General features: G+C 37.2%; 1 protein-coding gene across 2 annotated transcripts; it reads right to left on the bottom strand.

The window, feature by feature from the left end:
• Positions 1–2,140: 2,140 nt before the first annotated feature.
• On the bottom strand, positions 2,141–49,178 carry LOC5565483 (sodium/potassium/calcium exchanger 4). 2 transcript variants are annotated; one of them, XM_021851058.1, is made up of 7 exons: positions 48,561–49,178; positions 34,789–35,067; positions 34,575–34,711; positions 4,822–4,992; positions 4,379–4,757; positions 3,970–4,314; positions 2,141–2,913 (listed from the first exon to the last, which is right to left on the bottom strand). In XM_021851058.1, exons 1-7 carry the CDS (start codon positions 48,658–48,660, stop codon positions 2,588–2,590), a joined length of 1,737 nt encoding a protein of 578 aa, XP_021706750.1. In that variant the 5' UTR covers positions 48,661–49,178; the 3' UTR covers positions 2,141–2,587. The 2 variants fall into 2 exon arrangements, with proteins under 2 accessions (XP_021706750.1, XP_021706751.1); XM_021851059.1 differs by lacking the exon at positions 48,561–49,178 and having other exon boundaries at positions 34,575–34,736; positions 34,789–34,938.
• Positions 49,179–53,128: the final 3,950 nt, after the last annotated feature.

The raw sequence follows: 53,128 nt of genomic DNA, 5'->3' as shown, positions 1-53,128 counted from the left end.
TCTTGTATAAAAGTTTAATTCTCTTGTGTTTTCTTCTCCAGTTTTTTTTTTCTCTGTGTTGTCCCTTTTGTGTTGGATTGAGGATCCTGGCCATCCGGCAGACGAATACCGGCAAGAAATTGGTATCAACGCCATGACACGATAATAGAGCTACCACGCTATACCTCCCGGATGAGCTGCAGAGAACCTTAAACCCAATCCTTACCATGTCCTTCCCTTTCAAATTTGTGACCATTAACCTCGAGTTGCCACGAGTACCCTGGCTCCATTCCATACTAACTTTGGAAATGAAAAGTAAATAAATTGTAAATAGTACAAAAAACGAACTTCGGCTCCGTAAAGCGTTACACGCATTTGAGCCCCAAATAAAAGAACTAGTAAAAAAAAAAAGGCTTCCCCAAGTAAACGCGATTTTCTACGACGATAGCGACAAACAATCGCCGCGATTTCGTTGATGTTTCGCTGCATGCACAGTTTGATGAGCGTATCTAAGCCACAGCGACGCGATTTCTCAGCGATTTTCGTCGCGTCAGTTTAGATGGTTCCATATCAGAGTGTTTGCATCGACTCAACAACGAAATCGCTTCGATTTTTTGTCGCTGCCGCTGTAAAAAATCGCGTTGATTTGGGGAGCCTTTAAACTGGCTTCCACAGTAGACCGGATAAACACCTGCACCTACGCCAGTTTATGCGGAAAGGTGTAAGGGTGGTAAATTTATGACAGACAGGCTTTCTAATTGGTTAGAAAACTGTCTATGTATACTGCCTACGTGCGTGCTATAATGATGGAAGAATCGAAGCGTAGGAAAACGGTTGTTTTTGTCCGTCTCTGGTTCTACCAAATGCTATGCACTGTGATAAATCAACTGTGATAGATTTGGAGTGGAAAATAGAAGCAAGTGAAAGATGCATGAGCATGAGTATGATTGACCGTCCGCAGATGCTATTGCAAGAACAGCTGTACTTACACAGGGAACCAACAGACACTACTCGGGATCAGTAGCATCCTAAATGTGTAAGTACTGGTGCTCTTATTATTATAACAAACAATAACGGCGCCGGCTGCGTCCGAATGCAGGTCAATTTGGGGATGGGAGGGAAATGTTCACGTGTTACTTGCTTTATAGAAGCCGAGGAGTCCTCTGCACTTCCACAAGTAGACACTGGGAGTTTGGATATGGGAAAGGGTTGGGTAAAGGATTCGTTTTGGTAAACGATAAGTATATAATTTGAAATTAATGCGCCTAACCGGATTCGCGATATTACTCGATAAACGCATTGAACGCCGAACAAGTGTTCGTCGCCCGCCCCACAGGGGCAAGCGACAAGATCAAAGGATCAAACACTACCCGAGGAGGAAAGAATAACTCGCAATAACTTATGCATACCATATTTTGGTATCATACCATAATTAGGTATTGTTCAGTTATCAATACCTCATTTTGGTATTATAATGGTATTTAAAAAATGTTTAAATAATTAAAAATACTTCATTTTGGTATTTGATAACTATTGAGGACTGCTGGAGGTATTGAAAAATCCATCAAGTATTATTTAGGTATTACAATACCTGATCTAGTTATTAACTTGGTATTTGTAGAATATGCAAAGGTATTATTTGAGGTATTTTACCTCTTATGCAGAGCTCATTCATACCTCATTCAGGTTGTAAGTATTGGAAATTTTCTGGTATGGAATACCTCAATTTGGTATTCAGTAGTTATTTTCTTCTGCTCGGGTACTAACGCGATCCGCGATACTATTCCACCGTGGTACGCGAACGACGCGCGACATGTTTGATCCTGCCCTCGTCGCCCGCCCCGCAGGAGCAAGCAACAAGGTCGAAGGATCAAACAATACTAACACTCGCGGCACTTTTTCACTTCTTCCCGACCGACGCGCGACATGTTTGATCCTGCCCTCTTTGCTCGCCCCCGCAGGAGCAAGGAACCAGGTCGAAGGATCAAACAATACTCAAAAGAAGCAAGTGAAAGATGCAACTACAAAGTACGAGGAAAGCGAAGGGCATGGGATTGAACCCATGACCTCCTGCTCACCAAGCAGGAGCGGTAGCCATTAGTAGACCACCAACCCCGATTTTACTCAAGCCCATTTTTATTAGTACATTAAACTACTACACTTCGCAAATTGCAATTACGTATATTTCATGTCATAATTGGCCTGCCATATGAACTGTTAGGAATTATAAGGTATCTTATATGAATCAACTCGTATACAAACTTAAACCACTAACCACCGAACATCTGATAACTTTCCGTTGCTTTTCTGCACATATACATAGCATTGAATGGGATCTACTTTGAAGAGCGGTTACACTAATCGTCTTGTATGTTTCATCAACATAATATCAATCTAATTCACTGTAAAAATATCACATCAGCATTCTACTGGTTTCATTCGGGAGTAATTTATTTACACATCAGCACAGTTATACTTAACATAGCCAATATTCGGGAGGAGCGAGTAGCATGTTTTCCGCATCGGGTCACGCTGGGTTAGAACCTACTTACTCTAGCAAGTCACGTTCGAAGCATTCGAAGTCCATTCTGGAGTGACCGATCTTTCTTCAACATACGATCCCGGATGGGAAGAAGATATCCAATTCATTCAGCAACATGAAGGTCACCAGAATGACGTAACAGAAGATCAACGCCACACCGATGCGCCTTCTTAGCTTGTATTTGCCAATGTAGATCACAACGTAGAGTGAACCCACGGCGAACAGAAGGGCAATGATGGAGTACTGCATACCGTGGGAAGCAATTATGACGTACGCGTTGGTGGTACTTGCTCCGTCAGCCACCGTTCGGATGAACCAGGGCAATCCGAGGGAAAACACAATGGATAAGGAGTTCGCGCCAAGAGCATTCGATACGCCGACGGCGCCATTGCCTAGAAAAATAAAAAAGAGTAAAAAAATAATTAAATCAGGTTTCTAACAATCTCAAAATCAAAAAAAAATCTCAAGATTTTTGGCGTCTGGAAAGTTAGGGTCCAGCTATCCAGCTATATAGAATGTTCACCATTAAAATAAGATTGTACCCCATTACCCCGAATGCCTTTAACCCAAATGCCATTACCCCGAATTCTAAATCCCCGAACGACCCATAACCCCGAATGACATCACCCCGCATTCCAATATCATGGGAAATGTCATCAATGTCATCATGACATGATAATTGTAAATTCGGGGCCTTCCTTAGTCAAGTGGTTAGTGTCCGCGGCTACAAAGCAAATCCATGCTGAAGTTTCGAATCCCTGAACCGGGTTCGAATCCCGGTCGGTCCAGGATCTTTTCGTAATGGAAATTTCCTTGACTTCCCTGGGCATAGAGTATAATCGTACTTGCCACACGATATACGAATGCGAAAATGACAACTTTGGCAAAGAAAGCTCTCAGTTAATAACTGTGGAAGTGCTCATAAGAACACTAAGCTGAGAAGCCGGCTCTGTCCCAGTGGGGACTTTAATGCCAAGAAGAAGAAGAACATGTTAAACAATTGAATGATTATCAGGAATCGGAAAAAAATCTCCTGAATTTCCTCAACTTTCAAGTATATCTGAATAACGAGTCACTTAGTCTCAGAACTCCGAAGAGGAGAAAATAGTATGATAGAAATCTTCATAGTTTTCTAAAAACCCTAATGCTCGAAAAGTCTAGACCGGTATGATGGTAAACTGGAAAATATTTTTAAATTATCAGTTAGCTTAGCCTCTGCTTTGTAAGTAATATTAATAGGAAATAAAGAAAATTTCCTAACATGTTTATTCGGTGGTCGTCTTGCCCCATATTGTTGAAAAATAGTTGTACAAAAGGTAATGTAAAAATTATTCTGCAAATGTAATATGTTGTAAACAAAACGTCTTTAATATATTTTTTTAGTTTTATCAAATTTGAATGATATTCTAGCCTAGCCTTGAGATATTAATGTAATGTGATGAACTTACCAGTTCGGATGATCAAAACTGCCGAAATAGCTTCCGGCATGCAGCCTCCCATTGCCAAGAACGTAAGACCCATGACTCCGTCCGGAATTCCTAGAGTGTAACCTATGATCGACATCATCCAGAACGTGAGGAAAGACGTGAGGCCAATGAAGATGATACACATGATGAACGTCAGCGGATACCATCGGCGCATGTAAGTCGGGTTGGGAATCGTAAATGTTAGTACAAAACGGATCGGCCAGCTGTACAACCACCAAATAGTGCGCAGTTTCGTTTCTCGGGCAATTTTCCACAGGGACATGGGTGGATATTCTTCCGTGTCTGGCAGAACGTGGCGGGATGGAACTGAAAAGTAGGATGTTATTAGTTTCGAATCAGCATTCTTAATCGTTTATCTGAATCGTCTTACTCTGCAGATCGCCCACCTTCATTGGCTTCTCTGCCATCTGATCGGACAAAATGGACGCCGTGGAAAGCCGCACCTTTTCTAGCGCACTATTACGGTTTGCATTGGCTGCAGCATTCGCTGATGCGGCCTGTTCAGTTTCTTCAATATCCCTTATTACTCGTGCGCATAGGTTCCACTTTACTTCAATATACTTTTTGGCCAGTTTCATGATGGGCTTGTTTTGGAACATCACCACGAAGTAGGTGAAAAGTAGGATCACGAACACCATCGACTCGTACCAGTAGATCCGTCCGTCCCAAGCGAACCCAACTAGAACGCTTATGTGGAAGGCAAACACGATGCAATCTCTTGTAATTGGCCACCAATCCAGTTGAACCGGCTATGCGACCAGAAGAGGTTTGGTAAAGTTATCTTAAAATCTAATGCCCTGAACATTAACTTACTTTTTTACAAGCCAGACCCGCCAAACAGGCAACACCCAACGTGTTGAACAGAAGAGAGCCCATGATGGTGCCGATGCCCATGTCCGAATCAGCGATGAATGTACTAATCGTGTTAGTGAAAAACTCCGGAATCGTTCCAGCAATAGCCATGAAGGTTGCCGCCGCAACATCCTAAATTATGAAAAGCAGAACAAATATAAGAGAAAACTATTAATGTACTAATCGGGTATTCAGAGCATAATGGTCACATTGAGTGAATGCCTATTCAAAGACAATAAAATGACAATACTTTGAAAGTTTTCATTTATTTAGTTAACATCTAAACAGGTAACACTGAATCTACAATTTCACGCCACAATACTCGGTTCGTAGCCGCATCTCTCACGGTGCTGCCCCACGCTCGCCACTTGATCCGCCAACCTAACTCGCTGCGCTCCACGCCTTCTTGTACCAACACGAATCCGAAGCGAACCCCATCTTTGTAGGGTTGCTGTCCGGCATTCTTGCAACATTCCCTACACATTGATCCTTCCAGCTTTGGCCAGCTTCTAGATACTGGGTTCGCCGTAGAGTTGGACGAGCTCGTGGTTCATCCTTCGCCGCCACACACCGTTTTCCTGCACACCGCCAAAGATTGTCCTAAGAAGACTTCAAGTGCTTGCAACTCCTTCTCGAGCATCATCCACGTGGCATGCCCGTAGAGGACTACCGGCCTGTGTTTTTTGCACGTGATACATTTGGTGCGGATGTAAAACTTATTTGACCGCAGTTTCTTGTGGAGGCCACAGTAGGCTCGACATCCATTAATGATGAGCATCCGTATTTCACGGCTAACGTTATTGTCAGCCGTCAGCAAGGATCCAAGGTAGACGAACTCGTCGACCACCCCGAACGTATCCCCGTCTATCGTAATACTGTTACTTAGGCGAGCCCTGTCGCGCTCGGCTCCACCAGTTAGCATGAACTTTGTCGCATTCACCACCAGTCCAACTTTCGCTGCCACGCGTTTCAGGCGGGCGTACAGGTCTGCCACCTTTTCAAATGTTCGACCAACAAGGTCCATATCTTCTGCGATGTTGCCGCTGGAGGAAGCGCCCCGGAGAACACCGAGGCTTTCAGCAGAAAGTGAAACAGTTTTATTCGTTTCTGATCAGAGAATTACGATTTTGGAAGTTCCGTTGAATCAAGATTCAACAGCATATAATTTTCGTTTAGTTCCTCTCGTGCAGTTCCTATTCGTAATTTGGGTGGATTTCAACTCGTATTTGGGTGCTGCTGCAATGCTCTTACGTAGGTAATCCAAGTAGATGCACGGTTGGTTTCTGCTTTAGAGTGATCAGGTTTTGTAATGCAATCGGTACAATAGGATAATACAGTAATTGCCTATTATCGAAGCACATGCGAAGACCTGGTTTATAAAACACAATTTTAGTTGATGTAGGGTTGGCTTGAAGACATTCTGCTTACCTAATCTATGAATTTAACACATGCAGCTTATTTGGCACTTAAATAACTAATTTAGAACTTATTGTTTTACTAGGAATTTAATAATTTAGCAACAGATTTCACGCTACCAATGACTTGCCATTAGCTTATGGAGATTTATCAATTCTTGCTTTCTATTACTATTCTCATCTTCTTGATGTGTTTACATCTAGTTCGGTACTCACCGGGTGATAGCGACCACCCTTATCAGCATCCACTCACCGGTTGATGATCAAGGTCTGGACGGAAGGTGCGTGAATGCTGCGTCAGCTAACACGCGAAGCAAACAAATTGACTGAATCTCGTGAAAATCGTACCCCGGCTGTTAAGCCCCGCTCTCCGCGTAACACCTTCTACCGCAATATTGAACAACTGGCACGAAAGTCCATCACCTTGTCGTAGTCCCCGGCGGGATCCAAACGAACTGGAATAGGGTTTTGGTACCGTGAGTACCGGTACCGAAAGTACCGGTATTACAGACCAATTTTAGGTACCGAAATACCGGTACTGGAAAGCATTGAGTACCGGTATTTTCGGTACTGATGAAAAATCCACTAATCATTTGAATCAATATTAATTTTTTCACATTAAATGGAACGTAAGTTATGTAGAATTCGTTGATGGCAAACTTCTTAGGTCGATCAACGAACGTATTACATAAAGGCATATTCTAACCAGCATCTTTTCAGCACTGAAGATGTTTTATCTCCGCGCATAAAAACGTTAGAAGCACGAAAAGTTATGTTACAAAAATACGCACACGTATGTCAGCTAAATATTGAACATAGAACATGCTTTGCATATTTTAATCCTACTTTATGAATGAAATGAAAGGCGATAAAATGGAAACAGTCCACAAATAATTAATTTTGAACGGTTTTTCGCATCACATACAATATTACTCAGGACGTCTGCAACTTTTTCGAGCAAATGAGGACGGTTAAAGGATAGATTTGAATGAACGTGGTCCCTCACGTCAGACAGAACTTGTATTTCAACACAGATTTTTGTTTAGTTCATGATTTAGAACGGTTTACTAATTACTCTTTTTTTAAGACCTTATTTTGTTAGTGTTATAGTTCATAAAAATTAACAATAAGCGCCAGCAACCTTGTATTAATTGGCAAATTTGAAAACGTTGCGGTTCTGTTGTCCAATACTGTATGCTTTATATATATATTACAAACTTTTGTTCCAGTACCGGTATTTAACCGGTACTACCGGTACTGAGAGTTACAGTACCGTAAAACCAGTACTGGTAAAAAGGGGTCGGTACTAGGAACCCTAAACTGGAATGTTCGCCTGAAACCTTCACACAGTTTTGAACACCTTCCATCGTCGCTCTTATCAGTCTCGTGAGCTTCTCGAGAAAGTTGTTCTCGTCCATGATTTTCCTTAGCTCTACGCGGTCGATACTATCGTATGTCGCCTTGAAATCGATGAAAAGGTGATGCGTTGGGTCCTGGTGTTCACGACATTTTTTGAGGATTTGCCGTACATTAAAGATCTTGTCCGTTGTCGATCGGTCGTCAACGAAGCCGGCTTGATAACTTCCCACGAACTCGTTTACTACAGTTGACAGACGACGGAAGATGATTTGGGATAGTACTTTGCAGGTCCCATTTATTTCAGAGAACTTTCGAGCGATCACCATTAGGTAAATGGGGCTTCCAAAGTAAATTTCGAGAACTTTGGTGATCGCTCGAAAGTTCTCATAACTTTGAAAGTTTTCTTCAGTTTGTTTTAAAGTCCAAAACGATTAAAAATTGCACCATTTTCTAAATTAAGGAGGTATACTGAGTTCATTTTCGTGATCAAATTTATGCATACTTATTGTGCGTATTAACATTGGGTAAAGTTTAATGGATCAATCCTAGTTTTTACCTGAAAATTTCAATGTAATTCATCAAGTAAGGTAAGGTAAGTTGGGCAAAAGTTTAGCCTATGTGGAATATAATCAATATTTCCAGAAAAACTGTAACAGATGAACATAAATAAACACCACACGGCAAACATTCATCATATTGCCAACAACTTTTCTGTACAAATTTGTGTTAAAATATTGACACATAACAGTTTTAGAATTGGTTTTCTTAACGAACTTTTGCCCCACCGATGGAGCAAGAGTTTGGATCTAGGGTTGGGCAAAAGTTCGCTGACTGAAACACAAAATATTGATACTTTTATTACAGGTACATACTTTATTATGTTCGCAGAAAAATACACACTAAATTTTCATAAAAAAATTGCTCAAAACAGGATTAACTGTATCACACTCAAAAATAGCAGTTTTTCACAAAACTTTGTAAAAACGTAAGATTTTGGTGAGTTTTTTCCCACGATCAGGCATAACTACGCTATAATTAAATATAATGGATTCTAGCTAATTTTTTTTCGTGAGATGATATAGGGGAACTTACGTATTGTCGGCAGCCTAAGCAGCTGAACTTTTAAGAAGGCAATTTTACGCAACACTGGAGCACAACAATTAGCAGGAGACATCTGAACTACACTTAAGCACTCTTCGTTTATTGATTGTTATACTTAAAACACTATTTTGTTCTCTTAATCTTCTATTTTTCCTTACCAAAGTCCCGAGGCACTTGTTCTTTTATCGGCAATGCAATTACTATTGTCGGCAACAAAAATGTTCACTTCGGCAATCCAAAACTGCGCAAAAACTAGTTTATGTATTGGTAACATTTCGTATTTGTTGACAATTCCTGAAATTAAACGTCACTCATTATGTTCTACACGTTGAAAGGGCCAATGCAGAAAAATACAGACTACACTGAGAAAATAATTGCAGTTAGAAATAAAATAGCGGAGATTCAAATTGAATACACAACGCCACTAAATTTATGCAGACTAAGGCGCCGTTCGCATATTACGTAACGCTCTAGGGGGAGGGGGAGTAGGCTCAAACACATTTTTTTTTTCATGCAAAGACCGTTGCGGAGGGGGAATGGTCGAAAATTGTACATTTTAACGTAATGTCATAAATGGACACTGCCTAATTTCATTTTCATTTATTTTATCGAATAAATTTTGTATTCAATCTCACTATGGCAGCATTTCGGCTTTAAAAATGGCCATGTCATGGTAATAAACTTGCAGCAGGTGTGAATCCAACCTAGAAGTTGCAGCGTGGCGTCATGGTTAATTGATTCATAATATTGTGCTCTGCAAGAAAAATCCACGGAACGCGATTATCGGATTACTTGAATTGCAGAGTTGCGTTTGAATGATTTACATGCATGCTCCTATTTGCTACTCGCACATGCGCTACAGTCTATTTAGGGTGCGGCTTATTTTTCAAAAGTTCTCAAAACCAAAAATTCGTGTACTCTTCTGAATTCGAATCATATTAGTAGAGAAACCTCGAAGTTTGAGCCAAAAATATTAAAATTTAGAGGTGAAAGCGTCTTGGAGGTGAATTTTCAAGTTATAAAAAATGGCCTTCAGTGAAGTCACCATAACTTCGGTAATTTCAGCACCATTACCTTAAAATTTTTTTTTTTGAAAACTTTGTAGAACATCAAATTTGTGTAAAATCAAAACTAGTTTCAATAAAAAGTAGTTTACTCCATTTTTTTTTTATTTTACTGAAAAAATATCTTTGTTTGACCATAATTTCATGAATACTTATCCGATTCCAAATCTTTTTGCACGGTTTTGAAGCTTATTTGATTGTGTTCAAACTTTGCATACACCGCATTTTACTGTTTTGACCAAGTTATTCAACATTTTAATTTTTATCAGTTAAACAATATCCTTAAAGCTGAAACTGGTTTTCCTAATTTGTTAAACCTTTGAAAAGGACTTGGCAACATTTTTTAAATAATTTTGAAACAATGATATATTTGCACATGTTAAAAAAATACACTATTCAACTTGTAATTCAAACAAAATGCTTTGAAAACATATGTTTTATATGAAACATGTAATATTCGGCAAAAAAACTTAAATAATCCAAAGAAATTCGATTTTTTCTTTAAAAAATCATGTTTTTGGGTAGTTTTTGTTACAAAACTAAGCAAGGTCCTTCGATTCCAGGTTGCCGCGAAAACTATTTTTGTTTTCAAATTTCGGTTCCATGACGTAAATTTATGAATTTCAATCCAATTTCTTGTGGTGAATTTTCATATGGGGTTCCTATGTTTATCGATAGTTCGTTTTCCTGAGTGTAGTTTGTTTGGCCCAATGTCACCTTCTCGAAGGGGTGAGTTTGGGCCAATTTTCAAATGATTCCTATTTAAAAGAAAATAATCAGATTTCAATTATTTGTTCAGCATTTGCAACGTCAAATTGCGAAAGTTATTTAAAAATAAATGAGAACTTCCGCATTTTTGGCCAAATCTCACCCCCAACGATGGTACTTGCATAGTTGTTTTCATTTTTTTTAATGTCAAAAATTTCACCGTGAATTGAACTATTCCTGACAAGCTGAATGGCTCGATATTGCGAATCTTTACTTAAATCCGCAGACTGTCCAACAAGTTGCGCGCCGGTGCACATTGGGGAAATCCGAACCCAAAGGTGGAAAAAATTGATAACTTTCACAATAGATTGATAAAAAATAAGTTTTATAGCTCATTCGAAAGGAAATTTTCTCAGGAATCGATTGGTGATAGTTTCATGAATGTGGGGACACTCTGGGATAAGCTATGGTGCCCGTTTTGCCCCAATTCCTTGAAAATTTTAGATTTTCATGTTGTTTTGAGTAAAACTGTTTTATTGTGGAGATTATTTCCCATAAAATCCATCATTTCTAGTCCATTCAACAATGTTTCACAGAGAACGTTATAAAAAGATGGAAATTTAGGGGATTATGGGGCCAAATGTACAATGAAATATTTTTGAAGAGGAATTTTTGTTTTAAATTTTTTCAACGTGTTTTTATATTGAAATAAATTTTAAAATAGTCTAATAATCATGAATATAGGTTGTAGAAATAGGTTGTATTAAAATTTTTATAATATGTATGATCATTATTTCTGCTCTATGCAAAATATTGTGAATAATTTACCTTCTTATATCACAAATTCCAAACATTTCCAAACGATGTGCGATAGTTTGGGTAAACGATATTGATCTAAATGATCGATTGCCGTAAGCCTCATTGATAGGAGATAGTGGGAGCATATAGTTTTTTGGCTATATTTGCCCCAATTCCCCTAAAAACGATTTCTTTCATAATTATTGGACAAATATCTTCGAATTAAATTTATTATGTACTAAATTGTTTATTCAGTAGTTGATACAGTATTTAAATCCAAAAACAGGAGATTATGGGGATCTTTTACACATAAATAAAAAGAAACAAATAAAAACACTCAAAAACGGATCCATTAAGTAACCATCAGCAGTTTTTTTTCTGATTGATACAAATCACTCAGAATTAAACCAGTTACACAATCATACGTGAAGAAATTTCATGAGAATAAAATTGCATTTTGAAGAAATTTCATGAGAATAAAATTGCGTGAAAGTGCCCAAGTAGCTCTGCCTGCACCGTTCTACTGAAAAAGTGATCATAAACAAACAAAATCTTCCATACATTTCAATATGACACATTTTGATTGAAGATGTAGAAGTTAATAATACTTAATTCAAAATAAATTGACGCTTATATTGAGCTGTTCGGTAATCCAATCCGCATGGTTATTAAATTAATTAACTCATTACACGTGGTAAAGATGGAAAAATCATGGGTGAAATTATGAAAAAAAATCCACGTGCTCGGCTGGGATTTGAACCCAGGACTCTTGTATGCTAGACGAGTGCTTTACCAACTAAGCTACCGAGCCCGTAAAGCGCTCGTCCAGCATACAAGAGTCCTGGGTTCTAATCCCAGCCGAGCTCGTGGATTTTTTTTTCATATTTTCACCCAAAATTTGTCTCTCTTTACCACGCGTAATGAGTAAATTAATTTAAATTTCTTCATGTTATGCATTTTAAAAGGCTGTTGAACATGCTTGAAATTCAGTCAAACAGATGTTACCATAATTATTGTTTATAATATTAACAAAGTGTGGTTCACCATGAGGAACATTGATGTCAACCAACAAGCAATCTGTTAACAGCAAATGTACACAGTTCGAACGAAACGTGTAAATTTCTGAGACATATAATGCACATAATTGGAGCGTGGAATATCATGGATATTTACATGATATGTCATGTAAACTTCAATTATATGTCATGTAATCGAGCAGGACCCTGAGTGATTACATGACATATAACACATTTTTACATGATTTCAAACTGAAGTTTAAATGTCATCATGTTTACATCGCATAAATGAAGTTTACATGACGTGTAATCTTCATTATTTTTAACTGTGTAGAGGCAACATAACAAACATAGTAACTATAAATTATACTAATGAAATAAACGATCGATTTTGGAAAAAATCTAGAATTGAGCATTATTAACAACAAACTGCATTATAACTTTTATGATAACTTTTTCTGTAGTGTATGATGGCAATTGGAATATTGAATACCAAATATCCATAAAAAGACAAAATTATTTCCCGAATAATTTCTTGTAAAATGCAATTTGACTCTTACGAAATTGCTACAGTAATGAATGAGTAACTAACCTGATCCTGAGTAATTTGTCGCAATCAGAAAAAACGGCTAATGATTTCTTGATAGATTCATTTTTGATTATTTTATTTGGTTTTTTTTTGTTTATGTGTAAAAGATCCCCAAAATCTCCTATGTTTTATGATTTAAATATTGTATCAAATACAGAATAAACAATTCAGTACACAATAAATTTGATTTGGGAAAAAAGTTGAATTAATTACGAAAGAAATCGTGTTTAGGGGAATTGGGGCAAAAATAGCCAAAAAAACTATATGCTCCCACTATCTCCTATCAATGAGGCTAACAGCAATCGATCATTTAGATCAATATCGTTTACCCAAACTATCGCACATCGTTTGGAAATGTTTGGAATTTGTGATATAAGAAGGTAAATTATTCACAATATTTTGCATAGAGCAGAAATAATGACCATACATATTATAAAAATTTTAATACAACTTATTTCTGCAACCTATATTCATGATTATTAGACTATTTTAAAATTTATTTCAATATAAAAACACGTTGAAAAAATTTAAAACAAAAATTCCTCTTCAAAAATATTTCATTGTACATTTGGCCCCATAATCCCCTAAATTTCCATCTTTTTAGAATGTTCTCTATGAAACATTGTTGAATGGACTAGAAATGATGGATTTCATGGGAAATAAGCTCCACAATAAAACAATTTTACTCAAAACAACATGAAAATCTAAAATTTTCAAGGAATTGGGGCAAAACGGGCACCATAGCTTATCCCAGAGTGTCCCCACATTCATGAAACTATCACCAATCGATTCCTGAGAAAATTTCCTTTCGAATGAGCTATAAAACTTATTTTTTATCAATCTATTGTGAAAGTTATCAATTTTTTCCACCTTTGGGTTCGGAATTCCCCAATGTGCGGTGGCCCATGCGCCGAGTTGTGCGCCAGCCAAAAAGTAAATAAAGAAATGTCAAAATATCTCGAAAAGGAAGTGAATCACTTTTAGGGCTCGAGTCCTAAACTGGAGAGCGTTCATAATTGTTTTAACGATACAAAACATATGGAATAACATTGATCGTACCTTCTTGTGTTCAAGTTGCAAGCGATTGAAATCGTTTTGACCGACCCACAACTCGGCGCATAATCGATCGGCGCACAACTTATTTGGTGGTCTGCGGTTTTGAGAAAAGATTCGCAAAGTGCCCTACTAGTACCAGACCATGGCGCGTAACATTCGAAGTAAAGAGGAAGTGATCGAAATGCAAAAAATTCTCGAGAAGCTCAATATGGTTTTGGTATGTAAAGGTTGCTGCTCTTGAACGCTCTTTCACCAAGTTATTACCGAGAGAATGAATGGTATTACAGTCCAACCTCTTTTTACGACCACTTTTTAACGACCGAAATTCAGATTAACGACCGTTTTTATAAATGACCAATATCTTACAAAGTATTCAGAATAGAGGATCATGATGTTCAGCAAAATTGTTCAGTAGTTCAAGGGCTGGCACCACCATCACTGAATTGCAGAATTCTACCACTAGGTGATGCTAGTGAGCATGAAACATTTGTTTTGCGGTTATCTTAGGATCCTGGCCACTTAGAAATATGGCGACTTCTGCAAAGTTGTTCAGTAGCTCAAGGATTATCATTATAAAAACTATGAGAATCAAAATTTTGCCACCAGGCGGCACAAGTAAGCATGAAACTTTTGTTTTGCGGATATATCAGGATCCTGGCTACCTAGAAAAATGGCGTCTTCGATAAACTTGCTGAGAAGCTCAACTTTGCCCAAGACGCCATGTCTATGTAGTCAGGATCCCGCAAAATAAAAGTTTCATGCTCACTAGCGCCGCCAGGAGGCAAAATTTTGAATCGCATAGCTTTTATAATGATGACGCTTGAGCTTCTGAATAACTTTGCCGAAGGCGCCATCTTTCTAAGTGGCCAGGATCCTGAGACATCCGCAAAACAAAAAATATCGTGCTTACTAGCGCTGCCTGGTGGGAAAAACCTTATATCTTTTGACAAAAATAATGATAGCCCTTGGCAAAATTTTGAATCGCATAGCTTTTATAATGATAGCGCTTGAGCTTCTGAAAAACTTTGCCGAAGGCGTTATTTTTCTAAGTGGTCAGGATCCTGAGATATCCGCAAAACAAAAATTCTACGCTCAATCCCAGGCCCGTCCCTTTCCTCGTACTTTGTAGTTGTATATCTCTCACTTGCTTCTATCTTCCATTCTAAATATATCACACTCAAACTATTCGTTCATAGCAAACGCTAGAACCAGAGACGGACAAGAAACCGTTTCCCTAACGCTTCCTACTTCCACGCGCACGCCTTTCTTACGCCTGATACATAGGCAGTCTGCTAACCACAAAAGCAAACCTCTCTGCCATACCTTTCCCCCAATCCATATACTCCGCATGAACTGACGTGGATGCAGTGGAATATACGGTCTACGTGGGAGTCAGTTCAATGCATCATCAATTCCTCCCCCTTCCCCTCATTGGTCTGCATTCTGACGTGGCAGGTGCCATTGTTGCCTAAAAATAGAAGATCACCAGCACTTATACACTGAGGATGCCTGTTAGTCCCAAGCAGTCATTCGGTTGGTTCCTTGTGTAAGTGCAGCTGATCTGGCAATACTGGAGTGCATCCACGGGCGGCCAATCAAGCTCAAGCTCAAGGATCCTGAGATATCCGCAAAACAAAAATTCTACGCTCACTAGCGCTGCCTGGTGGCCAAATCTCGAACCTCTTGGCCAGAATAATGATAGTCCTTGAGCTACTGAATAACTTTGCCGAAGACGCCATCTTTCTAAGTGGTCAGGATCCTGAGATATCCGCAAAACAAAAATTATACGCTCACTAGCGCCGCCTGATGGCCAAATCTTGAACCTCTTGGACAGAATAATGATAGTCCTTGAGCAACTGAATAACTTTGCCGAAGACGCCATCTTTCTAAGTGGTCAGGATCCTGAAATATCCGCAAAACAAAAATTCTACGCTCACTAGCGCCGCCTGGTGTTCGAATCTCTTGGCCAGAATAATGATAGTCCTTGAGCTACTGAATAACTTTGCCGAAGACGCCATCTTTCTAGTGGTCAGGATCCTGAAATATCCGCAAAACAAAAATTCTACGCTCACTAGCGCCGCCTGGTGGCCAAATCTCGAATCTCTTGGCCAGAATAATGATAGTCCTTGAGCTCTTGAACAACTTTGCCGAAGACGCCATCTTTCTAAGTGGTCAGGATCCTGAGATATCCGCAAAACAAAAGTTCTACGCTCACTAGCGCCGCCTGGTGGCAAAATTTTGAATCTCATAGCTTTAATAATGATAGCGCTTGAGCTAATGAACAACTTTGCCAAAGACGCCATCTTTCTAAGTGGTCAGGATCCTGAGATATCCGCAAAACAAAAGTTGCATGCACACTTGTACTGCCGGTGACGCAATTTCACTTAAGCAGTGTTGCCAGCTACGACAAAATTTTGAACCCTTCATGAAAAACTGGATTACAGTTGAAGAGTATTGCTATGTTGCTAAGCATTCTATTTTTCTGTTCCGCTCAAGTTTTATGGTTTTGATCTTTTCTTTATTCTTCTTGAACAGTGCTGCCAGCCACATGAACATTTGTGATTCGGCCGACTGTATAGCACGCAACACTTCCTTCAACTTTGGTCAACATTCGGTACCGTCATCTTTGATTTTTTTTTTTGGTATTTGCATATCACACCCCCATAAAATTGGCTCTCTTGATAACAATCGAGCAGTGTTGCCATCTATTACCAAAATATGAAAACTTGAACGGCCATTTTGGAAAGTTCTCAACCCATGCTTCAACTTTGCCGAATATCCCGAATCAGTATTTCCGCATATAGACGTTGCATTTTTCAAAAACATAATTATTACCCAGATTTTTTTTACGACCCCCGATAACGGTCGTAAATAGAGGTTGGGGTGTATTAAAAGAAATCCGATTGCGATGTCCCAGGATTTAATTTTTTTTTTTGTTTTTGAATATCACTCTCCGAATATGGTTCGATCAGCTAATTCGGATCAAAATCCAAACCTTGCCAGTAATTTTTAAGGTTCATATTCCTCTCAGTGTATGAGAAAATCAGAATAGACCCTTTTCAAATCTACTCACTTTTGATTTGACACAATCACGTCATCCACTGATTGCCTGTAGAACAACAGGAGTGTTGCCAAAATAGTTAACCTATTAAAAGACGTATATTTTATATGTTTCTCAGTATTTCGAAGTTTATGCGCTACAATCTTCAAATAAGGAAGACATTGAAAGACTCAATTATTACCCATGCATGCTTTGTTGCATGATTCCAATAAATTAATTAGTTGTGTTCGATCTTTTCTGTGAATTTAAATCGTGAATAATAATTAAACCGCAATTGAATATGGTTTTCTGGCAACCTGGTGCAGTAATAAAAAGTGATTGCCGAGGAAAACAAAGTTCATTAATTTTTATTTGTGATTTGAAGCATAAAAATTAAGTATTTTCGAGTGCTTTATAGACCAATCAAAAGTTTAATTGTGCATAAGTGGTCGGTGCGTAGATTTTGTGAAAAAATTGGCATTGGAGCGGAGAATTGGACCTTTCGAAGTGGTGAATTTTTCCTAAGCTGTTCTTGTGCTGTTCTGTTCGGCAGCTCACGAATGACGATGATTTCGTAAGCATTTATTTCATTTAATAATAAAACCCATGTTATATAATATTTTCGTCAAGAATGTGATTTATATGGAAGATTATAGTTCAAGGAACATGTTGAGTACATTGAAGGTAACCCTTGTTCCGTAGATAAATTCTAACAAGGACGATAAGTTAGTGTTGCCGAAAATACCCTCAGGGTGCCGAAGCCATCATTTACCCTACGGTTCAAAATTTTGCCCTGCTTTGAATCAAAAATGGTTTTCAAGAATTTTTGCATCAACTAATACACCTCATAGCATCCTTACAATAGGCCTGAAAACGCCCTTACATAAAAAAAACTTCTATCTTGCTCCAGGCAATGAAAGTTTTACCAAAAATTACAATTTGGATTTGCATAATAGGACTGTAGGACAAAAGGTCGAATGATAGATGATCGAATGGACAAAAAGTCGAAGGACAAGAGGTCAAAGGACAAAACGGTAAAAGAACAAAAGGTCCAATAACAAAAGGTCGAATGAACAAAAGGTCGAAGGACAAGAGGTCCGAAGACAACAGGTCTAATGACAGAAGGTCGAATGGACAAAAGGTCGTAAGTCAGAGTAGAAAATGTCGAAAGGACAAAAGGTGGAATGGACGAAAGGTAAACTGTACAAAAGGCCGAATGGACAAAAGGTCGAATGGACAAAATGTGGATTGGACAATAGGCAATTTGCGAACGCGCCTCTGCTACGAACAAGCTCCCATCCCATGTTAGCGGCTGCTTTGGCACGTCAGGAATTAATCATCAATATTAACCTCCTTTTCCCGAATAGCCAAGATAGCCGCGTAGTGTCGGTAGTGGTTGTTTTAACTGGCTAAGAATTAACACTACGGACTGCCTGTTCCGGTGGTAAAAGTCCACCTACACAGTGTATTCTGTGCTCCTTCGCCATGGGCGACTTTAAATAGATACCGATCTGGTTTTTTCGTTGCTGGTCTTTTTCGTGCTGAGATTGCAAAAAGCTTAATCCTGTCTAGTTTGGGTAGTGGCTACGGTTAGGTTAGCTCAGATTAATCATCAGCATAAAAGAACAGCAACGATCAATCTTTGCAGACTCATGCAAAATGGTAGATTATCATCAACTGATTGTAAGAAGTATTGTACGAGACCGCTTTCCGAAATTGACGGACTAGATAAAATCACTAAAAGTTAGTAAACACATGAAGCAATTGTAGAGATAGATTGAATTAAAACATACATATTCCTCTATTTGTTAAGTTAACAGGAAAAATTTAACATATATTGGCTAAACGAATACAGTAAGCCACTAGAAAATTCGATTGCTGGCAAGTTGTTCAAGTTTGCGGAAAATTATCTATCGTCTTGTTGCCGTTCGGAAACACTCTTAGTGTACTGGGGTCAATTTTACATGGGGTAGTATAGGAGATATTAAATTAACGCAATTATAAAAGTTTAAGATCTTCATTATATACTAGTTATACCCTAAGTTCACCATGTGAGGATGAAAATATGGCAACCATTGTTTTAAAAACGACAGATGCGATTGTTACATTTTTACCACAAATTCATCCAGACCTTATTCTATCGAGTTATGTTTCGTAATGATTATAGAGTTAAAGTTTTTCGTGTTTCAAACGATAGCTGTATTTTAGAGATATAATTTTAAGACATGATTGTTAACAAGGATGTAATTTTCATAACAAAAGATTCATTTTTGGGTATTATTATTTTGAGTTATGGTTTGGAGTGATTTTAAGCCATTATTATTTGATACATTGATCTTTTGGGTTATATATTACAGTGGTTTTCTAGAATTCGATCCAAAATACAGTCAACTTTCGTTCATTGCACTAAACTTGAAACCCACTTAGTGAAAGACTTTCACTAATAGGGCTGAGTTTCGAGCTGTCAAATAACATAGAACAAAAGAAAAACAGAGCTACCAACATTGATAATTGAGTCTTATGTCAGAAAATGACGTTTGCTTTCGTTTTAGGTGGGTTATAGCCCTACTAACGGGAGCCCAATTATAACGTAGCCAACTTAAAGATAGTGCAACGAACGAAATTCGACTGTAATCAAACAGAGATATGCTCCACTTTTTTCTTGTGCCTTGAACATCGGCTTTTCTTCAATGTTACGCTATATAGTGATAAATTGAAATAAGAAATTTTTCACATAGCAGTTGTAAGTTAAACATTGTCTGTTTTTTGTATTGATTTTTCATTGTAGATTTGTAGATTGTAGATCCTTCTTTTGAACTTTGACAATTCTTCATTATTTATTGATTTTTAACAGTTTCGGCACTTCATTCAACAGATGTTTGACAATCCAGCACTTGTATAGAATATTGATCAATTTATTAAACATCGGCTGTTCTTTCTAGATACATTTTCATCTTAATTGACATTGCACCTGAGTTTTTTTTTAATTAATTTTTACCTTCTTCAAAAAATTGGCTGTTTATAAGTGCTTTGAAGTGTTTAACGGCATTTTATTCGCATCTTAACAATTCAGTGTATTTGTTTTAGTTCGTACAACATTGATGTTATGCTTTCTAGTGACGGCAGACTATTTGTTTCGAATTATCTCATTTTTCACGAGAGAATTAACATCATCTTTTTTTTTTGGTATTACGTCCAAACTGGTACAGTACTGACTTTGTTCATATTTGCATAACAGTCCCATCTAATCTAAAAACACGTGTTTTTGCTGAACATCGCACCTCTCTATCTCTTGAAGTAAAGGAATTATCGGTAGAAATAGTTTCAATATGGATTATTTGTTCAATAGTAAGAACCCATGAAAAGACGCTTATAGACAAATGTTTTTATCATCTGCCGAAAGGGAAGATATGGTACTTTCATGATTTGTAAGAGTTGTCCGCACCATTTTGCACCGAAGGCAGTTATAGAGGCCTAAACTACCCCTTGAAAAGAGAGTAATTCATAAATAACTTTGTTACTTCAAAAGATAGCGTGATGATATGTTCTACAAAAACACAGGTTTTTCCATGACAAAAACTTTGTAGAAATCACAAAAAAATCTAAAAATTCTTGGAAAAAAGCTATGATTAAAATATGATTTTTAGGGGCCGTTAACATACAACGGCATATATCTCAAAAAGTATAAGAGGTAGAAAAATCATGTCTTCGACAAAGTTGTTTCAAATTGCCAATTCCACAACTTTGCCGAAGACACCATATGTCTATCAAAATGTTTTGAAAAAATAGTTTTTCTATCTCACTGCTAGGTGGATTGATCACAAAACTTTTTTCATCAAAAGATGCGCTTTAATATACCAAGAAACTTCTCCGAACAAACTATATCGCTAAAATCAACGGTTTGGGCGTTATTCAAAAAGCGCATGAAATCGACGAAATAAATCACAGTGCAGTGTCCAATAATACAGAGCTAGTGGAATTCAAATAAATTTAATAAAAATCAATCGAGTTAAAAATTTTGATTATTTTTTTTTTAAATACATAGAAATAATGGATCAAATAAGTAAACAATACATAGCGTGATACCCTTTTAAACGTATTGTTCCGTTCCTTTGTAATTACTAGTTTTTCGACAATGGAATTGATCTTTTTGTTCAGCAATTTGCATAAGAAATAGTTGCAGTAGGGCGGAAGTAAACTAAACTTCCGGTGGAAGCATAAATACCCCAGGTTAAACAATTGGCAATCCAGAAAATAGGGTCTAGAGATCGATAGCGTGTTTTGCTTTCATAATTATGATTTTGATAGCGTTCTAATGTTTATTTCCACATAATCTTAAAAAAAACAATGAACTAATTTTCTAAGAACTCACATGCTCTGAAGGTCGTAAAATTTAGCCAATTGAAAAATTGTTGATGCTTCGTATGTTGCATCAATGATCTGTTAAAAACTTCTCAAAATAAGATATCAGTCTAGTTTTCAGTAAAAGCAAAAAAAAAAGTTATTTTTTAATCAACTAGGGTTGTTATGTCTATTACGGCTTAAACCAGCCAACGGTGTTTTTGAAAATACCTGAACCTGACACATAAGTTAATTTGGACAAATTTAGATGTAAAATTGTGAAAAATAATAGATTCGTTCTGGTGGGCTTCGATCCCACGACTCCCAATACGCTAGACTAGGCGCGTTAACCATCTACGCCACAGAACGGGTAACGATTCTGCAGCGCAATCGGCCAACCTCAAATCAAAATCCGTCACGACCCCATATTCTCCTTCACAACCCTACACCTCCTTCGGCTCTCTGAAGCTTTATTATAGTAGCAATTCTAAGGTAATTTGAATTTCATTATACATTTCAGAGGTCTAGGAATTAGGAAACACTTAACGGAATATAACTGTAACACATCTGAATCTCACAGTGTTTTCTGATCCAAACTAAGCTAAGTACTGCTCTGTAGTTGTTGTAGGATATAATTTATGTGTCTCATATTTTTTCGTCACTGGGGGGGAAAGAGGAAGCCTCCTTGGTTGCGCCACTGCTACAAACCAATAAGAATATGTGCAAATGAAAGCTATGAATAAGGACATTATGCTCCCAATAGATCATTATGTCTGGAAAGGTTGCCGCAAACATATACCCAGTACCTATCTATGTACATCCCTTAGGGCCTTCGATTTTACATAACGTTTCGGCCTACTGATATTCGGTAATCATCAGGTCTGCAATATTTGTTTTAATTAGTTGTACAATTTTCAAATTGAAGTTACATTTTTTTTGTACACCCATGTAAATTATGTATATATTATGTAACCCGATCACTCCAACACGAAATGATCTCTGAAAATATAATGAAAACGTGTATTTTTGCATGCTGCATGAGCATGAGCATAGATGACCGTACAATTCGTAGTTACCACTCCGTGATTGACCAGAACAATCGAAGTTGCACAGGGAATTAATGAATGGGGCTTGGGATTAGCTAACCATTCTTCAATGTGCACAAATCAAGAGCTCAAATTTAAAAGCAATAACGGCGCCGGCCACGTCCTTACGGTCATCGGGGAAAGGAAGGAATATTAGTTTGACAACCGTTGTTACTAGAGACCGGGTATACCTCTGCATCTCCACAGTTGTCATGGATAGGATATTGGGTTAGTGGGATAAGATAAAGATCTGGGAGTCATCAAAAGTTGGTGATGCGATCCATGATACAATCACGCCTAATCGGATTCGCGATATAATTCGATAATCGCATTGTACGCCGAACAAGTGTTCGTCACTCGCCCACGTAAGAGCAAGCGACGCGATCAATACATCAAACACTACTAACGATCCGCGGCGCTTTTTCATTTCACTACGCGACCGACGCGCGACATGTTTGATCCTGCCCTCATCACCCGCCCCCGCAAGGGCAAGCCTCAAGGTCGAAGGATCAAACACAACTCTGAAAACGTGTATTTTTGCATGCTCTGTAAAAACTAAAAATTACATTTCAATCAAATACTATAAGTTCAACCCTATAGGAATCCAAAAATATTTACAGTAGGGAGCCTATACTTGGCACTTTTGATTCACTTCGACAGCTAACGAACTCTTATTTGGCCACAATATGCCGTCGTATTATTGCAATGTTCCAGATATCTCGGCCAAGGAAAAACCCTTAGCCGAAAAAATCATGGAAGTGCCCAAGTAGTTCTGCAATCTATTCAGCAACATATTGCTACCATTATCTTTTCATATAATGGTGATAAAAATCGATGAAATTTTACTAAATCTCATTCAAATTCAATTAAAATTCCCAACGATTCAGTATTCGTTCAATTGAATTGAAAATTTATCTCTTTGAGTAGAAGTATTTGCAACAAAAGAAAAAATAATGAATTTTTATTTCAATTTTTGAGGTAGTGTCCAGCCGTATATTGTGACGTGTTCCATTCATAAAAAATTATATGGAATGTCAGAAAAAAAAACGAGATAGAAAATGGGGTAGAGAAGAAGGGAAGTAGAACAGTATCAGGACAAAATGGACAAGTTTCCGCTTTGTTGACGGTTTCGGTGAGCTCAAATATTCACAGTAGCATATTTGGCCCAAATGAACAAATTTGGAGGTGTTAATTAAGATTATTACGGTTCGATTTTTCTGATTCAAAAATGTTCCATCTTATTGATAACACAAGGCTCAAAAATAAGATTCTTCCACTGAGTTGCTCGTATACCAATTTGAAGCTGAAAGAAGCTAGTCAATCTTTTTGTTTGACGGTATAAGATGATTTTTTTTTTCATTATTATCGTGATTTTTAGAACAGAGCTTGTTCATTTCGGGACCAACGGCTTCATTTCCCTCCCGAAGGAATTCGTCACCATTAGGGGTGTATTCATTCTAACAACTAATCAGGTCCTTCCTCCGACAGACAGTTGATATGCAATACAGTTTTTATGCAGTGTACAAAATTTTTATGAAATTTATATATTCTCAGAAAGGGGATATCCCGTAAGCTTATTATACCTCTAATCCCCGTATATCATCATCGACACTAAATGTTAGTATATTATAGAGTGATAACCCACTTAGGAGGATAACAAAAGTCAATCTTGGTAATTATGCATAATTGTCGCCTGCCGAATCGTGTTTGCATATTTTACGGTAACGAGCCATGATTGTTGAGTGGAGAAGTAAGACAAGCAGCTTGTATTCTACGTGATAAGAAACGGTGGACGCCGCCACAGACGACGGACGACGAGGAACCATCTATAGTAAAGGCACTCGATGCCGCGACAAATACCTGTCGTGATGAGCGTGTAATAATAGCAGAACGCAATCAGTGCACGCGGTACTTTAGCTCATGACGTTATCGAATGATATATCTAGGTTTAGCACAATGCGAGAGGCAGGTAAAGAATTCGCGGCTCTTTTGAAATGTCCCTTAAATTCAATTGAATGTAAAGTATTAGGTTATGACAAAGCTGTTCCTCAAGTGCTTTATATGCATCGAGAGTTTACAAGAATGCCATAATATTGTTGGTATCTTAAGAACACTTTTAAGTTGTTAATACCTCAGGAATTTACTATTATTTCATTTACACATTATAGAATCGACGTTATCAGTTCAGGAAGAAGGATTAGATTATGCGAACTATTATAAATAGTGCGAAACAAAGACATAACAATCATGTTTGCATTGAGGCTACGATAGTATGGGCAACCTTGGTCACTTTCCCGGGCTTAAAATACTGATAAGACAAAAGCCTACCTAGAAGGGAAGAGCGAAACTATATGAAGATTACTCTAAATCTTGAGTTGTTACATTTTTTAAGCACACTGACACCTCAATTTCATAGAAATGCCATTTATCAGTTTTGCACAAGCCGCGTCATATCTGAGCATTGGTTTCAACAGTTTGTGCTGGGTCAGAAGTCTAATATTTAGTACCGAACGTGTATTGAATTGATTGCGGTACCTACAAAAGTTTTAATGTTACTGAACAAATATATGTTCAATTTAGCCTTTTCATGTATTTTCGACGACAATGGCAAGAAATATCAAACAATTGAGATCAAAATTGCTATTGCAAGTTACCCCACAAGGGTAGTCAAAACGTTTTTGGATTTTTTTAGTGCTTGAGCATTAAATTATCAAAACGTTTATATTGACGTGTAATATGATTTTCACCTAGGGGCCCAGATAGCCGTAGCGGTAAACGCGCAGCTATTCAGCATGACCATGCTGAGGGTCGTGGGTTCGAATCCCGCTGGTCGAGGATCTTTTCGTAAAGGAAATTTTCTCGATTCCCAGGGCATAGAGTATCTTCGTACCTGCCACACGATATACACATGCAAAAATGGTCAATCGGCAAAGAAAGCTCTCAGTTAATAACTGTGGAAGTGCTCATAAGAACACTAATCTGAGAAGCAGGCTTTGTCCCTGTTGGGACGTAACGCCAGAAAGAAGAAGATGATGTTTACCTCCAGCAAACCAACCAAAAAGAAAACATTACCCAAACTAACGCCAAAATCATCTGTTGTATATCTAAGGTCAATAAATGGTGGAACAGTTACCCGTTTTACGGCACAATAAAAATTTAAAAAAATGCTTTTTTCAGTGCCGATACGATTATTGATCAAACTATCTTTTTTATATCTAGTTCATTTATTTGAGGCTCAATCGCGTGTAACGCTCTACGGAGCCGAAACTCATTTTTTGTACTATTTACAATTTATTCACATTTTAGTACCAAAATTAGTACGGGATGGAGCTAGGGTACTCGTGGCAACTCGAGGTTAGTGGTCACAATTTTTGAAGGAAGGACATGGTAGGGATTGGGATCAGGTTTCTCTACTGCTCATTCGGGAGGTATATCGTGGTAGAAACTATCATTTATTTTGATGGAAGTTTGAAAACCTTGGTATTACATCCTCACTGGGATAGAGCCTGCTTCTCAGCTTTGTGTTCTTATGAGCACTTCCACAGTTATTAACTGAGAGCTTTCTTTTGCCAAAGTTGCCATTTTTGCATTCGTATATAGCGTGGCAGGTACGATTATACTCTATGCCCAAGGAAGTCAAGGAAATTTCCATTACGAAAAGATCCTGGACCGACCGAGAATCGAACCCAGACACCTTCAGCATGGCTTTGCTTTGTAGCCCCGGACACTAACCACTCGGCTAAGGAACGTCTCTTTTTATTAAGTACTAGTGGTCCCGGCAAACTTCGTCTTGCCATCAAGTAGGCTGTTAAAAAACGCCATGGAGCGCTCCGTGCAAAATGGAATTTCCGTTCACTCCTGTTGTTTCAACTTTCCCGTTAAATATCCCTTGCTTTTTATATACACAAACAATTCGGAACACTTCAGGAACATAACTATGGAAGAATCATTCTAATCCATCGAGCCGTTCTCAAGCCATTTCGTGACATACAAACACCACTCCATTTTTATTTATATAGATATAAAACTGAAATAGAAACGAAGAGGCCGATTCCTGCTGTGGTCGATTCAACCTTCGGGCTGTCGCGCTGTTGTACTTTATTTGTGATTTATATGAAACTAATGTTTTGCGGATATCTCAGTAGCCTGACAACTTAAAAAGATGACGTTATCTGCATAGTTTGTTCAGTAGGCCAAGGGCTAGGAGAAGGGATGGTAAAATGAATACCTTAAGGAAATCATCGTGTTTCTAATAGGAAAACGAGGATTTTTTATAGTTCTATCCCCCAACATCAAAAATAGGGATGTTATCTATAGCACTACATGCATAAAGACTAAAATAGCTGAGTTACCACATATTTTTTGGCGCTAGCCTGCACTATGTGGGTTAAATGAACAGCTGTTGGTGGTAAAAAATCGTGAGCAAAACAAATATTTCTGAAAATTTGTAATGCCTTACCGAAAATATATCTATTCATGATCTAAAAATCTCGTTAATAAAGTCAAATCAATCAAATCAAATCTATTCATGATTGTAACCCATTCAACCCATTATCAAAGTATCAGATTTGACATCATATGACAACAATATTCACCTCACTTAAAAACCTCAAGTCTTCCGAGCTAAATGTTACGTCAGCTCTGATTTCCATACGTGGACTTCAAAAAACTTAGTTTTCGTCGATGTTTTCACTTTAATTGACTTATGTATCAACTTGAACACTCCGATTTATGCTCTAAATCGTCCGTGCGTGATGAAAATTCATCGAAATTTGTTTTTTTTTTTTTTCGGTAAAAGGCTCGGTGTTCATTTTACCACCACTTTCCCTATTATTATTTCAGTCAATCTCGAGTTTTAAGACTTATATAGTTTAGCCTTTGAGCTACTGAACAACTATGTCTAAGACGCTATCTTTCTATGTGGTCGGATTTTTACAAAACAAATGTTTCATGCTCACTGGCGTCACCTGGTGACAAAATTTAAAATCAACTAGCACGATCAATGATTGCCTTTGGATTATTAAACAACTTTGCCTAAGACTCCATCTTTCTAAGGGGTCATGATTCTGAGATATCTGCAAAACAAAAGCTTCATTCACAGTAGCGCCATCTGGTGGCACAATCTCGAATCTGTCGGCTAGAATAATGATAGTCCTAGAGCTGCTGAATAACTTTACCGAAGACATCATCTTTCTAAGTTCTCCTGAGGTATCCGCAAAACAAAAGTTTCATGCTCACCAGCGTCGCTTAAATCAAATGAAAAGTCTCGTCTTTTTATTAACTTTTTTAAAATAAATTTCGCTATTCAAGTAAATTTCAGAAGTGTCTATTACTTTGATAGTGGCTTGAGAAACGGACGACCTATGGACTTCTTATTGTAGACCTACACGTTATATCGCTTATTTCGGCCCATATAATTTCTTCGAATAAAATCAAACAAATTATTTAACGGATTCCTGTGAAATCTCAACAGCTGAACAATTCGGTGAAATAAATTAACGGAGTACGGTTATACGGAATTTTTACAGATTCGGTAAAAAATCACCGGAATCCGTAAAATTCCGACGAAATTACGGTGTTTTATTTCACCGAACTGTTTAGCTGTTGAGATAACGGTGAAATTCACCGTAATGAGCTTAGTGTGTATTGTGGATCTTATGTGACCAACGGGCAAAAACAGAAGCCAGTGTATCCGTAGTCTGGTAGTCTGGAAAAAAATGAATAGACTTTTGAGATAATTAATCTTTGAGCTGTTTAGTACTATCCCATTTAATTCCATTAAGTCGAGTCTAGTACCATGAATTCGAGTGAAAAAAAAACAAGGATTCAGGCATGGTGTTAGGCTGAAAATTTGTGAGGATGCTTGAAATATATTCCCAAAACAGAATGTACCATCAAAATTCGTACCAATTTGGTGATTTTGTCGAACTAATTGAATTTCCGTTAGACGATAGAAAATTCCATTGAAAATTGCCTACATTTAGGCGTATTACTCAAGTTTTATTATTGAATACAGTAATTTATATTTACATTTATAATTATATTCTCGATATCATGGAGGCCAAAATTTTTTGGAGTGAAGCATGATATAATGGAAATGTTTTTTCTGCCATATAATTTTCATCAAAATTTGAGCTTCAAATTGCAGAAATATAGCGAATGAAATGAAAAACAAGTGAAATAAGGGTTAAATAGATATATGTCGCTTGTTTGGGGTAATTTTTCAATGTAAATGAAATGGCCTATTACAATATTCAACTAATATTTTTTGCATTAAACTCGATATAATTCGAAAATGGCTACTTCTAGAGAAATTATCCATATAATCATTATGGTTCAGAAAAAAATTAAGATTTTTATTGTACCATCAGAACGTATTAATTTTGACAAAAAATAAATTTTGTAAATCGTCCAAAAGTTGTTCTTAGAAAATCATTTTTATTAAAAAAAATTTCCATCATGAAACTTTGTCCCAAACATCTGTTAACTGTTAACAAAATTCTATGGTGAAAATTAAAAATATTAAAAATTGAGTTTTTGTGTAATTTAAAATTTAAGTTTTATTCAATGTTGCTGAACAGCGATCGGAAACGCGAAGCACGATGAATTTTCGTAAGCATCAAAACATAATCTGCGAATAAACACGAACAACCGTTCGGTTGCTTCATTCGTTCGTGTTTCATTTTCGGATGTTTGTTTCTCCCAACGCTATCATCGGGTGATTTTCCATAGCTTGGTAATGTGTGTGAGTGATACGATCTACGCTGCAAGCTCTTCGTGAAGAGCAGGAAAATAGGGGCTCCTGGGGTAATATGCACTGCCGAGGCAAAACGCACCCTGTCAGTTTCTCTGAAATAAACGAGTTTTGAGAGAAAAACTTTATGCGGATCTATGAAACGTTGCAAATTGTTGACACCCTGAGAATTTGATACATTTTGGAAAACTTAAAAAGGAGATAGAGCAATTAATTCAAAAAGCACGATTCTGATGTAACTTTCCAGATCATTTCACTTGTTGTTTTGAAAGCGATGAATTGATAATTTTCACAACCTTTCACCATAAAACAGATGATTAGAGACTATGTAAGTTGCTGATTACATGATTTGGCGAAATTACACAACGATTTCTATTTTACATAACATTTTCTGTTAAGCGCTCGGTTGGGGCAACATGCACTCCATCGGTTGGGACAGAACGATCCAGTCCAAAATAAACTACAATCACAAAAGTTAGGTTATTTGAAGTCTTTACTAACGTATTTATGCACAATGATATCATCTTATACACGAAAACTATCAAAAACTCGTGTTTTAACGATAAATAAAATTACGTTTAAAACACGATGGTGCATCTTGCCTCATTGTTGTGGTGCATCATGCCCCTTTGTTTAGGTGCGTCTTGCCTCAATGTTGTGGTGCGTTCTGCCCCAAAAAGCGGTGCATCGTGCCCCGCATAAATCCTAATTCACGCAAAAGTTGTTTGTGTTAAATTTCCCAACAGTCTAAATTAATAATGATGAAAATTCGCTCAACACCATGTAGGGTGAACCCAAACCAACTAGATTCGTGTATTAAAACACTACATACATGTTGTTTAGTATTCATTTCGGCACATTTTCCTTAAGTGGTGCATATTACCCCAGGAACCCCTATTCACTTCGATCATCTTCATGCAGGCTCACAACAAGCTTGTGCGCCATTAGAGGCGTGTTTGCCATGCGATTTAAATGGTAGAAAACCTGCAATCGAAATCATCCAGACCTCTCATGTTTTTTCAACAACATTTAGGTCAATTTAATTTAACTCAACAACAAAATAACAAAAGCATTTTTTGTTTTTAAAGTTTAATGCTATACTTTTACATCCTACTTATAATAAGTGTCAAAAACAGTACATTTTGCGATTCGTATACATGTCATCGATTTTATGTTGCAATTGTACTTAAGCATGACCAGAAAATTGTTGCACAATTAGCTCAATAGCGGTCGCACTCCAAGCCATAATCAGCATCACCCAGCCACGCTCATGCCTTGTACTTCAAGCGTGCTTTTGTTGGGCTGCATGTACTCTGTACACCATGCAACCCGCAGAGTTTTTGCTTGACTTTGCCAGAAGAAGCAACCTTGCAATGAACCACGAGAATGAACAGCGCGTGGATAAATGAATCCTACGAGTGGAAAGGCTTCACGAGCAACTTATCGGTGTGTTCATTTTGCTTATTCGGCGTTGTATCCGTTCGCTTTTTGCGATGCTCTTCGTGACGCAAAAATGAAAAATGAATTTTGGCGAATTCAACGAAGATGCGTCGATCATCGTTCACGAAAAAGATCCATCGCAACACTGGTTTTGTTTTTTATTTTTTCGTGGAAATAAATACAACATTTTTTCAGTGTATATTTTTTTCTTATAGTCTAAACGGTTCACTACAACTTTTTCATAGAACAATTTTCTCTAAAATCAACAGTTTCGAAGTAAGAATTTTTCAAAAAAGTTGCATGAAAAAATTTATAGGTCATTTTAAAAAGTTATTTTTGAGTTTTTCTATGGAAAACACTTATTCTATCGTACCAAAAACATGTGCAAAATTTAATTCAAATCGAAGACTATCGAGCACGATTTTTATTTATTTTTTTTTTTTTTTTTTTGACTCATTCTGGATGGAATCCGTCTATAATAACAAGAAATAAAAGAGGATCGTTGAGAAAAAGTAGACTATTATGAGAAAAAATAAAAATCTGAATGTTAAGTTTATCCTCATTAAACCACATCCACGGGCCTATGACTATTTTTAGACAATTTTGACTGTTATGCGATAATGGCAAGCTTGCATAATTTTTAAGTATACAATTTGCATTAGAACTATTTTAGGAACAGATATTCAAAAATATGAAATACCTGTATCATTTCCTATCTATCTGCGATACGTAATGCGCCTTCACTATGGCCCATTGAACGGTGACGTCATCAGAAAATCGCTCTCTTTCTCTCTTATGGGATAACTGAAAACATCGGTGCCAGTACCTGTCAAAATTCACAGGACTGGCACCATTGTTTTCAAATTTTCTCGAAGAGCAAAAGACAGAGTACTTCGCTGTGAAAAGAACTGTTCTCAAAATGGTCCCAAGTGGAAAATTGAAAAGGAAAGCGAAAAAAACTGAACACAGAAGGTGCTGAAGTTGCCGCTTTTTGGGGGTAGAACGCTCCACAACATTGATTAATGACACACCTGAACAAAGAAAAGATGCACCATCGTTTTTTAAAAGTATTTTTTTTATCGTAAAAACATGAGTTTTGGATGATTTTCGTCTACAAGATAATACAATTGTGCATAAATACATTAGTAAAGACTTCAAATGACCTATATTTCATGATTACAGTTTATTTTGGAATGGATTGTTCTGCCCTGACCAATGGAGTGCATGTTGCCCCAACCAGGCGCTCAACAGAAAATGTTATGGTACATTGAAATCGTTCATCATCTCATCAACCACAACCCAGTCTCTTGCCATCTGTTTTAAGTTGAAGGTTGTAAAAAATCTCAATTCATCACTTTCAAAACAACAAGTGAAATGATCGGAAAAGTTACATCAGAATCGTGCTTTTCGAATAAATTGTTCTATCACCTATCGTCAATCACACTAGCAAGAATAAACTTTACTAGGTTTGGTACTTTTCTCAAAAATTAGCTTCTTCCACCACATTTATAATACGTCCATTTAAAGTTGAGGAAAAAATAATGTCAAATTTCAAAAGACAATTGAAGCAAAAAGTGAACTTTTATAACGTCGAACATATAGAGTAATTTGGCGTGAAAGCTCGCAAAATTTTGCAGTGTTTTTTTTTTCAGCTCACGCAATAGAAACTCTGGCAACACTAAAGGGAACTGGGGGTAAAATAAACATCCAAAGCAATTTTTATGTTTACTTGCTGATGAAGCTGTCAGATTCTTTTTAAATTGCTCAGAATTGAAGAAGATGTTTATGCAATGCAACAAGTTTAAATAATGTGATGGAAACAGAATTCTATCAACATTATTATAATTTTGAAAAAAAAAATCCATAGAGTCAATGCGGGTAAAATGAACATGTAACGGGGGTAATATGAACATATACTTGGGGGTAAAATGAACATGTACTGGGGGTAAAATGAACACCATTCAAATTAACGGGTTGTGGTATGATTCTTGGCATCTGGTACATGATCAATGCATATCTCACAGACATTCCGGAATCGATGTGACGTTTAGCCGCGACCATTTGGATGGCTGTCCATGTCTGATCGAAACAAAATCCTGTACACTCTTAGAAATAATGAAAATTACTGCGGACGTAATTCACATTATGACTGAATGACACATGATGTAAGTGATGAAATGATGTAAAAATGTGTTCTGAAAGATGTATTGAACGAAGAATGTAATTTTACATGATGAAGGACATGAAAACGATGCCACTATGATTGACATTTCCCGAATCAGACACCATCGTATTTAAAATGTGACACAAATCCACGTCATTTGGCTCGCTTCTTTTATGTGCATCCAGAAGATGTAACATCACATGATTTTTTCGGAGTGTGTAGTATTCACCCGGCCTCGGTGTTCATATTACCCATCATTTGTTCTAAGAATTTAGATGATAAAAAAAACTTCCACATTTCGTCCACTTATCATAAATACTTTGAAGATATGATGTGCAACGCAGTTCAGTAGATTTTTGATGATTTTAGTCATAAAAAACGTAAATTCCACGAGTGGAATTTCACATCATTTGAGAAAACGGAGAGGCGTACTTTGTTTTTGATTGTTACTGATCACGCTAGAGTTGTTGAAATAGTTACTTAGTCTGAAATAATTACCGTAAAACACAAACCTGTTCATAGGTTCACAAAGGTTGATATTTTCTACGGAATGTTAGGTACCACTACTTTTTGGCATTAACATCCTCACTGGGACAGAGCCTGCTTCTCAGCTTAGTGTTCTTATGAACACTTCCACAGTTATTAACTGAGAGCTTTTTTTGACAAAGTTGCATTTTCGCATTCGTATATCGTGTGACAGGTACGAAGATACTCTATGCCCAGGGAAGTCAAGGAAATGTCCATTACGAAAAGATCCTGAACTGACCGGGAATCGAAACCAGACACCTTCAGCATGACTTTGCGTTGTAACCGCGGACTCTAACCACTCGGCTAAGGAAGGCCCTTGTTAGGTACCGAGCTGCTTCGAATTGCCGGACGCTTCGAAAGCTAGACACTAGCCTTTTTAACGATTTTATTGGACTTAATTCCGATTTTTTCTCGCATGGGACCCACAATTATAACGTTTTCTATGTACTGCATCCAAAAAAGTTGACGAAATAATATTTTTTTTGGTGAAGTAAGACGAGATTTGAAGCGTCCGGGTAATTCAAATCAACATGGTACAAACCTTTGCCCCGCATTACTCTACAATGAATGTATGACAAAAGCTCGAAAGACAAAAGGTCGAAAGGACAGAAGGTCGAAAGACAAAAGGTCGAAAGGACAAAAGGTCGAAGAACAAAAACGAAGGGACAAAAGATCGAAAATCTTTTTTTAAAGAAGGAAAAATTTCCCACCATGCAAATCGTTTTCGACCTTTTGTCCTTTCGACCTTTTGTCTTTCGACCTTTTGTCCATAAACCCTCTACAATACAATTTTCATAAAGTGCGTAGACGTAATTATCATATTCTCAGGAAATAAGGGCGTATCCATTTCGCACTTTATTTTCATTATGCCCCTACTCCCCCTATTGATCCAACCAGCACACACACACACGAACATAAGTAGTTGACAAACAACAAAGACGCATTCCATTGCACGTGTTATCGCCTGACAGAAAGAAAGACAATCTTTCATTGTAGGACACACCTTTCACGTGCCATTGTATCTCTAGTGAAAAGATACATATTAATTTTATCAGCTCCTCCAGCACTCGAGCTACTACTATTCGCTCCAGTCAATCACTTTCTTATCCTCAATTTCCGAACCGAATCCAAGCTCATTTCCCGCAGCTATAAATCATGTTACGCACAACCCGCACATCACGCCATAAATCAAAACACGGTCAAATTGACCGCCGATAGGATATCAGTTCACAATTCAAAGTGATCGATTAGCTTACCTGAGTCAACTTAAGATCTTCGCAAATGCATTCAACCGAAGGAAGGAAATATTCTCCCACGATGTAGGCCAGCAGTGTGAAGAAATAGATAGCGCCAATAAAATGCAATATAATCGCACCCTGCAATCGCTGCTCCTCTGAAATCACGCGAATACATATCACCTTTTGTTAAACGCTTAGATCGATCTTGCTGCTAGAAGCTTCTGCCACTTACGCGTAAAAACATCGTCCGGAAGTTCGTCTATGGCAGATCCTTGGTCGCACAGCAGTTCGACCTTCTGACCGTCTTCGAGCACTACGTAGTTTATCCGCCGATAGGGATACCAGTGCCAGGTAATTTTCTCTAGCTCGATTCGTTCGTCCAGCGTCAATTCCAGTGGGGATTCTCCGGAAAAGATGAAGTTATGAACGTTCAGCGATCTGCCACCCGGGGGGCTTTCCTGTGGTGTTGGAGCCACCGGTATACTTTGAGGGTCATTTGAGATTATCGACACTGAAAATGGAGACAAAGAAGTCATGTTATAAATTGGAAATTTAAATCAGCAACCGGAAATATATTATAGTTCGTAGAAAGTTTTATATTTGTATGGAGTATAAAACAGCTAAAAAACTTCATGGCCGTTTTCATTTTTCAAAAATAGTTTTTTTTTGTTAGTTAGGGTAGATGTACCAATAGTGGAGGTACTAAGCACGATTGAACTTTATTTAACCGCCTAAATTCACGATGCGCAATTAATGAACATAATAATGTTGTAACGGGAAGTAACGACTTTTGACTTAATGAGAAAAATGATTTCATCGCAGTAACCAATGGCATGTCAGTGAAAAATAATACCTCCACTATTGGTACACTTTTCCTTTAGTTGCGGTATATTTTTAATTGGTGTTCCTATAGTTGCGGTATCCGTTGTTTTCTTATGGAATCCTCCACTATAGGAACACTTTACCGCAACTATCGGTACAATCAAGAAAAGTTTTACCAATTTTAGTGATATTTCATCAGTTTTGAAGCAATTTGAACGCTGTTTTCAACTATTTCGTGTATCAACAAGCCAATACGTCGATTGGCAGTGTTGGTTCTGTGGTTAATGCAATACAATCCGTGAAAATGGCACTACCTGTAGGAACACCCTTAATTAATGGACCAATAACCCTACATCGTTTTGCTATAAAGCCTCTCGATTTGAAGAACAATTCAACATATTATTATAGAAACAGAGATAATTGAAGATAACAGAAGATGTCTCTACAAGAAAAACAACGAACTTCACCTACAAATTTCAGTTCAAAATGATCTTTTTCACTCAAAACTCGGTGACGCGAAGTTCCGAGTTGATGACATTTTTTATGTTTCTAACACTTTAATAGTTTTGAAGCTACAAGTTACATTCCGCTCATTAGTAGATTGGCAAAATTGCCACGAAATCGATTTGTTGTCTTTGTTCAATCATTTATAAAGTAAAATACGACATTGGCTTTTTTGAAGTAATTAGAAAAGTAATTGTCATGATATGTTGCATGCTGATAACCTAACAACATCCAAATACATAGATACAAACATATAAAAGCATCTAGGTTTGTCGCAAATAGTCCCGTTTGAAGCTGCTTGTCACATTTTTTAGCGTTCTGCTCTGCGTAATATTTTCTTACGATTCCGCTGCTGATTCGGTTGGCACTACGCCACCCGATTAGTTTTTTGAGTTTGAAAAGTGTGGTTATTGTGATGTGATTGAGAACGTGAACTTAAAGTTTTTCAGCAACGGATAAGTGATTACTAATGACAGCAGAATGTTTCATTGTTAATAGTGTGTAAAAAGCAGTGGCCCTTAAAATAGAGGGATGCACCGCCATGGTATCGTAAATATTAGCTACACAATAAGATAAAGCATAGCATAGACTGACTGTACATGTCAATGGTTGCTACTCCGTGATTGATCGGAACTGGTAAGAATTGCACTACGATCCAAATGAATAAGGGATGGGAGTTTCCGCTTACTCTCGAAGTGCAATTTTAGCTGATCTAATATTATTGATCAATAACGGCGCCGGCCAAGTCCTTACAGTCAGTTGGGATGGGGAAGGAATGTTAGGTTGTAATCTGGGAGGGAGAAACCAATACAAAATTTCTGTACGTCATAGTGAGCCGAGATTCCACTGTCACGAACTGTCACTGTGAGCCCAGCTCTCAAACATTGGACTAACATGAAAAAAGCGCGTAACTGATTAAAACACATCTTCGTATTTCTTCAAAAGTGATAAAAATCGAATAAAAATCAATTCATGCACATAACGCAAGTAATGTCACGTGAGTACCATTTAATCTGATTGAACATAAAGTATTTAAAAACGCATCGTTCCACTTTTTCCAATGAAAATGAATATTTAGTGCATAGAAAACTGTGGCCCTTTTTTCATGTTTGTCAGGAAAGATCGAAGGTGCACAACAAAACGAAACTACCGATTTTCTCGAAGCCTGCCTTGATTGTTGTTGGCAAGCTGGAGTTATCTTGCAGTTCAAAATAACGTTGTCTTATATTTCGTGTGTAGTATCGGTGCCTCCCTCCCAGGTTGTAATGATTGTTGCTTCTAGAGACCGATAATACCCCTGCATCTCCACAATCAGCACGGGAAAGGTGTTTATTAGTGAGGGAGGAAAAGATCTGGGAGTCACCTCTGGTCGGTGATGCGATCCATGGACAAGGGGGAAATATACGACTTGTATTTAAAGCTAGTTTTGTATTTTTGTCTCGAGAAGTTTTTGGAAAAAATACGTCAACAATGTCGAACAATTTAAAAGACGTTTTTATTAATGACGAAAACTGAAAATTAAATGTATATATTTTAACTTAAATGAAACAGGAATAATGCCGAAACTTGTAGTGACGAACCATACATAGTTTGTTTGAAAATTACATATGAGTATTACTGTGCATTTTGTCTCGATATGGTAGAAGTTTTAGAAAATACGTCAACATTCACAATGTCGAACAATTCAAGAGATACTTTTTAATAATGTCAAAAAGAGAAAAATATATGTATATTGAAGTTGTATAAGAAAAAGGCATAATGCCGACACTTATAGTGACGAACCATACAAAGTTTGTTTTAATATTATATAAAAGTTACGCTTTCAAGAAAAAAGGTGTTATCATAAGCATGAAACGAACTCACAAGTTGGTAATCCATTCTCGACTGAACACAAAACTGACACTGACAGCAAAACTTCTTGGCGTCCCGAAAACAAACCGTCTTCCCAAATACCTACCCAGCAAGACGCTCCAAAACAAAAAAAAAAAAAAAACTCCGGCGACGAAAACACGCGCGAATCCGTCAGCAAAATCAATCAGACGACGCAAAACCGAACTGTCCCGCTTGGGCTTCACAAAGCACTCTATTAGATACACAATAAAGTAGATTTACTCTACTAATGCATAGTCTCTGCGTTGAAAAACCTGAAGTTAATGAAATTGAATATACCTTTTAATTTTAAATTAGCATGTACTTCAATATTTTCTTGAAAACGATTTACATTTGACCGGCATGAGCTCACTCATACAAGGGCGTAGCCAGGATTTCCGTCGTAGAGTAATTTCTGGAGCGATATTTTGTGGAATACAAGAAAAAAAGTGAATCAACTTCTTCAGAAGTTTTCATATGACTAGAATACCTTGAAAATTTTATAGGAGTATGCTAGCAATTACTCGTTGTACTTTTGGAAAAGTCGTAAAATAATCATGAAACAATTCAAAGGAAAATTTCAATTCGCCCGATAAATTCCTGAAATTACAATTACCGTAAAACGGGGTAACTTTGATAGTTTTTTTCGAAGAAAACTTGAATATTTATGCATGCTGTTTCAAAGAAATTTAATTCATATTTTTAAAACAAGTACTGGTATCCCAACTATCGATTCCAGTTGATAGATTACCAAAAGATTTATACTTAATGGATTTATAATTTTTCATATAATTGAAAGTCGGTTTTCTGTTTTGGGGTAACTTTGATAATGAAGCATCACTCGAACAAAATTGAATGAATTACAGAACATTTGTAGGGCGTTGCATATCTTTAGGCGTTTAACGCTATATGGAAATTTCTGACTTAGATTACAAAAATGGTTCCAGTTTGTAAAAATAGTATTCGCTAAGAGTTTTGAGACCGAATTCATGTTCTACTATAACTATGCTATCAAGTATAAGTGACGAATTCATTATGACTTCATCAAATAGTGGTCGCAGAACAGATTGTTTGAGAGCATTTAAAAATTGCTAAAATCTTATAAATTTTCCATATTTGCATATAAATCCTCAAATGCACTTGATTCCAACGGAAATAGCTTTAACATAAAGTGTCATACTAATACTCTTTACTTTTGCATTCGTTTTGCTTAACAGATTAACAGGAACTTTTTTATTTCGTTTAGTATGTTGAGAGTCTCGCATTATCAAAGTTACCCGCATTATCAAAGTTACCCCGTTTTACGGTATCTGTCAAAAAATACATTGTTGTGTTTTTATACAATTTTACCTGGAAATAAAGATACAATGTTTGAAAGAATAGTTGATTTTATTTCATGAGGTATTCCCAGAGATATTCATAGAGGTAGAGGTAGAAAAATTGTCGGTTAAATTTTGGAAGAAAGTTCGAATGAGAAGTAAAGTATATATTTTAAGAACTCTGGTGGAATTTCATAATTTCTTGGAAGATTTTTTTTGCGAAACTCCTTGTAATGCTGCTAAAAGGAATATTAAGAGGAATTCTGGAATTGAATCTGATGGAATCACTTACAATAGTCTAATGAAATTACTGCATACATCGCTTTAAAAACTACTCCCAGCAAAGCCTGAATTAATTTCAGGACGAATCCAAAAAGGACTGCCTGGAAAAAATAAAGGAGGAATCCAAAAGGATTGCCAATAGTCTGAGGAATTATCGCAAACTACTAAAATAAATACCAGTGAGAGATTCTAAGGAAGCTCTCAAAGGGCATATTTAAAAAAAAATAAACATCTAAATATCATAAGAGAATCCCTGGAGTTGTTTGTAAAGCAATTCAAATTTCCTGGAGTAATTGCTAATGTAAAAACTAAAAGAAATCCAGTAAAAATTTCGGTAATAACTCCTAGAACATTTATTGGGCGTGTTTTAGCGATTCTTCAACGACATTTTAGAGGATGCTCTGGATATATTTGATCACAAATTTTTGGTAAAATCCATGACAAAATCTCCAATAAATTCCCAGAAGAAATATCTTGAAAAGGTTTTGAAGGTCACTCGAGGATAAATTTGGATAAATGTTGATAAGAATTTTTTTTTCTTTATTAACGAGATTTTTAGCCCTGGGCTAGTTCATCTCGGGACCAACGGCTTTACTTCCCTTCCGAAGGAAGTCGTCACTGAAATTTTTGGTGACTATCTCGGGGATGGGATTTGATTTCAGGTCCTCGGCGTAAGAGGCGTGTGTTCTAACCACTACACCAGGTCCGTCCCCTGGTAAGAATAATTGAATGATTCAAATACCGAAAAGAATCTCGATTTATGAAAAAAATCATGGAGGAATCACTGGAAATTACTTTAGTGAAATCCGTCAAGGAATCATTAAAATACTTCTTAACACTATTTATCAGGAGAAGGGCCAGAAGTAATCATTATTATCCAGTGCAGACTCGCAGGATAAATACTTAGAGTTATCTCTAATGGAATAATTTTTAGATGAATAATAGATGAAAAAAAGCAATATTCGTGCTCTTGAAACTATCTCAAAGGTTAAAATCGATGCTTGGTTCAGATTGTATAAAATGCTTAATCCTACAAACCTGGGTAAATTATTGAAAATCAAAATTTATGAAGAAAACATTTATCAATCCAAGATCGTTGTTCAGACTCTACATCTTTAACATTTGAACATGAGTCTATCTCAAGGCTGCAATTACCTATAAATAGTCAACACCAGTTCAAATTAAAATAATTTACATAACGAATTTTTGTAAAGGCCCCTATAATAAGGAGGGCCAAGGCCATGGTCTCAACGGGGCCCTAGGCCAACATTAAATATAGCCAATGTGAATGATCAAAAATAAGGGATAATCAAGGGGACCCTGTGTATCATTGATTTAGGACTCTTACAAAGCGTATTCTTGCCATGTCCAATTTGGTTTTAGGGTCTTAGAATGTTTTCTACAAGCCATTTAAAATTTATAATATATGATTAATTCCTATCACAATTTTGGGGCCCCTAGCAGCTCGGGGTCCGGTGCGGACCGCACCCACCGCAACCCCGTAGCTACGCTACTGGTAAAGAGGTTGAAGAAAAAGTGCGGTGTGGCAATTGCGTTGTGTTTGTGGTTTGCAAAATGCTTCGAAGCTCTTTTCATTGAATGGAAAATTGAGATTATGGGTTAATTCTAGTGTGGCATATCGCTTTATCCATCAAATAACCGCGCCTAGCTACTTGCTTTTTGCGGTGAAATTGGATTTGGACAATCATCTTCAACAACTGATATCCTGTTTGGTGATCCGGTGAGTTTGTTCCTTGTTTTTATTTAATAATTAGATGTAATTTAGCTTGCAATAGAACACTAAAATCCCGATAACTATAGAACGGGACAAATTCGTTTTAATCATTTGTTAAGATGTGTTTCACTAGTCCTGTATCCGAAGGAATTGGTATGTAGTTCAATTTTTGCATTTTATTCGGTCCCTCTTTCCAACTAATTCGATACAATTCGGAGTTTAGATTATGCACAACGTGCGAATTTTTTTTTTTTGTCGGATTGCTGTTTCGCTTTTTTTGAGTTTAAGCGTGGCGTTTTTTTTTTTTTCATTGAATTTCATGTTCTTCGTTTTTTTATTTATTTGCTTTTTATATATTATTGAGATGAAAATGACGGTTTTTCTATCAGTAACACGCGAAACATAATTATTTATACAGTAAATAACAAAAGTCTTCTCTTTGAATAGCCGAAATTCAAGACATTAAAGTAATACACCTAAACAACAAATGCCTTAAGTCTATCGCCCGCTTGCAGGTGAATTCAGAACTTTTCAACCCCCAACTCCGTAGCACTTATGAGGGTGTTGCTGAGTGGAGGCCTCTCGCTAAGTAAGTGCTGCATTAACATTGCCTTTCTCTATCCCAAGTTACGGTAAAGATGGGCGTGGCCGGGAATAGCGATGTTCATGCTATTGGTATTCTTGTTCAAGATTGGATCAATGTTCATTCCCCAGCCTTGTTCTTGAAAACAATCTAAATGAGATTATCAAAGAGAAACATGAATATTGCTAGTATCCAATCTACGAAGTATACCGTAACTACGCTAACGCTATAGGTAGCTTAGAACATGTTGGTTTCGAAAAGGTGGCGGCGGCACATACTGGTTTTGCTTACAGCTGTTCATCTAAGGATGGATGATCAATTTGGTGAGCTCGTTTCATGCTGTTATTTTATATGTATATTATGAAACGCATTTGTATCACGGCTACAGTTGGAATGCTAGATAAATGAATTGATTTAACAAAATATGAACAGTTCGTCACGATAAGTGTCGACATAAACTCTTTTACATAAACATAAAAATACCTATGCCTTTCCTTTTGCCTGATTTTTATCATTATAAAAAATAACTTTTGAGCAGCTCGGCGCTAAAAGTATCGACTAACCGTAGAACTGAAAGTTATTTTTTTTTAAATCACATCAAAACATTGGTTGATTACCTTGGAATCCTGATCATGCAGCTATGTTCCCTCCCCACTAACAAAACCCCTTTCCATGAAAACCATGGAGATGCAGAGGTGATCTCGGTCTCTAGTAACAATGGATGTCACACCAACATTCCTTCCCATCCCCGATGATCGTAAGAACGTGACCGGCGCCGCTATTGACTTTATAATGTTTGGAGTTCTCGAAAATGTACGTTGAAGATGAAATGTTAACATAAGTTCAATGTTATGCATTTAAGACAGTAAACAAAAATTGATAATTTTAGTTATTAGTATGATTAGTATGATCATAATATTCAAATTCATGCATTTCATTGACATTTGGAGGATATTTGGAACTTTTCATGAAAATATCGAGTGAGGGAGGTAAACTTGCATGGGAAACTGAATCAGATAGCATCGAGTTAGGGAACATCGAGTTAGAGACGTATCAACTTACAGAGGGATCAAAGAATGCTAGATTGAAAGGACCACGCATTTCATCGAGTTAGGGGAAATATCGAATTACAGAATATCGAGTAAGGGAGAATTGACTGTATTTGTCAAATGTGTTAAACGATACGATGGAAAATAATGTATTAGAATGACAGTTTTCGAACAAATAGTAAGATTGTATTTAGCTATTCAATTAAGAAATGTTATCCCTGAAAATATGAAAACATACTTTTGTCCTATTTTCCCCGACCTGCAGAAAACTTTTGAATTTAGTCTCCAAATCTACAAATGTGTTGGTACGACTCCCATCAATCAAAGATATTTTGAGATTGGGAAATGTCTCAACTTTCCATGACATACAGTACTTTGTACTTGCAATATGAAATAGAAATATGAAAATGGTCAAATGGCAAAGAAACCCCGTAGTAAACAACAATGGACGGATTTACAACAATAAAACGCTGAGAGGCAGATTTCGTCCCAAAGTCTGTCGACAAAGATCAGAACAGACTAAGAAGCAGAATAGCCTGAGATGCTTCTAGCTAACCCAAATGTAAACTGATTATACTGAACTTCAAAACATTTGAACGACGAACTCCCCACGATTTTGAACGATGAAGTCGACGAATGCACTGTTGCTGTTATATAAAAAATCGCGTTGATTTGGGGGGGGGGGTCTTATGATGGGATAATTTATGATCACAATTTAATTTAGCGAAATTCCAGGTTTGTTCTACTATTTTCTTATAAGGGTATCACGGTGTGCTGGAACACACATATTATCGAACTTGCATGAACTTCAAATCTTTTTTCACTAAAAGTTAGCCTTGGTAGTCAAAAAAAGCTTGCGGCTTCATCGGCAAAAAATTGAAAAAAGTCGATTTTTGCATTTTTGACCTTTCCTCATATATGGGTTCATAGAAGAATATTAGAGTTACACTAATTTTGATGAATTTCAACGGATAAAAACCAATTTGACATATCTTGAGGACAAAGGAATTATCCAAAGTTTGAATTTGAGCATCATTTTCTACGTTCACTAACACTATATGACCAGCCCATGGCGGTATGCCGCATTTTATATAACCATAAATTTCACTTTGACCTTCAGAATAGTATTCTATTCATAAAAACACATTGTATTCTTTCTGGTGAAACGTTCCAACTGGGATGGAGACTGCTTGTTCCATGAGCACTTCCTCAGTCATTCAGCATATCGTTTCAACTATTTTACATATTTTGTTTCCGATCTAACGATTTGGAAATCTGTAGATTTAAGAAAGCCTTGATTTGCTGTGTTTTACATAAAAAATAGATCTAAATAATAAGCCCGATATGAGCAACAAGATGATAAGATGCGGTGAAAATCAATGTTTTCTTTAGAAATCACAAATTTTGAATATATTTTACATTTGATGTCTTGTTCTCATACCCATGGATTATATTGTCTGTCATATTTTGACGTATACGACCAAGTTTCTCAATCAAAATATGAAATCCTAGATATGGAAGCACATAAGCTACACACTGCAGTTTATAGCCTTTATTCATGTATTTATACACAAAAGTTTTGAAAGGGGGTTCACTATAACACGATTGACAGCGAATGGCTTTGTAATATAAGAGCGAGATTATGTCATAAACATGAAACATGTGGGCTTCGTGGCCTTGCGGTTAGCGGCGTCAGTCGTCTAGGAGTGTGGGTTCGATTCCCGCTCCAGTCGGTGAAAACTTTTCAACAAACGAAAATTTCATCGCTAGGCTACTGGCTGTTTCGTGTTGTCCGTTGCCTAATGTTAGTGATCGTTCAGTCTATGCAGCCTTTGGCTGAAGACGGTGTAAATTGTCTTTTAAAAATTTAAGTGTTTGGTTTCAGGTAGGTGAATGTCACAAAGGATACGATAATGATGTGAGATTCTTTGAAATGCACCCAACCAGCGGCTGCAAGATTTCAATACAATTTTGCGTGAAAACTTCACAGATATTGCATATTGTTTCACTTGTAACGCTATCATAGATTTTTTTGGTTTGAAATCTTACATGTTCTTTATCGAAACCTTACTTTTTGTGTAAACGTAACGTTATTTTACAAAAAATGTATAAGCCCTAATTTTTGATGTAAATATATCGCATAAAGCTCAACGTAAAAATCTTTCTTTATCTTCCACTCTTTCATAAAAATTTTAAACAACGAGCCCAATGAGAGTGAAAATGCTTTACAAGATCAAAACAAAGTAATGCTCTTTATTTTTAGCTTTATATAATTGTATAATTTATTTACGTTTCTACTATCTTCATAAAGTTTCATATACAATAAAGAAATCCAATGATTAAAATTATTTAGCATGCTCAGATTGATGAATTGTAGTATGTTAACTCTAAATTTTCATAACGTTATATCAGTAACTGAAGTCGATGAAAAACGGCATACCACGATGGGCTGGTCATATTGTGTGATTGTAGGAAGAAATTATGCTCAATTTGAAATGTTTAATAATTATTTTATGTTTAAGATATGTCAAATTGATTTTTATCCGTTGAAATTCAATCAAATTGGTGTAATTCTAATATTCTTCTATGGACCCATATATGGCGAAAGGTCAAAAATACAAAAATCGACTTTTTTCAATTTTTTGCCGATAAAAGATTTTTTAATATGCCGCAAACATTTTTTGACTACCAAGGCTAACTTTTAGTGAAAAAAGATATGAGGTTCATGCAAGTTCGATAGTATGTGTGTTCCAGCACACCGTGCGGTATGCGAAATACCGAATGATTCCGTCAAACACGCTTCGAAACGAAATTTCGCGTAATTCCACGGAACTCAAACAAGCGGATTTTTTATTTTACGATTTCGTTTCGTTTCGCCAAATTGGGTCCTAAAATTTTTAATGAAATCTTGTTTTTATTTAATAACACGAAAAAGCATGTTACTGTAACTACTTTAGCAATTTTTCCCGCTCAAATAATGGCTATATCATGTTTAAAATTTAATTTAAAAATTTGGTCCATAAATGAACCTTGACACTTTTGATCATGTTTGACGTTCGCTTAGTCGACAAAAACACCACAGGGGTTTTAGTCCGACCACGGGGGTTGTTCCTATCTGACATTTCGTAAGGGACACGGAAAACAAAATACACCCAAAATTTGAGTTTAAGCCAAAGGATGTGACAAAATCTAAAAAAATGTTTTTTGGGCTTAAACCAACGGAAAACATTAGAAAATTGAGTAAACATGTGTTTTTGGCCTAAACTCAAGCGTTTAGTACTAAAATTGGGACAGGGCTTTAGGACCCTATTGCTGAAATTTGGAACAAACGGAATAAAACGAAATTTCGCACACAAATGTCAAAAAGCCTTATCGCAATAATTTCGCGAGGTGATAATCCTCAATGTTACGAATTATATCAGATGGTGCAGATCAATGATGCGCGCATAAGTTCTTCCACTTATTCTCCCGTTGTTTTTATGCAGAGCAAATAGTGTCGTCACTTTTTGCTCTGCATAAGAACAGTCGGAGAAAAGAAGAGAGCTAGTAGCGCGCATGTATGATGTCCGCTACCTGAGTAACTCCAGAACATTGATTATGCAGGTGAAGTGCTGTACCGGTGTTGCCGGAAATCGTGAGTAAAATTGTGGATAATTTGTGTCGTATTTTATATAAAAAAAAGTTATAACCAAAAACCCTGCGATTGCCGCGGGTTTACAGATGACGATATGATGAGACCGTAGGTTGGCAGCCAATTATAATATAAATTAAGGTGTGGAAGAAGAAGCATTAGTAAAGAGAAATGACGTAAACAAAAAATAACCCTACGTCACTAAGGGTTCGTTCAAATATTACGTAATGCAAAATTTGCCAATTTTAGACCTCCCTCCCCCACGTAACAGTTATTGTATGGAAAATTTTATATTTTTGTATGGACCGTAAGACCCCCTTCCTCATCCTGTTGCGTTACGTAATATTTGAACCATTCCTAATTTATACAGTTTTTATGGGAGCTCAATCGCTAGTACCCAGACAACCAGAAATCGCATGAAAGTTCACGTTACAACTCGTTTATTCATACTAATTACATCAAACCCGCAAAACACCGTGGATAAACTCGTCAGTTTGATGAGTTTCCTCGCATAAAACACTTCTTTTCTGAGTTCATTTATACATCTTGTTTCGTCTCGTAAACTCGTACAAAGTAAGTCGCATCAATCCGTAGCAGCTGTCAAATCAACATTTGTTATCATAAGTTAAGTCGCATAAGATCACAGGTTAATTCAGTAGAATATTTATACACTCGCATTGTATGTTATTAATCATCACATAATATATGCACGCATATCGCCTCCACTTTTGTACGTAGAAGGCCTTTTCGCGGCATCTTATAAGTGAAATTTTGCACATATAAAGCCTCCAGGTGATTTCTTTATACGTACATTTTGGTTGTCTGGGTAGTTGTCATATTTTTTTTAAATACTTTCGAAGCTCAACATTTATTGAACATTACTCAAGCAACGTTATGAAATTTCTGGATGGTCTGTTATCAAACAAGACATAAGACATGTCGGTATGTCCTTGAAAATCAGAATAGTTTCCAACACGAAAAGATTCCAAAACGGGCCGGGATACAAACCTGTCACCCTTAGCATTGTTTGGCTAAATCTCGTTTACGTTTTAAAGTTTTTAAGTAATGTCCTAGGGGTACAAGGTGTGCATTAGGGCGATTCAAATTTTAAAAATGTTTTAGAATCCAATCTCCCATATGCTCCTTACCATCCTTACCATAAAAATAATGTTCTGTGAAATTTTCAGCTTTCTAGATGGTTGAAGAATGAGTTTTTATTATGGGATAATAAGTTAGTACTTACATTACAGTACTAGGTGGTTGAAGAATGAGTTTTTATTATAGGATAATAAGTTAGTACTTACATTACAGTACTAGGTGGTTGAAGAATGAATTTTTATTATGGGATAATAAGTTAGTACTGACATTACAGTACTAGCGTGTTTGGAACATATCTCAAAATTTTTCCATAGTAATTTCCATATAAACCTACATTGTCTTTGGGCCACCTTTAAATCACCATCTAGAAAGCTGAAAATTTCACAGAACACTATTTTTATGGTAAGGATGGTAAGAAACATATGGGAGGTTAGATTCTCAAACATTTTAAAATTTTGAACCGCCCTAGTGTGCATACACAGTAATTGAGAGAAAAGCGAACTGAATGTTTATTCTCACCAATTCTCACCACGCAAACAAATTTAGCGTATTTTTTTTTTTTAAATTTCGTTTCGTTTCGGAACATTTCGTGAGGATTTGAATTTCGTAACGGTTCTTATGGAATATTTCAATTATTCGTTTGGTTTCGCTACGTACAGTGTTGAAAATTCCGCATATCGTTTCGTTTCGTATCGCCATGGAAAATACTCATATCGCATGCCCTTATTTTCTACTGTTTATTAAAGCTGACAAAAATCTTATAATAACATAATATTCCTAAGTAAACTATTGCAAATGCATGGAGTCATGCAAATATAACGTTAACGTTTCCATGTGTTCGAGAAATATGGCATAACCAAATATAAGAGCAATTACTTAAGGTGAAGATAAATTGAAGCCAAACCATAAATTTTCGAGAGCACAAATCTGGAGAACCCAACACCCGTTTGAGCTGAAAACTTAATCAATTGGTCACCACCAGTTAGTGACCAATCGATTAAGTTTTAAGCTTAAACGGATGTTCGGTTCTCCAGATTTGTGCTCTTTAGAATTTAAATTTTGGCTTCGATTTACCTTCACCTTAAGATTAGATATCCTCTTATACTACTTACCAGTAGAATTTTCGTCTGGTTGAACGTAAAATACCGCACTATGGGTAGCACTAACAAGCATAAATATCAGATATGCTATCTGTTTACTGAAGTACTTCATCTTCTGCCTCCGAATGGCACTGCTTCTTTTACTACACTATAATCTTCAGATCTTCCGATAACTAATATATTTGACAACACCACAGATGGCCAGTACCAATATCCTACAGCCACGGTAAACGAAACAATATGGACCATTCACATAAACAGGGTATGCACTTTGCTCGGAATGCACTGCTAAGCAATATTTTTGATAGCAGCCATAGCACTATAGACGAACTCCTAATAAAAGATGACACAGTGCCTAGATATCAGGAATGACTGCAAACTCCTTCGGTGGACCCAACGTTTCTTCACCTGACTCTTCTCAGTTAGATGAAGCACAGGAACCAATCTTCATTCGATATTATACACAGGATGCGACCGTTTCAACAATCTTTCGGCACCTCTCTAATATTCTCAAAATTTTGGATCATCCAAAAAATAGACATAAACACTCAAGTATTCAAACGACCGACCCGAGCGTTCTAGGGGCACCTTCCCGGACCGAATTTTGACAGAAAACTGAAATAATTTTATTGAAGCTTGCAAGTGTGTAGTAGCGGTTACCAAATTCGGAAGCACAATTCGAGCAGTTTTCGGATTGCTACCTGCCCCTGCAGAAGCCTTCCATGACCATCAACTGTATCGTTATCTGTACGTTATCGATCATCCATGTGTTTTAAGGCAACACAGATTTTTATTTTCAATAGAGCTGACCGAACGCCGTGATTGGATATCGGACGGGCGATACGAGTGTGACTGAGTTGGATAGATTATTTTCGTATGCTTACTCGTGCCTGGATTAACGTCAAACTGGACAAATGATAGTATGTTGATACGTACTCTCCATTACGTAGGTTGGCAAGCGCATGGCATCGGCCACTTTTTTTTTCAAGAGTGATTGATGTGGTTTGACTCATTGTCTGTATCAATTTTGGCTATGAAAGTATTTAAACGGTCGCCTACAACTCAATGTCAGCTTGGATTAAGGGATAAAGTAAATGTCACACGCATCATCAGTTGTCATCCAGTAGTTAAAGTTGTATGTTCAAATTCTGAAGTGTTATGTCGTAAAACATCTTGTAATTAGTTTAAAAATCAAACTATATCACAGACGCATGTCAAGATTGTTTGATTATGATCAACGATGTTTGATCAACGAATGGTAATCTATAGCACGTGCCAATTAAGATAACGACAAATCTCAGGGAAAATATAAACCCGGCAAAGCTTAACATCAATGATATTGAGGGGAATTTTGCACTCTGTTGCAGCATTATCCAACATTGCTCAATAAGATAAAAAGTAAAACGTACTTACTTTTTACCATGGTTAGTACAAAGGCTTGAAATTAATCTCTCTATATTTTCTATAGAGTAAGGTGGGACAAAAGTTTGACCCTAGTGGAATAATCAATATTACTAGAAAAAAACTATAGCATTTAAAATTAAATGAATACCACACAGTGCTGTCCATGTTTGCATGGCCGACGAAGAGCTTTGAAAGATTATGGACGAGTACGGTTTTCCCGGGAAACTGACTAGACTGATCAAGACAACGATGGATAGTGTATAGTACTGTGTGATCGGACCAGTTTGAAACACGCAAAGGACTTCGATAAGGCGATAGTCTTTCCTGGCTCCTGTTCAATATTGCGCTAGAAGGTGTTATGAAACGGGCAGGCTTCAACATGTGGGGCACGATCTTCAATAAATCCAACCAGTTCATCTGCTTTGCTGACGACGTGGACCACCTCCCCCCCCCAAGAGCCGAAAAAAAAGGATTACCAAGTATATTTTTTAAACCCATTACTACACACCTTATGCAACTACGCAGATACTTAGTTAGATTCATGTTAACACTGAGAGTTTCAGTGGTTTTTACAGTTACATCTTCAACGCTGTGTGTTTTCAATTCTTAGATCCTTGAACAGTTTAACACAAGAAAAGCTCATAAATAACGAAATTTTCTTGCCTTTCCCTAATAATGAATTGAAGGATTTGTGTGAGAAGTTTGTCAAATATCAAGATCTTTTGGGACCTTTTTAACACTTCAGTAGTGGTGCTTTTGTAGTTTCTACAATACAGGTGAAAAAATACTCGTGATTCGTACTCAGCATCAGCGCGGTGCTATTGGCGGTGGTCAACGGGAGGTCACAATAAGATTCAGCACCCGAAACATTAAAAATGTTTTAGTTACCTCAGTGTTCAATAAAATTGTACAACTATTTGCAGAGCATATGAAATCTCATATAAGTCATTCTTTGGGTTTTAAAGATTATGGAAAAATCAGATTTCTGTCGAAGCAAATCTATTAGTAATTTCAACAATTATGAGATTTTGAAGGTGTTGATTATGAATTACAGTAGTTAATGATTCGAATTACGAAATGATTCAAAAACAAAATTTGGTCTTATTGAAAAATTTAAGATGTTCACACATATTTAGACATGGAATCTTCGCAGTGAAAGCAAGCGTTTTTGACTTTTAGACTTGATTCTTTGGATTGTCGATTCTTTAACATGAAACAGTTATGCTCCCACTGGAAGTTAAGTGCTGTAATGCTGTGTTGCTTTCGACTGGCTATAACAATAGTTGCAATGATTCACATTGTTAAATTTTGCGCTTAAATATTATTCTCATCATTTAACCTCGATAATATAAATAATAATAAAATAATAATAATAATAATAATAATAATAATAATAATAATAATAATAATAATAATAATAATAATAATAATAATAATAATAATAATAATAATAATAATAATAATAATAATAATAATGCAGGTCAATTCATCTACGTCGGGGTCAAGTTATGGATGCCAGCTGTTTCCGCGTCAACGAGCAGGAGGAGATTCGGAATATGGTTGAAGGCGAAACGTATAAATACCTTGGATTCCTGCAACTTAGAGGTATTCGCCACACGATGATCAAGAAGGAGCTGCAGGAGAAGTTTTTGTCACGTGTCAACTGTATTCTGAAGAGCTTTCTGTCTGCCGGCAACAAGGTGAAGGCGATCAACACGTTTGCTGTGCCCCTGTTGACGTATAGTTTCTGGGTGGTAAAGTGGACCAAGACTGATTTGGAGGCGATAGAACGAGCAGTACGAGTGGCGTTCACCAAGCACCGAATGCGCCACCCAAAATCGTCCATTGAGAGAGTCATCCTGCCACGTGCAGCAGGAGGAAGAGGCGTCACCGATATTCAGGCACTATGTGTCTCCCAGATCCAGCAGCTGCGGGCATATTTCGTAGAAAGCCAGAACCGCCACGAAATTTACCGCACTGTATGCGAAGCTGACCACGGCTTCAGCGCCCTGCATCTGGCGCAGGAGGATTACCAGCTGAACTGCGACATCAAAACCGTCGATGAGATGATCGCAATGTGGAAGCAGAAGGAGTTGCATGGAACGCACCCCCATCAACTGGAGCTCGAGCACATCGATAAGGTGGCGTCAAACACGTGGCTGGTGCGGGGTGACCTCTTCTCAGAAACAGAAGGTTTCATGGTAGCCATCCAGGACCGGGTAATTGCGACGAAGAACTATCGGCACTACATATTGCACGAAGACGTGGAGGACCGCTGTAGGAAGTGCAATTCAGTAGGGGAAACTATCGAGCATGTCGTTGCCGGCTGTTCAGTACTAGCTGGATCAGCCTACCTCGATCGTCACAACGAAGTTGCCAAGATTGTGCATCAACAGCTTGCCCTTAAGCACAACTTGGTGGAACGATTTGTGCCCTACTACAAGTACCTGCCTGACCCGGTTCTGGAAAATAGTTGCATAAAGCTGTACTGGGATAGCGAGATCATAACGGACGTCCTCATCCGTGCCAACCGCCCCGACATTGTAGTCTACGACAAAAGGATGAAACGAGTTACACTCATCGACATCGCTGTACCGCTGGACCACAATGTCCAATCAACGTTCTCTAACAAGATAGCGAAGTACCACGACTTGGCGGAGGAGTTGAAGCAGATGTGACACCTAGAGGACGTCCGTATAGTTCCGGTAGTCCTCTCAGCGACCGGAATTGTCCCGAAATCTCTCCTAAGGTCCCTAGACGAGCTGGAATTGAAGAAGGACCTACACAGCATCCAAAAAGCGGTGATTCTTGGAACCTGCAGCATAGTTAGACGGTTCCTGAACCACCACAACTGAGAAGCTCATCCAGCAGACTCATTAGGATAAGTTAAACCGACCAATGAGATCCACAGAGCCTAATCCCCTTTGGCATACAGATTGCCCGGGGTAGGTGAAAGTTTCCAGCATTTTTTGCTGAGAAGTGCCAAAACTCTATAATAATAATAATAATAATAATAATAATAATAATAATAATAATAATAATAATAATAATAATAATAATAATAATAATAATAATAATAATAACGTGATGACCGAGGAACAGAAAGGGTGTCGCAGAAACACGCAAGGCTGCAAAGATCAGGTCATCGTAGATGCAGTCATTGTAGGGCAAGCTAC

The sequence above is a fragment of the Aedes aegypti genome, chromosome 3, assembly GCF_002204515.2.
Source record: "Aedes aegypti strain LVP_AGWG chromosome 3, AaegL5.0 Primary Assembly, whole genome shotgun sequence".
NCBI lineage: Eukaryota > Metazoa > Arthropoda > Insecta > Diptera > Culicidae > Aedes > Aedes aegypti.
Note: the sequence above shows the minus strand (reverse complement) of the source record. Positions and strands in the feature narration are given on the sequence as shown.

Excerpts from the sequence above, each read along its gene's own strand:
- LOC5565483 (XM_021851058.1), bottom strand. The coding sequence starts at position 48,660 with ATGAAGTACTTCAGTAAACAGATAGCATATCTGATATTTATGCTTGTT. Across the intron at positions 34,712-34,788 it reads TCCGGACGATGTTTTTACGC|AGGAGCAGCGATTGCAGGGT; the intron begins GTAAGTGGCAGA and ends GCGTGATTTCAG. Across the intron at positions 4,315-4,378 it reads GAAGGTGGGCGATCTGCAGA|TTCCATCCCGCCACGTTCTG; the intron begins GTAAGACGATTC and ends CCTACTTTTCAG.